This window comes from Humulus lupulus, chromosome 9 (assembly GCF_963169125.1).
Source record: "Humulus lupulus chromosome 9, drHumLupu1.1, whole genome shotgun sequence".
Lineage (NCBI taxonomy): Eukaryota > Viridiplantae > Streptophyta > Magnoliopsida > Rosales > Cannabaceae > Humulus > Humulus lupulus.
Window position 1 is genome coordinate 175,996,915 of NC_084801.1, and position 72,089 is coordinate 176,069,003.

The window sequence follows — 72,089 nt, forward strand, 5'->3', positions numbered from 1 at the left end:
ATATATATTCTCTAACACATACATGAAGGAAAAAAAATTTATATATAACGCAAAGAAGCCATGAACCGAAAACTTACACAATGTGATCGGTGGAAACAGAGAAATGGATGATTGAATGAGTGGTTGCAAGTGCGATCTCACTGAGTCAAAAAGTCCATCGTTGTTTTGTCTTCTTGGCTTGGAGAACATGCAAGAACTGGACAAGAAAGGCTCTGGTTTTTTCTTTCTGAAAGTTTGAATGTGAAGGAAAAATGGAGAAGATAACCAGAAACTTATTTATAGGTCCACGGGCATGTTAAATGTTGAACCAATCTGGGCCATTGGCCAGATTCTGTATCAGATCTAACGGCCAGGGACTAGTGAAATGATAGTACCCAAAAGGAAGGCAGGCGGATAGACATGGGTAGAGTTTCAGGGCACTCAAGTACCTTGAGTGAGCAATACCCAACTGACACGTGTCCATACTCGAGTGTATGACGGAACGGTTCCCGAAGAAAGTAGTTCAAAAGTTTCATTCTCATAGGATTCAAACCAATACTTTTGAGGGGGCAAAATGTTACACCCAGATTTCGAGACCTGAGATTGTGATCTCGAAAGCTGGACTCGTCAAGTGTGGGCTCGAGATATCTAAAACGCAAGTTCGTGGCCCAGATGTCAAACCCTCGAATCAAGATGGCAACCTCGAAGACATGTAACCTCAAAGTTCTTTCTGAGCTTGAAAGAATTTAGCATCGGGGCATATCTATTGTCGGGTGTCTTCGGATCAAGTAGCCCGAGCTTAACAGGAGTACAAGCTCGAAATGTAACAACCTCGCTGGTATCTACCCGCTCCGAGCTGGTCTTGGAGTAAGGCGGCTAGTTCGTAACTTATCTATAGACCTGGACCGACATGATGCTGATTGCCAACCTCAAAAGATTTAATGGGTCGTCTGATGTAACGCGTTCCATGCATTTAAATATATTTATTGTTGTAACATCCCAACATTAAAGGGATATTAACAAGTCTGTTATTCGCCCCTGGTCTTCAGGGGACGTTTCCTTGTATATAGGAGTTACAATATTTAATATCATTATTTTAATTAATAAGCAGAAGTATCTTCCCGAAATATGTGGGAATGAACTCTGAAAACTCTCTATAAATAGAGAGTTCATGAACATTTGTAAAGGAAGGATCTTTTGATATACAGAGAGAAATTCTGGAGAATTCATCCCTGAAGGATTTCCAGAAAACTCCAAGTCTTAATTAAATAGACTCGTGGACTAGGCAGAATTAATTGCTGAACCACGTAAAATTCTTGTTGTTCTACCATATTATTCATCTGCGCCATAGCTCTTATTGTTTAACTGCTCTACATTTTAAGTTGACGAAAATCGGCATCAACATATATTTGTTATATACTAATATGATATATATACATAAACTAACAATTTTAGATATACAATTTATATATATACACATATATTCATATATATATAGAGAGAGAGAGAGTGAGAGTGAGATTTAATACCTTGAAACTTAAATTATTGATTATTACTCACTTGACTAATTGAGAGCCAAGTCATGAAGCTACATAAATGCTTAAGCAAATTAATATTATGTTTATATGTATTGATATTTTTAATTGTTAAGATATTTTGGTTTTGAATTTGAATTTGAATTTTTTTACGTTTTAACAGCTCTTTAAATAAATTTTTAATCAAGTTAATATTATGTGTATATATATTGATGTGTATATTTATTGATATTTTTAATTGTTAATATATTTTGGTTTGGAATTTGAAATTTTACCTTTTTATTTTTTATTTTTTTTAAAAACTTAGATATTTAAGTATTAATTAATAACTCTTTATGTTTTTTTTATCTATAGATATATGCTATTTTTAAACTACATTTTTAAAACACATATATCTAAAATAAAACAATATTTACGTAAAATATATTACTTCATTAATTTATAAAATATATATTTTTAATGTATTAATTTATATATAGGCGTAGTTAGTAGTTACGTTTTTTTTATTACTATATTTTTTAAATGTGTAAAATAGATAGAGTAAATAATATATCTTGTAAATATCTTATTTAAATTTTAAAAAATATGTAACTACATGATTTTTAAAACGTGTATGGTACATTTTTTTTTTTAAATTACTACATTATTATAATTTATAAAATGAATAAAAAATTAGATTAAAGGAGAAAATAAATAGAGTGCTTTGGAGAAATTTTAGTTTTTTAAACGATTAAAATATATAAAGTAAATAATAATATCTTGTAAATATCTTATTTAAATTTAAAAAAAGATGTAACTACTTACATTTTTTTTGAATTACTATATTATTATAATCTATAAAATAAATAAAAAAATTAAATCAAATGAGAAAATAGATAAAGTGTTTTGGAGCAATTTAGTTTTTTAAATGTGTAAAATAGATAGAGTTAATAATAATATATTGTAAATATCTTATTTAAAATTAAAAAATATGTAACTACTTACAATTTTTTAAATTACTATATTATTATAATCTATAAAATGAATATAAATTAGATTAAAGGAGAAAATAGATAGAGTGTTTTAGAGTGTCACATTATCTCCTTGAGTGATAACTGATAAGCTTAAGGCATATTCAGTAACTGATAAGCTTCCCTGAAGTAGCCTCATAAACTCATCGGCCTTCGCCGCTCTTATAGCATCATTATAGTACTTCTCATTAAACAAAGTCTGAAATTCCTCCCAGCTCAGGAGATTAACATCTTCGGTCTGACCAACCACTTCCCACCATATCCGGGCATCTTCCCGAAACATATAGGCAGCACAAGCCATCCTCTCACTACCCACTACCTTCATAAAGTCAAGGATAGTGTTAAGCATGCTCATCCATTGTTCAGCTTTGATAGGATCAGCGCTGCCTTCAAAAACTGGAGGTTGCTGTTTCCTGAACCGCTCATAAAGAGGTTCCAATCTGTTTTCAACCCCAGACTGCTGCCCAATAACTGGCACTGACACAGAAGGTGCCTCTGGTACATTAACCACTGCAGGCACTTGCTGCTGCCTCAGGAGACGAAGCTCCTCCCCTTGCTTCAACACTATAGCCTGCAAATCACTAAACAACTGCTGCCAGTTTGCAGGTACTGGCTGTGGAATCTGGGAATGGTCATTCTCTTGACCCTGGCTGTTGTCGTTATTCTAACCCTGACCACTCTGGCCAGCTGTAGTGTCTGTCTGTTCTGGGTTTATCCTGTCACTGATACCTTACTGAAACAATAATAACCAATACGGCCAGTCAGGTAGTAATAACTAAACCTCTTGCCGCCTCACGGTCCAAGAACAAGCAGACAATTATCATATTCCACAGTCATTCAATATGCACAAACAGATACATGTTTATGGCACTCAGCACTCAGCATGTATCATATAATAGTTCATGATATCTCACACATACAGGTAAAGCATTTGCACCACATTTAGGCAGTTATGCACATAACTACGTAAAGAGTTACCAAACCAAGAGTCGAGCTTGACTTCAGTGATGTGTGTACATGCCCAGCCAGTCTACAGGAACCTTAACCTTGGCATTGCTCTGATACCAAGTTGTAACGCCCTGGCTACCCCAGAACAGTTACGGTGAACGGTGGACCGGAAATTTGACTCGTTACCCGAGTCCTTTGGTCAAAAACGTGCTCTAAGTGTAATTAACAGGTTAAGGTGTAAAACCAATAAAAAGGAAATGGAGATTTTATTACAAACTGCTCTGCAGAGCTAAACAAAACATTTACAAGTGGTTCTCAGTACAAAATGGTCATTACAGTTTTAAATTTACAATCCCGCCGACCTAAGCGGCAAAAATAGGGTAAACCCCCTAGTTCCTCTGAGAACACCATGACCGTGGCGGTCAAGCGGCCGCATATGTACACACCACCACATCAGCTCTCCACTCAAGGCTAGGTGAGCTTTTCTTTCCCTTTACCTGCACCACATAGCACCCATGAGCCAAAGCCCAGCAAGAAAACATAACACTTTTCATAAACATTATCAAATGATTATCATTATAATCACACTGAACGTAAAGCTTTCAAACAAATGAATAACACATGCTTTCCAGTGGGAGAGTGGCTGCTAGGTAAGCCACCAGCCTCCAAGCTCTGTTTGTTCATCGACCCTCAGGGTCGGTCAGGCATTAATGCTCCTTGAGTCATTCAATGCTAATAGTCGATTAGATCTAATCTCTATTGGCTTGCGTGAACCACGCTAAGTCCATCCTTGACTTATAAGTCAGCGCTAAGTGACCAGTGTCCAATATCACCGCCGAACCTGACTAATAAGTCAGTGCTATGCACAAGCGAACAACATACGCTAAGCATCCATATTCAATCCGTATCCATATTACACAATCAACATGCCTTACAAATATCCATGCATGTCGCACTTGGGGTGCAGTTTTCTTACCTCCGGTTCGAGCAAGAGCAAATAAAAGAGTGACCCTGAGAACGATCGACTTTTTGGTCCTTTAGCGGTTACCTGGTCATAACCAAATTATGGGATTCCATCAATAAAATGAATAATAAAAGGTTCCCAAACCAAAACCTAACCTCCGGGACCTTAAACACTACTCAACCGGGTAGTAGGTTCAATCCCGAGACCTTAGGTTTGAATCCCCATGCTAAAAACACCTTTTTGGCAAAATTGACCTTAAGGGCCGCGACCCTCCCCTGCTGCGCCGCGGCGCGCCCTTCAGCCAGAAGGGGCCTCCCCTGCCAGACGCCAAGGGCCGCGGCGCTCCTCTGCTGCGCCGCGGCGCTCAGCCCAGAATGGCTAAGTCGGCCACACGAACCAGTTTTCTCCCCTAAGCTCTTTCCTCTCAAACCAGCCCTTCAAACCCTCTCTAAACTTCTTCCAAACACACAATTAAACCCCCAAATAACACACATAGCTCACCCTCATCAAACCCCAATCAAAAACAACATGAAAACTCCCTTTAATCCTCACTTCCCACATCAAATTCTAAAGCTGAATTCCTAAAACGAAAACAGAGCAAGCATGGAAACTAAGGGCTAAAAACTTACCTCAAGTTCAGGTTATGGTGCTCTTCCACAATGGAACACTCTCCCAAAGTACCAAGGCTTTGCTCCCAAGCTCAAACCTTCAACAAATTCACAAAACTCACAAGGAAGAAGAAGCAAGAAGATGGTACGGGAAGAGAAAGAAAGGCTTCTGTTTTTACTCTGTTTTATCCACAGCCTTCCAAGCTTAACATATATCCAAGCCAAAAGACTAAAATACCCCTAGGTCTTTAAAAGTCTCTAAAGCCAACCCAAGGGCAATTTTGGTACTTTCCACCTATACCGTTAATCATAATTAACGCTTCCCAGTTCCCGCTAATCTCAACATCCTCAAACACCAATAATTCACATCCCGTTACCCTTTAATCCCTGGTAACACTCTAATCATTAAAACACCCCGAGACTCACCCCGAGCCCCGAGCTTAAGCCCGTTATGACCAAACCGATATCTAACATTCCTTGATCGTCTCATGCCAAATAGCTCGAACAAACCCACATTATAATGTGGTCTCAAATTATATCACCAACATGCGAATAAATAATCAATTTACCCTTAACGGGCCAAATTACCATCACACCCCTGTATAAAGAGATATGGACTCACATGCATGCATTTCACATCATATAATAATATAATCAACATATACATGCATTTAATCAATTAATAACATAGTTAAGCAAATATGGCCCTCCCGGCCTACTGTTCACGCCGTTAAACACAACGGAGAATTCGGGGCATTACATTTTTTTTTCCAAACTAACTATATATCATCACACCATATAATTTTTTACATACCGCTTCAAAGATTTTATTTTATTAGTATATTATGTAGTATATATTTGTAGTTTTTTTATTATTTTATTTTTTGTTAGTTTATTAGGTATTTAATTCAAAAAATATCTTATTTAAATATCTAAAAAATAACGTTTAATGTAGTTTTTGTTTTATTTTATTTTTTGTTAGTTTATTAGGTATTTAATTAAAAAATATCTTATTTAAATATTAAAAAAAATAAAGTTGAAATAATTTAATAATAAAAATAAATAAAAAAATTAGATTAAAGGAGAAAATAGAAAAAATAGTTTGGAGTAATTTTAAAATGCCACATCATCTCCTTGAAGCTCTCATATATATATATAGATTGACATGTATTTGAAAAATGAAAAGTTTACAATATTATATTTTCATAATAAATACATTTTTTTTATCAGGTAAACCTTCCAAAAATTTGAAAAATCAAAATTTATTTTTAGAAATATTAATTAACAATTATAAATATGGATAAAAGTGCGCCCAGAAGATGATAGAAATTGTGTGAGGGGCAAATTTGTAAAATCTGGTTGGAAGACATATTTTTATAATAATTATTAAAGTTTGTATAGAGAATAAATATAGGATATGCATAATACCTCAAAAATTTTCCCTATATTAAATTTATCCATATTATAGGACACTATATGATAATCTACCACAATGTGATATAATTTAATATGAGATCTAACATATTCTAAAAATATGTTAAATTTAATATTAAATTACATTAATTGTCGTATGTTGATTAAGTGGTGTTAGATACTCACACTAATATTCTTTTAAATATTATTGTTGAGCATTACAACATTAACATTAAATTATGTATGTTTTCATAATATATATATATTTTTATATATATATATAAGGGAATTCTCCTATAGAGGCTTCACTTTAAGCCCTACCGGTAGGACTCTCAGTGTTTACAACCTGTGAATAGTTTTCGGCGCGATTTTTTTTTATGACCGTGTATATTGTAGCTATTTAGAGCATCCTGCAAATTTTCAGAAAATTCCGAATAGTTTACAGTACCGAAAACTAGGTTCAAACATGTTGTTGCACGCGTGACTAATTTTTTTTATGCGCGTGGAAAACAACATGTTTGAACCTAGTTTTCGGTACTGTAAACTATTCAGAATTTTCCGAAAACAACATGTTTTTTATGCGCGTGCAACAACATGTTTGAACCTAGTTTTCGGTACTGTAAACTATTCGGAATTTTCTGAAAATTTGCAGGATGCTCTAAATAGCTACAATATACACGGTCATAAAAAAAAATTGCGCCGAAAACTATTCACGGGTTGTAAACACTGAGAGCCCTACCGATAGGGCTTAAAGTGAAGCCCCTATAGCAGAATTCCCCTATATATTTATACAATATTAACATTAATTTATCATGTGGACTTCATATTTGTATTAATGTCGTAACTGTAGTATTTTTCTTATAATAAATTTTTTAATGTTATCCTTGAACATTAGTTTTAGGAGAAATGTTTTAGTTAATGAAAATTTATTTATTTTTTGGGTAATGAAAATTTAATTGACCATTAGTTTCGAGTATTTTCAAAATTAACAAATAAAAATACAATCAATTTTTATGAATTAGCACTACTACAAAATATCATTTATGGGGATACTATTTAGGACACGTACCTAAATGTAAGTCCTTAAAAATGCTTATGGAGTTTTTAGGATACTCATTGAGAGTCCTGGAAAAACACAATTTAGGACTCGCAATGAGTGTCCTAAAAAAATCTGGGCTAAAAAATAAGTGTTTTACTTAACAATTTTAAGGACTTGCTTTGGGGGTCCTTAATACTCTTTAAGGACTCGCTTTGTGAGTCCTAACAAAACCTGGGTTGAAAAATTAAGAATGATAACTTTTAAGGACTCGATTTGCGAGTCCTAAAATAGTATTAAGGACTCCCAAAATAAGTCCTTAAAATTGTTAAGTAAAAAAGCATAAAAACACTATTTTTAAAAAAAAAATATAGGGTCAAAATACACATTTGGGGATTTATTTCAGTCACATTTGTGGATTTATTTCAGTCACACAAGTTATCAAACAAAAATAGTTACCAAACATATTTTTATTTTTGTGTTTAAAAATTTAAAAACAAAAATTTTACCAAACACACCCATAATATTTACAATTTAAATTAAAAAAAAAGTATAATGGAGTTAGCCAATTTCGAACCACCATCCTCCAAGTCAAGTACGTTTTAACACTGCACTAACACATTTTATTGAACAACTAATGAGTATAAAAATATTTATATAGGTGTCCCAATTTTATTTTTTGTCTTACCACAAATAGCTTATCATAATAGATACAATCCTAGGTTTCATTTTCTTTTCTCAGCAGCACAAAACCACAAGAAGAAAAGGAGAAGGCTGTACAGCGGCAGGGGGTCGGGCTGTACGGCGGCAGGGGGCTTGGGGCTGGGCTCGACAGCAACGATTGGTGGCTCGAGGGCTGGGCTCGACGGTGCAGGGGCTGGGCATTTTCTCAGTCCATTCCCTCTCTCAGTCACTTAGGTATGGAGATTGCTTTTTTATTTTATATTTTAATTTCTTTTCTGTTTCTTTCTTTCTTTCTTTTATTTTGGTGAAAAAGGATCTCTCAATCTCACTGCCCTCCATCTCTCAATCCTGTTATTCTCAAGCTTACCAGGTACAAAAACATTACTCAAACGTTAAAGAAAATTAAGGGTAATGTTAGTGATGTGTGTGTATTATGTATCTTTGCTTACATTTTTTAATATCGAAGAATTGCATAGCCATTTCAAGAGCGTTTGCATATTTGGTAACAATAGGACCCGGGTGATCCGGTACGCCGCCACTTGACTTGGAGTGTTTGAAATTATCCAAAAGAGTGAGCGCAACTGCCGCGAACACCATATCTGCTAGCACCAGCACGAGTAGCCACCATAGCCAGCCCTTGGACTTCGTTTGGTCCTCCTTCTGAGTTTCCATACCTATTACGTTTGTCCCGAGTTTTGCTATATCGCATATGAATTTCATGCACAGAATGGAGACTCTTCATTTTTTATAATTGTTATTCTGTTTTTTTTCCATTGAAGATCTCACTGCCCTCCATCTCTAAATCAACATTTGTTTTCCTCAATTTAAGCTTATATTATGATGATTCATTTTGTCCAATTGAGTCTTGCTCTGGTGTCCTAGTTTTGAGATAGTTTATAAATGGACAGATTTAAATATAAAAGCTAAATGCACCCAAAATGTTTGTTGCATTGTTTCATACAGCCAAGAAAGTATGTATTAGATAAGGGAACATAGTGTGGAAATTTTGTCCTTACTTTAGAGCTTTTGAGATAGTTATTTAAAGTACAGATTTAAAGATAAAACTAAAACCTTTTGAGATAGTTTACCATGTAATTTAAGATTTATTGGTTTAAGTTTTCGAGTCTTTGTCTCCTATGAGCTATAATATAATTTGATCTTAAATCATTGGATTGGTACTTGACTTGCAAGAGATATGTTGTATTTGATTTTTCTTATTTTAAATCTTTCACAATTTTTAATATAAATTGTATAACTTTAGTGGAGTTTGGATATCTTAGATATTCATCCGTAGTGAGTTAGGTTATGAGAATTATGTGTGCTGCGGTGATAACGGAATGTTGAAAACTTGCATGTCTTAGTGATGTAGGTTCTGAGAATTTTGTGTGCTGCGATGATATATGGATGAAAACCTGTGTTGTTTGATTTGTTTGAATTGTTTGTGTTGATTGTGATAGTTTGCTAGGCTAGTAAATTAGGGGATATGTTGTTTGATTTTGTTAATTGAACCCCTCATCCTTATTCACTACTGGTTTTTGGTGTATGTTGTGACTGGATTTTGGTATGTTTATGGTCTATTTTGCTGCTTCTTTAATGACTACTACTTGTATTTTTCTACTAGTTTTTGGTATATTTCTTGACTGGATTTTGGTGCATTTTGCAACCGGTTTGAATGGATTAATATGATTGATTTATGGTCTATTTTGCTGATGCTTTTGGTGTAGTTTGCTATTGTGCAATGGAGACTAACTGAGGTCTGTCAAAGATTGGAGCATGATTTTGTGATCCAGAGTTTTAATGGTATATTTTGCTATTGTTTTAATGGTATGTATTTTGTATTGTGCTACTGGTTTTTTTGGTGTATTTTTGTTGAGTCCAAGAACTTTACTTAGCTAAGATAGATAATAGTATGATAGTATTTATAGCATTATCTTTGTAACTGTGGATTTTTGGTTCAGACCGGGAATTATTTGGACACTCATAATAGTACTTATAGATTTTCTAAGTTTAACCTATAGTTTAAGAATATTAAGTATAACCTAAGGTTTGATTATGTGACTGATATTAAGGATCATATTTATTATATTATAAGGTTTAGACATCAACCAATAGGATTTTAAGCACATGTTATGAATGGTAATTAAGGATTAAGTATTTTGGAGGATTAAATTAAATAAGGGTAAAGTTTGAATGTTATAGGGCCAGTCAGCAGCTTTGAATACGTTGAGGGCTTAGTCAAGGCTGTTTACTCCATTCAAACTTAGCTAAAAATGTGTAAATTCGTGTTTAAATATTCAGCGAGTGCCGATATATCGCAGCTATAGGGGGCGATATGTCGCAGCACGTAGATACGGAAAACACGAAACGATGCACGGTCGCCTCGGGCATACTGGCCCAGGCGATATATCGCCTACAGGGGGCGATATATCGCCTCCTTCAGCATATGTTCAATTGTTTTTTAATTCTTTTCCTTTCAGCCATTCAAACTTCTTCATAAGTCCAGCATCTTTTGAACGAGTCTTCAGCCTCTGCTGAACGATTATTCAAATGATTTTCACCTAAAAAGCCATTATTTTTATTCAAGTAAAATCAAGATCTTTTCATCTCCAAACTCTATAAATAGGACCTAGTACCCAGCCATTATTCACCATTTGCTCTAAGTTCAGAAGCTGCTAGTGTTAAGTGAGTGTGAGAGTGTAAACACCTGGTTTGGGGAAAAACTATAAGCTTAAACATCATAAGCTTATCAAACACTTTGGGAAGTGAGTTCTATAGTATTTCGGTGGAGGTTAGATTGATCTTGCAAATCTTTGAGGTAACCAAAACTCTAGTTCCTTTCTGTATTATGTTTCCTTTCTCTTAGTCTTCTACTCAATTTCCTAACCTCATTCTTATTTTGGTTAGGGAATCCAAGTTCTTAAGCACTTAAGTTGTGGTAAGCATATTTTCTTTTAATGGTTTAGTCTTCCTATTCTCTTTCATTTCATCTCTTTCCTTCTTTCAACTCACTCTTGTTCATTATGGTTTTAGGAGTGTTCCAAAAGTCCCAACTCAGTCCATTATATCCCGGTAACTTTGGTAAGGAAAATAGACAAGAATCTATATGTTTATGTTTATGTTATCTTATGTGTTATGTTATGATATGTTAGTGTTATGAATTTGTTATGCATGTGTTTGTTGTAGGCTTGGGCTTATGCCCTATTTGACTAACAAGACCCCAAAAAGATTGTGGGCATATGCCTATTTAGCTGGTAGGACCCCACTAATCTCATGGGCATAAGCTTGTTTAGTCTATGGGACCCCAAGTAATAATGGCCATTATAATAAGTGAATTATGTGTTATGATATGTCTTTACGTTATTATGAAATTATGTTTATGTTTATGACTATGTGTTAGATTTTTCCTTGCTGGGCATTAGGCTCATTCCTTTCTGTTTTATGTGCAGGAAAATAAGCTTTAGAGGCGGAAAGATTCGTGACGCTTAGAGGATGTGTATCGATGGTGAATGGAGTCAAGGAGCCGAGCGTTATTCGATTCGAGGATGTAGTCTTGTTTATGTTTTTATGGTTTTAAATGTATTTTCCGCATTTTCTATGTAACTCTTTTTAGTTTTTAAGTTATTTTTGTTTTAAAGACAATGGGTGCCCATATCCTACTTATTTTATGAAAGTAAACTTTGTTTCTACAAGTTTCTGATAAATTATGGTATTTTCGCAAAAATGTAAGTTTTATGTATAGTTTCGTTAATGGTCCAAAAAGTCTAGAGTAGTGGGTCATTACAGTTGGTATCAGAGCAACGGTTCCTTCGCATGAAGTTCTCCTCGATACACACGCTCGAAGCTCAGAATCTGACCGCCAAGTAAGTGTTTAAGTTACTAGTTATGTTACTTATGTGTATAGCTAACACTTTTAGTGTTTATGTTTTCAGTTAAGAATGAACGGAGCTTTAAGCAATGAGGATATCTGAGCCATTAAGGCTTTAAAAAGAATAAGGGAGCCAAGAAACACCGTAGGAGCACTAGAAAAGATCACTCGAAGATTGATCTTGTTCCACAAAGAGATAGGTCACCTTCAAGAGTCTAAGCAAATCATGATGAGAGCTGTAGAACAATATGTCCTAGTAATTAGGCTTTTAAAAGATTTTCCTTCAGCAATTTTAACTTTAGAAGAAATATGGGAGAATATAAATAATGATGATGACTTACAAGCAGCCCTAAGATATTATTCTCTCATACTTAAGTTCACCTATGATTTAGAGTTTCAATTCACTAATGAGCAACAACATAGAATCTTCTTGAATCTTCCCCGAGGAAATTTTGAGGCTCAAGACAATGATGATTATAAGGAGATAGATGATGATATGCTAGATGAAGGATCGGATGTAGAAGATCCCGATTTTTAGAATAATAGTTTTCATTATTTGTTTTATTTCTTTCTTTATTTATGATTGTAATAAATGAAAATTATTTTTTCCAAATTAATTTCATGTTATTTTATCATCATGTATGAGTTTGATTCTATTTTCGCAATCATAATAAGTAATAAATAAAATAAATAATGACTAAGTTCAGTGAGGGTGGATACAAATCAATGAACCAAGTTTCTTTATTGAGAGTTAGGGGGCCTTAGTAGTGGGAACGATTTTACTGATCCCAGCCCTCCCTCAATATGGTTAACTTTGGAACAAAGATAAGTTTCGAGCCTGAGAATTAAGTCATATAGGATGATTAGAAACACACCTAGAAAATAAAGATGACTTGTTTTTCTAAGTATAGAAACCCACTCTAATAATAAATAAAGACCTATATAATTTTTCATAAGAAGTCATAATAAATAGGTCCGAGATATGTTTGTTTTAGAATAAGTTTTTGCCTTAGAGCCTATTAGGGTAAGTTCTAACAAGTTCTCGACTGTTAGAACTTTTGGTGAAGATGTCGCTCCGAAGATCTGCACGCACCAACGGAAACGCCTCCAACGTTGTTCCAACGACCAATGATGCCCTCCGGTTCGCAGAAGAGGAGTGTGTGCTACTACTAGCCGCAACGCGCCGACACCGCCAGCTGACAACACCGCGGAAATTGCTAGACGGCGACAACAAGTCGAGGAACTCTTGCAGCAACAACGTCAACAGGCGCAGACTCAGCCTCAGTCTTCGCCGCAACCGCAGCTACAACAAATGGCCCTAGCACCCCAACAAGTTGGTCCATATGGGGGATGGCCAATGATGAAATATGCGCCACCTCCAGTACCGAATATGGAGTCAGTGTATGAGAAGTTCCGCAAGCAGCACGCTCCAAACTTCGAAGGGACTATAGACCCCTTTGAGGCAGAAGAGTGGCTAAGGAATGTAAAACCAATTCTTATGCACATGAACCTCAGTAATACGGACCGCATATCCTGCGTCTCATCATTACTCAGGAAGGATGCCAGAATATGGTGGGACTTAGTTCAGCAGACTAACGATGTCACCACCATGATATGGACAAGATTTGTGGAGCCGTTCCACAAGAAGTATTACACCTCGGCAGTCATCGCTAATGGTAGAACAATATGCTCGTCAGTTCAACAGATTAGTCAAGTTTGCACCAGAGTTGGTCCCAACCGACTTTACGAGGTTGATCAAGTTCGTCAGAGGACTTAGACCAAAGATGGAATTAGGGGTTAAGTTAGCAAAACTGGGAACCACTACCTATGCCAATGTTCTAGAAACGGCAATAGAAGTAGAAAGGATTGATGTTAGTAAGGAGAAGAAGGATTAAACGATGGTTCCAGACCAAAGTCTTTGCATTGACCCAAGGAGGAACCCATGCTAGTAACAAGGATTTACAGGTCAGATCCTATCCTCGATAGTATATGTTCTAGTATCGCTTGATTGGTAGCAGTATACTCGTATATCTCGTTAGGAATGATAGAAAAACTAGACAAACCTAGTGAAAGATTTAGAACTAGGTTTGTAACCGAGTTGCCTTCAGGCAAAGTAGTTCTATCATCACGAATAGTACGAGGCGTACCGATCAACATTGAGGACATAGAACTAGAAGGAGACCTGATGGAGCTAGTGATCAAGGACTTCGACGTAATACTAGGCATGGATCGGCTAGCACGGCATGGCGCAATGATCGACTGCAAACGCAAGAAGGTGATGTTTGAAACTCCTGACGGCCAGAGACGATGCTTCATGGGACAAGCTTCAGGACTACGCACCCCGTTAGTGTCATCCCTCAAAACTCAACAAGGGTTAGAGAAAGGAGGTCAAGCGTTCTTAGCCAGCATCACGAACGTGGAAAGGGAGACGCCACTTAAAGTTAGAGATGTTCGAGTTATACAAGAATTTCCAGAAGTTTTTCCCGATGACTTGCCAGGATTGCCGCCAAATCAAGAAATAGACTTCACGATAGAATTAGTACCAGGCACCGAGCCTATCTCTAAGGCACCATACCGGATGGCACCCACGGAACTCAAGGAGTTAAAGACGCAGCTACAAGAACTCCTAGACTTAGGCCAAGCCATTCACCATGGGGAGCTTCGGTACTATTCGTGAAGAAGAAGGACGGAAGTATGCGGATGTGCATAGACTATCATGAGCTGAACAAAGTAACGATTAAGAATAAGTACCCGCTACCTCGAATTGATGATTTGTTTGATCAACTCTGAGGCGCGACTGTATTTTCTAAGATCGATGTACGGACCGGGTATCATCAGCTCAAGGTAAAGGGAGAAGATATTCCTAAGACAGCCTTTAGGACTCGTTATGGACACTACGAGTTCTTGGTTATGTCTTTTGGTCTTACTAACGCGCCAGCCGCGTTTAAGGACTTAATGAATAGGGTCTTCAAAGACTACTTGGATAAATTCGTCGTTGTGTTCATCGACGACATTTTAATTTACTCCAAGGATGAAGTAGAGCACGAGGAACATTTGAGGATGATTTTGACGCGATTGAAGGAGCATCAACTCTACGCCAAGTTCAAGAAATGCGAATTTTGGCTTTCGCAAGTGGCGATTCCTCGGGCACATCATATCGAAAGACGGAGTTGCAGTAGATCCATCAAAGGTAGAGGCCGTGAAGGATTGGCCTAGCCCAAAGAACGCGTCGGAAGTAAGAAGCTTCTTAGGGCTAGCAGGTTATTATAGAAAGTCGTAGAAGGTTTTTTTAAGATAGCCACTCCACTCACCAACCTGACCCGGAAGCAACAAAAGTTTAACTGGAATGATAAGTGTGAGGAAAGCTTCCAGTTACTTAAGGATAAGCTTTGCTCAACACCAGTACTTAGTGTACCAACACCCGACGATAAGTTCGTTGTCTAATGCAATGCATCAAAGCTAGGATTGGGATGCGTGTTGATGCAAAATGACAAGGTGATAGCCTACGACTCACGTCAGTTGAAGGAGTATGAACAACGCTATCCAACTCACGATATGGAGTTGGCAGCGGTGGTCGTTGCATAGAAAATCTGGCGCCATTATCTTTACGGAGAACGGTGCGAGATTTATACGGACCATAAGAGTTTAAAATACTTCCTTACGCAGAAGGAGCTTAACATGAGGCAGCGCCGGTGGTTGGAGTTAGTAAAGGATTACGACTGCGAAATCTTATACCACCCAGGGAAGGCAAATGTAGTTGCCGATGCGCTTAGTAGGAAAAGCTATGGGAACTTAGCAGTCTTATCCGGAATAGAAAAGCCGCTACAGCAGGAGCTTAACAGTGCCGGAATAGAAGTGGTTGTAGGCAAGCTGGCTAACCTGTCTATTCAATCAAATCTGCTAGAGGACATACGGATTGGTCAGAGGCATGAGGACACAGCTAGCACCACATATGGAAGCAGTCAGAGAAGGCAAGAATACAGATTTCTCAATATCTAGCCAAGGCTTGTTGAGATATAAGGATCGGGTATGCGTGCCAGACGATCAAAGTATTAAGAAGACGATTCTAGAAGAAACGCACAATACCCCGTACTCAGCTCATCCAGGGTCTACCAAGATGACTCATGACATTAAGGTAGTCTATTGGTGGCCAGGGATGAAGAAGGAGATAGCGAAGTATGTATCTAAGTGTCTGGTATGCCAGCAAGTGAAAGCAGAGCATCAGCGGCCTGCAGGTTTATTGCAACCGCTTAGCGTACCAGAATGGAAGTGGGACGACATAGCCATGGACTTCGTGACGGGTCTGCCAAAGACGAATAAGCAGCATGATTCCGCTTGGATAGTAATAGATAGACTAACCAAGTAGGCTCATTTCTGCCTGTTAGAACTTCATGCACGGCAGACCAATACGCAGACATCTACATCCAAGAGATTGTACGATTGCATGGAATCCCCAAGACGATAGTGTCAGATAGAGGATCAGTATTTACGTCAAGATTTTGGAGAAACTTACAGAAAGATATGGGTACTAAGTTAAGCCTTAGTACAACTTTCCATCCTTAGACAGATGGGCAGTTTGAGCGTACGATTCAGATCTTAGAGGATATGCTACGCGCGTGTATACTTGATTTCGGAGGATCGTGGAACAAGTACTTACCGCTGATCGAGTTCTCGTACAACAACAGCTACTAGTCGACGATCGGGATGGCACCTTATGAGTTGCTATATGGAAGAAGGTGCCGATCACCGTTGCACTGGGACGAGGTAGGAGAAAGGCATCTTGTAGGGCCTGAAGCTGTTAGAAAAGCTCAAGAAGCAATAACGCTTATTAGACAGCGTATGCTGGCTGCTCAAAGCCGTCAGAAAAGATATGCGGATACCAAGCGACGCGATGTGGAATTCCAAGTTGGAGATCAAGATATCTCCTATGAAAAGTGTCAAGCGGTTCGGAAAGAAGGGCAAGCTTAGTCCCCGATTCATAGGTCCTTTTAGATATTGGACAAAGTGGGAACAGTTGCGTATAGACTAGCCCTACCGCCAGCAGTAGCCGATAGTCACAACGTCTTCCACATCTCGATGTTACGCAAATATGTGTCAGACCCATCTCACGTCCTCAAATACGATACGATAGCACTCCAGAAAGACTTAAGTTACGAGGAACGACCGGTTAGCATCCTAGATAGAGGGATGAAGTAGTTACGGTCCAAGAGCTTTCCTATAGTCAAAGTCCTATGGAGCAATAGTTCTGAATGCGAGGCAACGTGGGAGTTGGAGGAGGACATGCAAGGCCGGTATCCGGAGTTATGTGATAAGTAAATTTCGAGGACGAAATTCTTTTTAGTAGGGGAGAATTGTTGAGTCCAAGAACTTTACTTAGCTAAGATAGATAATAGTATGATAGTATTTATAGCATTATCTTTGTAACTGTGGATTTTTGGTTCAGACCGGGAATTATTTGGACACTCATAATAGTACTTATAGATTTTCTAAGTTTAACCTATAGTTTAAGAATATTAAGTATAACCTAAGGTTTGATTATGTGACTGATATTAAGGATCATATTTATTATATTATAAGGTTTAGACATCAACCAATAGGATTTTAAGCACATGTTATGAATGGTAATTAAGGATTAAGTATTTTGGAGGATTAAATTAAATAAGGGTAAAGTTTGAATGTTATAGGGCCAGTCAGCAGCTTTGAATACGTTGAGGGCTTAGTCAAGGCTGTTTACTCCATTCAAACTTAGCTAAAAATGTGTAAATTCGTGTTTAAATATTTAGCGAGTGCCGATATATCGCAGCTATAGGGGGCGATATGTCGCAGCACGTAGATACGGAAAACACGAAACGATGCACGGTCGCCTCGGGCATACTGGCCCAGGCGATATATCGCCTACAGGGGGCGATATATCGCCTCCTTCAGCATATGTTCAATTGTTTTTGAATTCTTTTCCTTTCAGCCATTCAAACTTCTTCATAAGTCCAGCATCTTTTGAACGAGTCTTCAGCCTCTGCTGAACGATTATTCAAATGATTTTCACCTAAAAAGCCATTATTTTTATTCAAGTAAAATCAAGATCTTTTCATCTCCAAACTCTATAAATAGGACCTAGTACCCAGCCATTATTCACCATTTGCTCTAAGTTCAGAAGCTGCTAGTGTTAAGTGAGTGTGAGAGTGTAAACACCTGGTTTGGGGAAAAACTATAAGCTTAAACATCATAAGCTTATCAAACACTTTGGGAAGTGAGTTCTATAGTATTTCGGTGGAGGTTAGATTGATCTTGCAAATCTTTGAGGTAACCAAAACTCTAGTTCCTTTCTGTATTATGTTTCCTTTCTCTTAGTCTTCTACTCAATTTCCTAACCTCATTCTTATTTTGGTTAGGGAATCCAAGTTCTTAAGCACTTAAGTTGTGGTAAGCATATTTTCTTTTAATGGTTTAGTCTTCCTATTCTCTTTCATTTCATCTCTTTCCTTCTTTCAACTCACTCTTGTTCATTATGGTTTTAGGAGTGTTCCAAAAGTCCCAACTCAGTCCATTATATCCCGGTAACTTTGGTAAGGAAAATAGACAAGAATCTATATGTTTATGTTTATGTTATCTTATGTGTTATGTTATGATATGTTAGTGTTATGAATTTGTTATGCATGTGTTTGTTGTAGGCTTGGGCTTATGCCCTATTTGACTAACAAGACCCCAAAAAGATTGTGGGCATATGCCTATTTAGCTGGTAGGACCCCACTAATCTCATGGGCATAAGCTTGTTTAGTCTATGGGACCCCAAGTAATAATGGCCATTATAATAAGTGAATTATGTGTTATGATATGTCTTTACGTTATTATGAAATTATGTTTATGTTTATGACTATGTGTTAGATTTTTCCTTGCTGGGCATTAGGCTCATTCCTTTCTGTTTTATGTGCAGGAAAATAAGCTTTAGAGGCGGAAAGATTCGTGACGCTTAGAGGATGTGTATCGATGGTGAATGGAGTCAAGGGGCCGAGCGTTATTCGATTCGAGGATGTAGTCTTGTTTATGTTTTTATGGTTTTAAATGTATTTTCCGCATTTTCTATGTAACTCTTTTTAGTTTTTAAGTTATTTTTGTTTTAAAGACAATGGGTGCCCATATCCTACTTATTTTATGAAAGTAAACTTTGTTTCTACAAGTTTCTGATAAATTATGGTATTTTCGCAAAAATGTAAGTTTTATGTATAGTTTCGTTAATGGTCCAAAAAGTCTAGAGTAGTGGGTCATTACAATTTTGTGACAGATTTTTGGTGTATTTTGTTAACTAAGTTGAATGGATTAATATGGTAGATTTATGGTCTATTTTGTTGCTGATTTTGGTGTATTCTGCTACTGTTTTGAAATACCTCTATGTACTGGATGAATAATATTTTATGAAATAGTACTATCAAACAAGAAATTGTTTGCTGCTTGACTATATGAATACCTATAGTGATAGTTTAATTCTCGTATCTATTATATATATATATATATTTATAATTGTTGTGTGTGTCTACTTATTTATAGGTTTGAATTATTATATAGATCTCCAAATTAATTGTGAAATTCCGTTTTTTATGATTACCAACTTAATTATTCAAATTAAATAATTAATTGTTGAACTGTTACGGAAATGTTTAAACGGACACAGAGACTGTTTGAACAGAAACCAGTTATGTTTAAACATTTTATCCCCAGAAGATAAAAACGAACATAAGGTAAAGAACACACGAAATTATACGTGGTATTAGCAATCTTTGCAGATTGCTACTAGTCCACGGGGTCACGCCCAGAGAATGAAATTTATTATAAGAATATCTAAACGATTACAAAACCAAATTGACTTATACAAATAAAGACTCCCTCTTGAATTTGTCGCAACTGTTGTAATCTAAACTCCTAATCAAATTTCTGAAGTGCTAAGATCTTGAACTCCCTTCAAATCATAACAATTGCACTTTTCCTCCCGAAAAGTGACTCACGAACAAGACTTCTCCCGAAGCTTGATGAACAATGTCCAAGTGTGTTCAACCTGCACAATTAACACAAAGAAAACAATACAAAAGTACACTGTAATAAACCACTAAGAACTTGCTGGACTCAAGTTCTTCACATAATAAAAAGTCTCTCTAAAACTTGAAAAATATTTGGAAAATAATACACTAAGAGAGATAATAAAAAACCAACGACCTAAGGATGATTATATACTTTTTAGAATCCCTTTAGGTCGTGGAAAACAGATCAGAAACCAATAAGCCAATAAATGGAAAATCTTCCAAAACAGGAAAGTCAGAATCTGTTCAAACAGACTGGAAATCCATTCAAACAGATTCATTGAACCTGGACAGTTTTTAAACCAATTTCCCTAAATAAATAAGGAAACTATATATATTTTATCTCTGCAAGCTGTACACGATTTCTGCATAAAATAAATCAGATCAAAAAATAAAAAAAATACCAATAATTTCCAATTTAAGAAAATATATTCTTTTATAGGAAATTATATATTTATTTTATTAACATATGTATAATAATCTGATTATAAAAAGACATATTTCAACAAAACAGGAAACTACCCATTTTCGAAATTACTCATTTAATTAATTTTGTCAATATTGTCAAATATGCCAATAAAGGATTTTACAAATTGGATATACATTATCCGTAGATCTAGAGATGTGCACTGATCAATTATGTGTGGACCTCTCTTGTTTTTTTATTTCTAGTGGTCAACATTTTAAGAACTTTTTCTTTCTAGTGGAGAAACTTTTTATTAATTAAAGAACTTTATTTTTATAATGTGCAGATCTATATTAAGATGCATTTCTTTGGCGGAATACTAGACAATATTGACAGTTGAAGTTTTTAGAATAAAAAATATATTTCACTAACATTGTATACATTTCCTGTTTAATATTTGGTGATGATAGAATTTGATTGTAGTATAAACTATAATGTAATATGATTTTGTAAGCCGAGTAGACTAAATATTGAAATTATATTTTTGAGTAATTAATAAAAAATTATTTTGTTGTATTTTCTTTTGAAATTTTAGAAATCTAACATATATAATACATTTTTTACATTCAAAGTGATATATTTTTTCTAAATCAAAATGAAAATTGTAGCTGCATTTTAAAAAAAAAAAAAATTACTTTTAAGGGCATGCAAAGCGAGTCCTAAAAAAAATACTTAAAGGCACTCAACCCGAGCGAGTCCTAAAAACCCGATTTTGTTAAATGACAAATTGGACCATGTGTTTTACAAAATGGATCAAAATAGTATACTAGACCTGATTTTAATCAAAATATTTTCAATTATAAGATCAATTATTGGATCGTTAGTGATGCGATGGGTCCAGAGAAGTGGAGAAAGTGGTCGATGAGCGAATTATATTTGATTTTTTTTAATCAAAATTGGGTATAGGGTACTATTTTGATCTATTTTGTAAAATATAGGGTCCAAATTATCATTTAACAAAGCACAAGAACCAATCGCGTATTCAGAAAAAATACAAGGGCTAAACTGATATTTTTCCCTTTTTTATTTATTTAAATAAACTATTTAGAGACGTTTATTTGTTTTTTTATTTTTTTTTTCACTTACTAAAATTAAATATTAGAGAAAAAATTAAAGTAGATATATTTTTAATTGAATATTTTTTCCCTCTTTCCTTGAAACTTTAAACAAAATTAAAAATATAGGAAAATTCGCACCCCATGTTTTTTGGAGTACTGGTGCACTATATTCCTGTTTTTAATACTGGAATGATTTTCACGTAATTTTTTTATGATTCTGTAAATTATAGTTATTTAAAGTATTCTGTAAATTTTCAGAAAATTATAAATAATTTACAATATAAAAAATATGGTTCAAACATATTATCTTCTACACACATAAGAAAAAACAGTCATGCGTGCAACAAACTATTTGAATATTATTTTTAACACTATAAACTATTCAAAATTTTCCCAAAATTTATAATATACTCTAAATAATTATAATATACATGGTTATAAAAGAAATTCACCAAAAATTATCTCGCTATCAAAAAATAGGAACAGGTGGTATGCCCATTACTAGGGGTGCACCCTAGTCATACCCAAAAATATATGTATTTAAATAGATAAACGTGGTTTTACATTTATGAGTCAAACGACAAGAAATTTTAATTAAGACGATATATGTCGTTTGTCATTTCTGGTAAACGGTAGCAGCTTGAGTAAAAACGACATGTAGTTTTAGTTCCACACGGCAACTATTAAAAAAAATAACAATAAAAAAGACTCATTAAAATTAAAAAATAGAATTAAATGGACAAAAGGTGGCGTAAGCAATCCGCGAACACAACGCGCCAACGCGTACATTAGCCGCCGAAGCGGGCTTAAATCTTAAGTAAAAGACCGCTCTCTTTCCTTAACGAGAACAACGAACCGAAACCGCTCCGTTTCAATTTTGCGATTCAACTACCGAAACAGTAGTCGTCTCTGATCTGGTAATAATAAACATTCACAAATGGAGAATCCCGGCGCTCCGGCGGACGAGCTACGGGATCGCCGGTCGGCCGCCCTTGGAGACCTCCGAGTTCTCCCCGATGAACTCGTCTGCGCTATCTTGGAATATCTCACTCCTCCCGACCTTGCTCGCCTCTCTTGTGTCAGCAGGTATTTTTTTTCCCCATCATTACTTCATTCATTCTTCTGAAAATTTACTTGTTTGGAAAATGAATTGTGCAATGAAGGAGAACCGAATAGGAACTGTAGCGTTATGGAAATTGTTAGTGTAATTCGTGTATGTCATATTTTTATTTATTTTTCGTAGTGTGATGTACATATTGTGCAACGAAGAACCGCTCTGGATGAATCAATGCCTTCGCAATCTCAATGGTCCAATTCAGTATAAAGGCTCCTGGAAAAAAACCACATTGCATCTGTTGTATGTCTCTGAAATTTAACATATTTGTGCTTTTTGTTATTTGGATTATTCCTCTTTTTGCTTGTTTCCTTTTTATAATTTTTTTCTTTTTGAACTTATATATTTTTGGTTGCAGAGAACATGTAGTTGGAGAAACTGATGAACTTGGCGGAAAACAATTACGTTTTGATGGTAAATAATCACTTGTGTATAGATTATTGACTTGCAGAAGTTTTTCGTGGTCTCTTTTTGAGTTTTCTGTGTTGTGTATTTGATTATTTTGTTTTATATTATTCTCCTTAGTTCGTTTTGAAGATTAGTAAAGAATATATTTTTCGGAGTACTTACAAAAATAAGCTTTTCCATTGCCTATTTACTTTTCATCAGGATTCAACTCTTGGTTCCTATATAAAAGACTATACAGGTGCTATACCACATTGGCGGGTTTTGATTTTGACAAGGGTAATGTGGATAGAAAGGAAAACCCTTCTTTAGAAGAGTTCTATTCCGAGTATGATGGGAAGAAACCGGTATGTTGTTAACAATTTACTTTTCGAGTTCGCACAACTATACTGATTTTAGATGGTAGAATGGTTTCATCCCGTTTTTTTTACAAGTGTTATTAGAATACATTGCACCTTTAAATTAAAGACATTTTCCTTTTCACTGACATTATAATTCTTGATTGAAATAAATCACAAATTTTCTAAAAGATAAACTGTGGGAAGAAAAACAGAATTTAAGGTGAAGATCAAAGCTAAACAAATATCAGTTCTAAATTTATATGATCAGAAACTTTAAGTTCAAACAGAACAAATAGTTTATCGATGTTAAGTCCAAAAACATATGTTAAACAAATATGAGTAATAAGGAAGAAGAACACCAAAACTTATCCTGGTTCGGCTAACCAAAATAATTAGCCTACATCCAGCTTTCCACAAGGGTTTTATTGATCTTTGACAATTGTTTCACCATGATTACAAAAGCTCAAAATTGGTCAGAATACACTAATCTGATCTGTACAAGAAAACCAGTAGATCACCAAGCTAATCACTCTCAAAACACTCTGATTTTTCACTCAAGAATGAACCTCTCACAGTACAAAGATTTCCTCAAACACTCATACAGAGATTCACTCAACTCTCCTAGGAATCCTCTGAGCCGAAACCTTCTGCATCAGAACTTCTTGGCAAACCTCTTCAATCTGAAACCAGAGCTCTCTTCTCAGTTTTCTCACTTATATTTCTTCTGAAACTTGAGCCTCACATATATATATATACACACACACGTTGGTCTTCAAGAACTTGGACAGCTTAGCTAAGTTCTTTAAAAAACAAGAAACTAACTTAACTGATGTTTAACTGAAAATATAACAGATAATTAGTTATACCACGATTACAATATTTACCACATAAACAAAGCTAGTTGTAGAAACACGGGAAGATGAATTCTGTCTTTTTTCCCCTCAATTTTTTTAAAATTTTTATTTTTACTTAAACACTAATAAAACAGAACCTTATTTATTGAGAAGGCCATATACTCAGTATTCTTGTCATTAGGAGTTTTTGCTTTTATTAAGCAGTGTTCACATTTTTAGCTGTTGAATCATGTAACAGATTTTGCTTAATGGCCTAGCCGACACTTGGCCAGCAAAGCATACATGGACAACAGACCAGTTACTGATGAGCTATGGTGATACATCATTCAAGATTTCGCAGAGAAGTTCGAGTAAAACTTCCATGAAATTCAAAGATTATGTCTCATACATGAAACTGCAGCATGATGAGGATCCCCTATATATTTTTGACGATAAGGTACTTTGACGGTCATGCATTCGTATATGGCATGCTTTCTCTCTCTCTCTCTCTTTCTACACACATACATTTGTGAGTGTGCTCTATTTTATTTTATTTTAATCTCTAGATTTAATGTTTCGGCAGTTTGGGGAAGTTGCACCTGGCTTGCTGAAGGATTACAATGTGCCACATCTTTTTGAAGAAGACTTTTTTGATATCTTAGACAGAGATCAGCGACCTCCATATAGATGGCTTATTATTGGACCAGAGAGGTCTGGTGCCTCTTGGCATGTTGATCCAGCTCTTACTAGTGCTTGGAATACCCTTTTATGTGGTCGTAAAAGGTGAAGGTCTACTGTCGTCTTAAAAGCAGTATCAGTTTTGGCTATGTCCTGTTGGATGTGAAGCTGTTGAAAAATATAATCTTCTTGAAACTATGCTTTTATTGTACTCTTGGGTTAGAATGTATGCAAACTGACAACTTGTTTTTTTTGACTGAATAAGAAATTGCTAGTTTGATAATTAACAACCAAGGCTCCTCCAAAGAAAAATCTACTAAAAAGTAGATAAATTTTCCTAAATGATTAACCACAATTGGCTACACAATCTTTTGTCCTGATTATGCATCTAAAGAGCTTGGCAATCTTGTTTATACAGATGGGCATTGTACCCTCCGGGAAAAGTACCTTTAGGTGTAACAGTTCATGTAAATGAAGAAGATGGCGATGTCGTTATCGATACTCCAACTTCATTGCAGGTACATTATTCAGATGTTCTAGCTCTTTCTGTTATTGGGTATCTTTCTTTGCCTTTCTTGAATTTACTCTTACGAATTTTTATATATGTGAATAGTGGTGGTTAGATTTTTATCCACTCCTTGCTGATGAAGATAAGCCAATTGAGTGTACCCAACTTCCTGGGGAGACAATTTATGTTCCAAGTGGATGGTGGCATTGTGTCTTAAATCTGGAAACAACTATTGCTGTTACACAGAATTTTGTAAATTCTCGAAACTTTGAATTTGTTTGTTTGGATATGGCACCTGGATACCGTCATAAGGGAGTCTGCCGTGCTGGATTGCTTGCGCTTGATGATGATGGTTTTGATAATGTCAAAAACAACATATCTCTTGATAATGATGATTTGACTTGCTCTAACCTTTTGAGGGAAGAGAAAAGGCGCAGAATCATTGAACCTGGAGAGGATCCAACATATAGAAAAATGGATCATGTTGTCTCCAAAAATTACAAATTGTGGAAAAATGGTTTTACTTATGATATAGATTTCTTAATTACATTTCTTGATAAAGAGAGAGACCACTATAATTCTCCTTGGAGCTCAGGTAACTGCATGGGACAACGGGAAATGAGAGAATGGTTGTACAGGCTTTGGGTTGGAAAACCAGGAATGAGAGAGCTAATATGGAAGGTACTCAAATTCTCTCTTTGGTCAAAATGGACGAACTATCTATAATTCTTGATGTTTCCTTGTCTGTCTGTTCGTCATGTGGATATATTGGCACCTATTTTTGTAAAAGGACCCGCGTTTACTAAGCTAAACGTACAAGAACTTTTCTAAAAGGCACTAGTTAATTTTATTTTTTGAAAGATTTTTTTTCCTCACGTTGTTAATATCTTTGCTTTCAATGTTATAGGGAGCATGTATCGCATTAGATGCTGGCAGATGGGCGGAATGCATGACTGAAATATGTGCCTTCCACAATTTGCCTCCCCCTACAGAGTTTGAAAGGCTTCCTGTTGGCACTGGTAGCAATCCTGTGAGTTAGTTTTCTATGATTCATGATTTTCACTTATATTATGATATGCATAGATATAGGTAATATTAGTTCTGTGAACTGTGTGGGAAACTTATGGTGGGGAATCTAGATAACTCTCTCTCGCTGGATGAGTGCTTTTGCGCATGGGTTTTTGTTTGGATAAACTTATTACTTAGCCAATGTTTGATGTGATTTGGATCTTTTGGCTATAATTAGCTGTTAGTAGCATTGATAGGTGATTTAGAGGAGGTTTAGGAGTTGCAATTGTGAACCTAAGTATGATCAGATGATGGATTGTAGAGCAGTAGTTTGAGAATTGAAGATCAGTACATGACATTTTATTAGTCTTCATATGTAGGTTAAGAGTTATATGAGTTGTCAACTGGTGACTCAAAACAATTACTTTCTTGGAGATATTTCCAAGGAAATTTTAATAGCATTTTGTGCTGAAACTGAGACTTGTAGACCAGTCATTTTGGTTGTAAGGTGCAATGCTTAGATTTTTTTTGAAACTTTTTGGAGAATAGCTTCTTATTTGTTTATTGATACACAGCTGGGTATTTATACAGAGAAAAAGATCAGATTTGATCTTTACAAATAGGAAAAAAAATCAGCTAAATAAAGAAAGTTGACCTATGATATTTACAGCAATAAAGACAATTAAAATAAACCTAAAATCTGTTATACATAATCACAATCCCTGATTTTTAGGAATCATATTGACTAGCTTGATTTCCTACATTTTACTTTTTATCTGAGATTGAATCTTCTGTAAGTTTATAGATGGATGTTGGATCAAAAAGTGATGTACATGTTTATGAAAGCAAATGAAGTTTCGGGTAAATAATTTGACATGTCTTATTCATTGGCAACAGGTTTATCTCCTGCCAAACTGTGTGGTGAAAATTTTTGTTGAAGAAGGACTGGAAGCCTCACTTTATGGTTTAGGCACTGAGGTCAATCTTCAACTTCTTTATAAATAAACATATGGTTAATATATTTATGTGTGTGTGTGCGTGTGTCATTTTTATGTATATTTATGACTTATGTGTATTTTACAGCTTCAATTTCACAGTCTTCTAAGTAAAGTCAACTCTCCTCTGCAAAATTATATTCCTGAAGTTTTGAGCAGTGGGATACTCTATCTTGAAAATGGATCTTATAAGATTGTACCTTGGGATGGAAGCGGAGTTCCTGAAGTGATTTCAAAGTGTGATTTTCTTTTAGAGAAACATGAAGTAGGTAGTTTCCCTTTTGGCATTTGGAGTAAGCAACAGCATGACTATAGAAAAGCTGGGATGTCAACTACATCAGTCAATTTTATTGGGGGCACTAGGATATGGCCATTCATGATAACAAAAAGATGTGAAGGAAAAATATTTGCACAATTGTAAGTAATCTTGTTGCATCTCTAAGTCGCATTTGATGATATTGATTTGTAGGTATGTTAGGTAGGATAATTCTTCCATAAGCCTTGAGCCCTTTTTTTCTCATCTTTCTTTTTGCAGAAGAAATAAACTAGACTGGGAAGAGGAGTTAAATTTAGCTTCCTTTCTTGGTGAGCAGCTACGTCACCTTCATCTGTTGCCGCTTCCATCTCGTAATTCAAATTTCTCAGATATTGAAAGTGCAGTAGACTTTAACCATACTAATGGTTTTGTGGAGTCTGCTTTTCATAAATCAAATATGCCAGCTGAATGGGACATATTCGTTAAAACTCTAAATAGGAAGAAAAAGGACATCTCTAGCCGCTTGACTAAATGGTACTACTATATTCACACACTCAAGAGGTTTCACTTGTGAAGAACTAACTATTACAGTATATGTTTCATAAATGATTTGTGTGTGTGTGTGCGTATTCTTGTAGATTTACCCTGAAACAAATTATTATATGGCTAGTGATATTCCCCAATTTTGAAATTAAGGCAAATAGAGAGGGTATCCAAATGGGTGTCAGATTCCTCTGAACCCTGAAAATTATGAATTCACTTTGTCCTAGTACAGCTTTAGAATTTTTAACCAATAAATTTCAATTGGGCCTAATTATTATGGATGTTATCTTCTATAATAAAGCACGTATGCTTTGCTGGATGACCTAGGAAAAGGTTCACTGGGCTCTCCAATAGTTACATGTAATGTGTTCAAAATCATAGCAGTCCAACTACTTGAAAGTAAGAAAATGGTGTGTGCGCGTGTGTGTGTGCGTGTGTGCGTGTGTGTGCGCACATGTGTGCATGTGCGTGTGTGGGCGCGTGTGCGCAATCAATTGGTTTTTTAAAAGTAACCTGCTCTTTCCTTTTTACAGAAAACAGTGTCTATTGTTCATAAAGTGCATGCTTTTAAAACAAACCTGTATCTTTTTTCATTGAGATAATCGTGCTCAGGCTTCTATTAATTCTTGAGTACTTAAGATCTATTGCGCATTTCTGCTCAAATCTACATGGTCATCTGAGACTGATGATGCTGAAGTTTGTACTTGAATTCTATATATCTCTGAAACTTTCGCTAGTTACCCACTGATGTAGATAAATCTTTTTTCGGGTTGATGTGGTTCTTTTACTAAAGTTTTTGATTTACATTTTGCAGGGGAGATCCAATTCCTAGCTTTCTAATTGAGAAAGTTGATGAATACATCCCAGATAATTTTACTGAGTTGCTATACGCTTTTGAGGTCTCTTACTCATCCATTCGCATGTTTAATCATGTCAAGATTACTTTGTCAGAATGATCGACTATTTATAAGTTTTATAAATCTTGACCCCCCCCTCCCTTTTACTCTTTTGTTTTTTTTTTGTCAGGATGAAAATGATCGAGGCAAAGTTTGTAAATCCCTCTCCTGGATACACTCAGATATTATGGACGACAATATTCACATGGAACAATGTGGTGATAAGAATTCTAGATTGAGTGAAGCTTTGAAAGAAGCTAATTCACAATGTAATAGCTCATTGAATGGCTGCAATGACACTTCATGTGAAAAATCATGGCGTCCTAGCCACCTTCTTGATTTCAGTAATCTCTCTATCGGTTAGTTCTTCCATTCAAATATCACTGGTCCACTTATTGATATATGTGTTGGTTTGCCGTATATTTTGATCGTGACCTTAATAAAACATTATGCATGATATGGATGCCGAAGATCCAAATATCTGTGACAGGAGTTTTGTGATCACAGCTAGTTTTTCTTAACAACTTATGTTTTCTCGTGTACTTTTAACACTTTTGTACTCTTATCATGTTTATCCATACTTTATTGTCATGTTTTTCTTTGTTGTGCAGGCGACCCCATTTATGACTTGATACCCATATACTTGGATGTTTGTAGAGGCGACCCCCGCCTCCTTAAGCAGCTATTAGAAAGTTATAAACTTCCGTTGGTTAAAAGTTTATACCAGCCCAAGTCAGTGGAGGGTGGTGACAAGTATGGACGATTATCGTACCATGCTATGTAAGTGATACTCATCTATTCTCCATATACGTTTGCTCGTTCATCTCATAACTCGATTTCTTAGGATTAGGTGCAATATAATCTATGTGAGATCTTTTGGCAAAAGCGCTGCAAATTTCTCATCTACGACCAATCTGATTATCGGATATGCATCAATTGAAGCAAGTTGGAATGAGTTTGAAGTTAAAAAAAAATGTGGTAGCTGAAAACTATAAGGCGTAGATAATTAAGTAATTATAATTAATGTGTTGGCAGTTGGCTAATTCTGCATAACTTTGAAACAACTTACCAGACTTGTGGCCTTCCCTTTTGGATGTTTTGAATACTGTTTTTTATTGAGAAGAAAAAGATATATTGGATTGATTAGTGAACGTGAAATAAACAAAAAGGTTATGCGATGACCATAATAAAGTTGCATAGCAACTACATCAGCTTTTTTATTGATCTCAACAATGACTTTTAAGTTTGCAATTTCTCAGTGTTCTAATTAGAAGTTTCTATGGCTATGCATACGTATCACCTTTTTCATTAAACTAACGTTTTTTATGTGTCATTATCCACTGTAGGTGCTATTGTATTGTTCATGAAGATAATATATTGGGAGCTATATTTAGTATATGGAACGAACTAAAAGCGGCAAAATCCTGGGAAGAAGTTGAGCAAACTGTCTGGGGCGACTTAAACAATTACAAAGGTTTTCTTTGATCATTTTTCCCCAGCATTTATACCGATCAAACTTTTGCTGAACACGAAATGCCAATATTATTGTCATCACAACTTTGGCGGAAAACTGGTTCTTTCTTTTTCCATTACCATTTTGTTGTAGTTTATGTATCAATTTTTGTGTTGTATTTTTTGCTTGTAATACTGCTAAAATAAATAATAGTTATTTATTGGATTAGGCATATACCAATGCCATTACGATTTTTTTTTTCTTTTCAGTTATTTGTTTGAGATTCAATAATAATTAATTTCTTCTTAAACGAGGAAAGTAACTAAAATTTATTAACAAAAATTGAAAAATTTCAGCTAGTTGCCACTAGAGTTTAGTTTATAATAATGGATTAAGTTAATTTTCTCTACTAGTGTCGTTAATGGAGAGAGCATAGCCATAACCATACCCATCCATACTTAATTTTTATATCCTGGGAAGATTAAAGCATTGAGGTCATATTAGTTATGTGTGTTTGAATATGCTCAGTAAATAAATGCCTCACCTTTGTGCAACTCAATTTATGTACAATTTTTTATAAATATAAGTGACACTTGTCATGAAATATTTTATATTTGTATACTTGCTTTCAAATTTCAATTATGCCATAGCTTCATAATCAGAAATCAAAGATCGTACTACTTTAGTTAATAAATGGATTTTTGTAAATTTATATAGATTTGTATATTTTGACAAAAGATACGATATCTTACTCGTATATCAAAATCAACTCAAATGAACTTGGTAGCTCAAGTCACTAAAATCCACCTATAACTAGGATCATAGGCAAATAAAAGGGACTTATGAATTTTAAATTTAATTATTGATAAAAATTTATTGATAAAATTCGATTTCAAATTATAGGGTATCAGAGAAATATTATTGAAAATAAAGGTTATCTAGTCTGTATTTTTTACAAAATACAGGACACTAAATAAGTATTTACTGTAAAATTAAAATATCATGCTAGTAAACTTATATACCATAAACTTTTTTTAAACAAAGAATAAAAATCAAATTAATAAAATCCCACATTCAGATTTAAGATAAAACACATGCTATTAAGAAAACCCTAATCCTAAACTACTTCCCCATAATTTCTTCTTCTTCTTCTTCCATGAACAAACCCTAACCCTAAACTCCCACACTATTCTTCTTCTTCCTTTATTGATGCTTCCTCCTTCTCAGATCTAGGCTTTCTCTTTTCGTGGATCTAGGCTTCCTCATTCTCTGATCTACACTTCGAGTAGAGGTGGGTTGGGTCACTGTAAATCTATGTTGGATCTTAAATTTTCGTCTAGTTGCATGTTTTCTATTTTCATATACATAATATAAAATAGAAAACACCAAAACATGCTCACAGTAAATACATAAAAAAAAAAAAAAAAACTTGCGAAGTACGTAACGGAACAATGTATCATTCTTGTAGATTCTCTATCATTTTGTCCTTACTAAATGCTAGGAATAGTCAAGAATCTAAATTACTTAGAATGATACGAAAGTCTTCCAAGCCAATCTAAATCAAGTCTAACAAAGTGTGAGCAAGTTCTCAGCACTTGAGACATAATATCAGAGGGAGAGAGAGTGTGATGGGCGACCAAGAAGGAGAAGAGTGTCTAGGTTTTCTTTTTCTTTCGCTTACCAAAAGAATAAAATGAAACACCACCTGAAAATTCTGGACATTACATTCTTTATATAGGCAACTAAGTGGACTTTATTTTAATTAAATTAATTAAAACAATAAACTAAAAATAAAGAGTTTGGGCGCCCCACATAACTAGTTGGGTCTAATCACTTTATCTTGAATTTAAATCCCAATTGGGCTAAATTCAAGGCCTTTTATTTATTTGTCTTATAATTAATTAACTAAATAAATAATTCAAATTCAAATTAACTAATTATAATTTGGAACGTTATTTAATATTATTTATTTATATTGACACAAATTTTTCAATATTAATAAATTTGCATAAAAGACTCTTTTATCCTCAAATTCTTAATATATGTTGTTATATTATTTTATAATATAATGTAATATTATATCATATTATAATATAATGTTTTAGCTTAAATAAATGTGACAAAGAGTGTCACATATTGTAACATATAATAGAGAATTACAATATTTAGATATATGAGATATATCCAAATATGCCACATATTTGGTGTAATGACCCACTAATCTAGACTCTTGGACCATTATCGAACTATACATACAAATTCTTACTAAAACATACATTTGCGAAAATACCATAATTTATTATAAACTTGTAAAAACAAAGGTTACTTTCATAAAAATAAGTAGGATATAGGTACCCATTGTCTTTAAAACAAAAATAACTTAAAGTGAAAAGAGTTGCATAGAAAATGCGGAAAATACATGTAAAACCATAAAAGATAAAATGAGACTACATCCTTGAATCGAATAACACTCGGCCCCTTGACACCATTCACCATCGATACACATCCTCTAAGCGTCACGAATCTTACCGCCTCTAAAGCTATTTTCCTGCACATAAAACAAAAAGGAATGAGTCTAATGCCCAGCAAGGAAAATCTAACACATAGTCATAAACATAAATTTCATAATAAACGTAAAGACATATCATAACACTTAATACATACACTTATTATAATGGCCATTATTACTTGGGGTCCCATAGACTAAACAAGCTTATGCCCATGAGATTAGTGGGGTCCTACTAGCTAAGTAGGCATATGCCCATAATCTTTTTGGGGTCTTGTTAGTCAAATAGGGAATAAGCCCAAGCCTACAAACATACACATACATAACATATTCATAACATATCATATTTCATAACATAACACATAAGTAATGCACATATAGATTCTACCCTATTTTCCTTACCAAAGTTACCGGAATATGTGGACTGAGTTGGGACTTTTTGGAACACTCCTAAAACCATATGAGAAAGAGTGAGTCTTTATGAAGAAGAAGAAATGAAAAGGATGGAAAGACTAAACCATTGAAAAACATACTTACCGAAACTTATGTGCTTAAGAACTTGGATTCCCTAACCAAAATAAGAATGAGGTTAGGGGACTGAGTAGAAGGTTATGAAAGAGGAAATACCATAAAGCAAATGAACTAAAGTTTTGGTTTACCTCAAAGACTTGAAAGACCAATCTATACCACAACCGAAATACTATAGAACCTCACTTCCCAAAGTGTTTGATAAGCTTATGATGTTTAAGCTTATGATTTCCCAAACCAGGTGTTTACACTCTCACACTCACTTAGCACTAGCAGCTTCTGAACTTAGAGCAAAAGGTGAATAATGGCTAGGTACTAGGTCCTATTTATAGAGTTTGGGAATGAAAGTATCTTAATTTTACTTGAATAAAAATAATGGCTTTTTAGGTGAAAATCATTTGAATAATCCTTCAGCAGAGGCTGAAGACTCGTTCAAAAGATGCTGGACTTTTGAAGAAGTTTGAATGGCTGAAAGGAAAAGAATTAAAAAATGTTTGAATTTATGCTGGAGGAGGCGATATATCGCCCCCTATAGGCGATATATCGCCTGGACCATTGTTCCCGAGGCGACCGTGCATCGATTCATGTTTTCCGTATCTACGTGCTGTGATATATCGTCCCCTATAGCTGCGATATATCGGCACACGCTGAATATTTAAACACGAAATTACACATTTTTAGCTAAGTTTGAATGGAGTAAATAGCCTTGACTAAGCCCTCAACGTATTCAAAGCTGCTGACTGACCCTATAACATTCAAACTTTACTCCTTATTAAATTTAATCCTAAAAAATACTTAATCCTTAATCACCATTCATAACATGTGCTTAAAGTCCTATTGGTTGATATCTAAACCTTATAGTATAATAAATATAATCCTTAATTATCAGTCATATAATCAAACCTTAGGTTATACTTAATATTCTTAAACTATAGGTTAAACTTAGAAAATCTATAAGTACTACTATGAGTGTCCAAATAATTCCCGGTCTGAACCAAAAAGCCACAGTAACAAAGATAATACTAAACATACTATAATACTACTAAACAATTAGCTAAGTAAAGTTCTTGGACTCTACAATTCTCCTCTACTAAAAAGAATTTCGTCCTCGAAATTTACTTACCAAATAACTCGGGATACCGGCCTTGCATGTCCTCCTCCAACTCCCACGTTGCCTCGCGTTCAGAACTATTGCTCCATAAGACTTTGACTATAGGAAAGCTCTTGGACCGTAACTGCTTCATCCCTCTATCTAGGATGCTAATCGGTCGTTCCTCGTAACTCAAGTCCTTCTGGAGCGCTATCGTATCGTACTTGAGGACGTGAGATGGGTCTGACACATACTTGCGTAACATCGAGATGTGGAAGACGTTGTGACTATCGGCTAGTGCTGGCGGTAGGGCTAGTCTATAAGCTACTGGTCCCACTTTGTCCAATATCTCAAAAGGACCTATAAATCAGGGACTAAGTTTGCCTTTCTTCCCGAACCGCTTGACACCTTTCATAGGAGATATCTTCAGGAAGACTTGATCTCCAACTTGGAACTCCACATCTCGTCACTTGGTATCCGCATAGCTTTTCTGTCGGCTTTGAGCAGCAAGCATATGCTGTCTAATAAGCGCTACTGCTTCTTGAGCTTGTCTAACAGCTTCAGGCCCTAGAAGCTGCCTTTCTCCTACCTCGTCCCAGTGCAACGGTGATCGGCACCTTCTTCCATATAGTAACTCATAAGGTGCCATTCCGATCGTTGACTGGTAGCTGTTGTTGTACGAGAACTCGATCAGCGGCAAGTACTTGTTCCATGATCCTCCGAAATCAAGTATACACGCTCGTAGCATATCCTCTAAGATCTGAATCGTACGCTCGGACTACCCATCTGTCTGAGGATGGAAAGCTGTACTAAGACTTAACTTAGTACCCATGGCTTTCTGTAAGCTTCTCCAAAATCTTGACGTAAACACTGATCCTCTATCTGACACTATCGTCTTAGGGATTCCATGCAATCGTACAATCTCTTGGATGTAGATGTCTGCATATTGGTCTGCTGTATATGAAGTCTTAACAGGCAGGAAATGAGCCGACTTGGTTAGTTTATCTATTACTACCCAAGCGGAATCATGCTGCTTATTTGTCTTTGGCAGACCCGTCACGAAGTCCATGGCTATATCGTCCCACTTCCATTCTGGCACGCTAAGTGGTTGCAATAAGCCTGCAGGGCGCTGATGCTCCGCTTTCACTTGCTGGCATACAAGGCACTTAGATACATACTCCAATATGTCCTTCTTCATCCCTGGCCACCAATAGACTGCCTTGATGTCATGAGTCATCTTGGTAGACCCTGGATGAACTGAGTATGGGGTGCTGTGCGCTTCTTCTAGGATCGTCTTCTTAATACTTTGATCGTTTGGCACGCATACTCGATCCTTATATCTCAATAAACCTTGACTGGATATTGAGAAATCTGTAGTCTTGCCTTCTCTGACTGCATCCATGTGTGCTGCTAGTGTGTCGTCATGTCCCTGACCAATTCGTATGTCCTCTAGCAGATTTGATTGGATAGACAAGTTAGCCAGCTTGCCTACAACCACTTCTATTCCGGCACTGATAAGCTCCTGCTGTAGCGGCTTTTCTATTCCAGATAAGGCTGCCAAATTCCCATAGGTTTTCCTACTAAGCGCATCGGCAACTACGTTCGCCTTCCCTGGGTGGTATAGGATTTCACAGTCGTAATCCTTGACTAACTCTAACCACCTGCGCTGCCTCATGTTGAGCTCCTTCTGCGTAAAGAAGTATTTTAAACTCTTGTGGTCCGTATAAATCTCGCACTGTTCTCCGTAAAGATAATGGCGCCAGATTTTTAACGCAAAGACCACTGCTGCCAACTCCATATCGTGAGTTGGATAGCGTTGCTCATACTCCTTCAAATGACGTGAGGCATAGGCTATCACCTTGTCGTTTTGCATCAGCACGCATCCCAATCCTAGCTTTGATGCATCGCAGTAGACAACGAACTTATCGTTGGGTGTTGGGACACTAAGTACTGGTGTTGAGCAAAGCTTATCCTTAAGTAACTGGAAGCTTTCCTCACACTTATCATTCCAGTTAAACTTTTGTTGCTTCCGGGTCAGGTTGGTAAGTGGAGTGGCTGTCTTAGAAAAGCCCTCTACAAACTTGCTATAATAACCTGCTAGCCCTAAGAAGCTTCTTACTTCTGACGCGTTCTTTGGCCTAGGCCAATCCTTCACGGCCTCTACCTTCGATGGATCTACTGCAACTCCGTCTTTTGATATGATGTGCCCGAGGAACGCCACTTGCGAAAGCCAAAATTCTCATTTCTTGAACTTGGCGTAGAGTTTATGCTCCTTCAATCGCGTCAAAATCAACCTTAAGTGTTCCTCGTGCTCTACTTCGTCCTTGGAGTAAATTAAAATGTCGTCGATGAACACAACGACGAATTTATCCAAGTAGTCTTTGAAGACCCTATTCATTAAGTCCATAAACGCGGCTGGTGCGTTAGTAAGACCAAAAGACATAACCAAGAACTCGTAATGTCCATAACGAGTCCTAAAGGCTGTCATAGGAATATCTTCTCCCTTTACCTTGAGCTGATGATACCCGGACCGTAAATCGATCTTAGAAAATACAGTCGCGCCTCGGAGTTGATCGAACAAATCGTCAATCCGAGGTAGCGGGTACTTGTTCTTAATCGTTACTTTGTTCAGCTCACGGTAGTCTATGCACATTCGCATACTTCCGTCCTTCTTTTTCATGAATAGTACCGGAGCTCCCCATGGTGAATGGCTTGGCCTAATGAAACCCAAGTCTAGGAGTTCTTGTAGCTGCGTCTTTAACTCCTTGAGTTCCGTAGGTGCCATCCGGTATGGTGCCTTAGAGATAGGCTCGGTGCCTGGTACTAATTCTATCGTGAAGTCTATTTCTCGATTTGGCGGCAATCCTGGCAAGTCATCGGGGAAAAATTCTGGAAATTCTTGTATAACCCGAACATCTCCAACTTTAAGTGATGTCTCCTTCTCCACATTCGTGATGCTGGCTAAGAACGCTTGGCATCCTTTCTCCATCATTCTCTGAGCTTTGAGAGATGACACTAACGGGGTGCGTAGTCCTGAAGCTTGTCCCATGAAGCACAGTTTCTGGCCGTCAGGAGTCTCGAACACCACCTTCTTGCGTTTGCAGTCGATCGTTGCGCCATGCCGTGCTAGCCAATCCATGCCTAGTATGACGTCGAAGTCTTTGATCACAAGCTCTATCAGGTCTCCTTCTAGTTCCTTGTCCTCAATCTTGATTGGTACGCCTCGTACAATTCGTGATGATAGAACTACTTTTCCCGAAGGCAGCTCGGTTACAAACCTAGTTCTAAATCTTTCACTAGGTTTGTCTAGTTTATCTATCATTCCTAACGAAATATACGAATGAGTGGCTCCCGAATCAAATAATACATGACATAAATTATTGAGGATGGAAACCTGACCTGTGACCACCTTGTTGCTAGCATCCGCCTCTCCTTGGGTTAAAGCAAAAACCCGAGCAGGAACCATCTTTTCATTCTTCTTTGCTTCTGGCTTTTGCTGAGGACACTCTTTCTTGCGATGCCCCTCTTGGCCACAATTGAAACACTCCTTGGTGTTGGCGCGGCATTCTCCGGGGTGCTTCTTCTGACATTTGGCACATGGCGGGTATTCCACGTAGCCCGACCTATTTCCCCCATTATTTGGTCGTGCCCTTTTATTACTGTCGGCTTGCTTGTTGTCAGGATGCCTTCTCTTCTGTCCGTTACCGTTGTTGTTGGACTGATTGTTGCCGCTATTGCTAGACTGATTGTTGTTCCGATTGGCCTGAGGTTGGCTCTGCTGTCTGGGTTCCGGCTTACTGGCTTCTTCTTTGCTTACGTTGGCCTGTAACCTTTCTACTTCAATTGCCGTCTCAAGAACGTCGGCATATGAAGTGTTTCCCGGGTTTGCTAGTTTCACCCCCATCTCGATCTTTGGGCGGAGTCCTCTCACGAATTTGTTCACCCTCAGATAATCGGTTGGAACTAACTCTGCTGCGAACTTGGCTAAGAGGTCGAACTGACGAGCATATTCTGCCACTGTTAAATTCCCTTGCTTCAGATTGGTGAACTCCTCAACTCTCGTAGCAAGTACCGCTGAATTGTAGTACTTCTTGTGGAAGAGCTCCACAAATCGGGTCCACGTCATGGTGGCAGCATCGTGGGATTGCTGGACCAAGTCCCACCATATCCTGGCATCTTTCTTGAGTAAAGATGAGACGCAGGATATACGGTCCGCATTACTGAGGTTCATGTGGGCCAGAATCGGCTCCACATTCCTTAACCATTCTTCCGCTTCAAAGGGGTCCGTAGCCCCTTCGAAGTTCGGAGCGTGCTGCTTGCGGAACCTCTCGTACACTGGCTCCATGTGTTGTACTGGATATGGAGCGTAGTTCGTCATTGGCCATCCCCCATACGGACCAACTTGTTGGGGTGCTGGGGCCATTTGCTGTGGCTGCGGCTGTGGCGGAGGCTGAGGCTGAGATTGAGCCTGTTGGCGTTGTTGCTGCAGAAGTTCCTCGACTTGCTGTCGCAGTCTGGCAATCTCCGCAGTGTTGTCAGCTGGCTGTGCCGGGGCGTTGCGGCGAGCAGTAGCACGCACTCCCCTTCGGCGAACTGTAGGGACCGCATTGGTCGCTGGAACATCGTTGGAGGTGTTTCCGTTGGTGCGTGCAGATCTTCGGAGCGACATCGTAGCAGAGTTCTAACAGTTGAAAGAAACATGTTAGAACTTAACCTAATAGGCTCTAAGGCAAAAACTTATTCTAAAACAAACATATCTCAGACCTATTTATTATGACTTCTTATGAAAAATTATATAGGTTTTTATTTATTATTAGAGTGGGTTTCTATACTTAGAAAACAAGTCATCTTTATTTTCTAAGTGTGTTTCTAATCATCCTATATGACTTAATTCTCAGGCTCGAAACTTATCTTTGTTCCAAAGTCAACCATATTGAGGGAGGGCTGGGATCAGTAAAATTGTTCCCACTACTATGGCCCCCTAACTCTCAATAAGGAAACCAGGTTCATTGATTTGTATCCACCCTCGCCGAACTCAGTCATTATTCATTTTATTTAGTATTTATTATGATTGCAAAAATAAAATCAAACTCACACATGATATTCAAATAGCATTTTATTCATTTGGAAAAACAATTTCACTTATTACAATCAAAAGTAAATAAAACAAATAAAACTACTAATCTAAAAATCGGGATCTTCTACATCCGATCCGTCATCTAGCATATCATCATCTATTTGTTCATAATCATCATTGTCATGAGCATCGAAACGTCCTATAGGAAGGTTGGTGAGAATCCTATGTTTTTGCTCGTTTGTGAACTGAAACTCAAATTTTGTGGTAAACCTAACTAAGAGGAAATAGTATCTCATTGCTAATGGTAATTCATCCTCCTCATGCATCTCTTCCCATATTTCTTCTAAAGCTGCTATTACAGGATGGAAATCTTTAAACAACCTAATTACTAATACATATTGTTCCGTTGATCTTAGCATTATTTGTTTAGCCTCTTGAAGGCCACCTATCTCTTGGTGAAACAAAAGCAACCTTCGAGTGATCCTTTCTAGGGCTCCTACGGTGTTTCTTGGCTCCCTTATTCTTTTTAAGGCCTTAATGGCTCGGATATCATGGTAGGTTAAAGCTCCGTTCATTCTTAACTGAAACATAAACACTAAAGTTGTTAGCTATACACATAGGCAAAGTAACTTGTAACTTAAATACTTACTCGGCGGTCAGATTCGGAGCTTTGAGCGTGTGTATCGAGGAGAACTTCATGCGAAGGAACCGTTTCTCTGATACCAACTGTAATGACCCACTAATCTAGACTCTTGGACCATTATCGAACTATACATACAAATTCTTACTAAAACATACATTTGCGAAAATACCATAATTTATTATAAACTTGTAAAAACAAAGGTTACTTTCATAAAAATAAGTAGGATATGGGTACCCATTGTCTTTAAAACAAAAATAACTTAAAGTGAAAAGAGTTGCATAGAAAATGCGGAAAATACATGTAGAACCATAAAAGATAAAATGAGACTACATCCTTGAATCGAATAACACTCGGCCCCTTGACTCCATTCACCATCGATACACATCCTCTAAGCGTCACGAATCTTACCGCCTCTAAAGCTATTTTCCTGCACATAAAACAAAAAGGAATGAGCCTAATGCCCAGCAAGGAAAATCTAACACAGTCATAAACATAAATTTCATAATAAACGTAAAGACATATCATAACACTTAATACATACACTTATTATAATGGCCATTATTACTTGGGGTCCCATAGACTAAACAAGCTTATGCCCATGAGATTAGTGGGGTCCTACTAGCTAAGTAGGCATATGCCCATAATCTTTTTGGGGTCTTGTTAGTCAAATAGGGCATAAGCCCAAGCCTACAAACATACACATACATAACATATTCATAACATATCATATTTCATAACATAACACATAAGCAATGCACATATAGATTCTACCCTATTTTCCTTACCAAAGTTACCAGAATATGTGGACTGAGTTGGGACTTTTTGGAACACTCCTAAAATCATATGAGAAAGAGTGAGCCTTTATGAAGAAGAAGAAATGAAAAGGATGGAAAGACTAAACCATTGAAAAACATACTTACCGAAACTTATGTGCTTAAGAACTTGGATTCCCTAACCAAAATAAGAATGAGGTTAGGGGACTGAGTAGAAGGTTATGAAAGAGGAAATACCATAAAGCAAATGAACTAAAGTTTTGGTTTACCTCAAAGACTTGAAAGACCAATCTATACCACAACCGAAATACTATAGAACCTCACTTCCCAAAGTGTTTGATAAGCTTATGATGTTTAAGCTTATGATTTCCCAAACCAGGTGTTTACACTCTCACACTCACTTAGCACTAGCAGCTTCTGAACTTAGAGCAAAAGGTGAATAATGGCTGGGTACTAGGTCCTATTTATAGAGTTTGGGAATGAAAGTATCTTGATTGTACTTGAATAAAAATAATGGCTTTTTAAGTGAAAATCATTTGAATAATCGTTCAGCAGAGGCTGAAGACTCGTTCAAAAGATGCTGGACTTTTGAAGAAGTTTGAATGGCTGAAAGGAAAAGAATTCAAAAATGTTTGAATTTATGCTGGAGGAGGCGATATATCGCCCCCTATAGGCGATATATCGCCTGGACCATTGTTCCCGAGGCGACCGTGCATCGATTCGTGTTTTCCGTATCTACGTGCTGCGATATATCGCCCCCTATAACTGCGATATATCGGCACACGCTGAATATTTAAACACGAAATTACACATTTTTAGCTAAGTTTGAATGGAGTAAACAGCCTTGACTAAGCCCTCAACGTATTCAAAGCTGCTGACTGACCCTATAACATTCAAACTTTACTCCTTATTAAATTTAATCCTCAAAAATACTTAATCCTTAATCACCATTCATAACATGTGCTTAAAATCCTATTGGTTGATATCTAAACCTTATAGTATAATAAATATAATCCTTAATTATCAGTCATATAATCAAACCTTAGGTTATACTTAATATTCTTAAACTATAGGTTAAACTTAGAAAATCTATAAGTACTACTATGAGTGTCCAAATAATTCCCGGTCTGAACCAAAAATCCACAGTAACAAAGATAATACTAAACATACTATAATACTACTAAACAATTAGCTAAGTAAAGTTCTTGGACTTTACATTTGGTGTTACAAATTTGTAACTTCCAAATATTACCCTTTATTGTGTAAATTTGGTGTTATACAATATTGTGATGAATTTCATAGAGCCATATGTGAAATGGTTGTTAGAGATATGATTTTAACCCCAATAATGTGTTTTGGGGGTTACAAAATCAATTGGGAGGGTTTAAAACCGATTGGAAAAACAACACAAATTGGTGTGCTGAAATTGGGCTATGGCCGCAGCCACTGAATGATGGTGGCCGCGGCCTGGGGGACAGAGAGCAGTGGCTGTAGCCACTGGTGTCCCTGGTCGCGACCACATGTGCATTTCAGGCCAATTTTTCAGTTTATTCCAAATATGTTGAACGGTTCCAAAAACCCAAATAACTCTCAAATCTCATTTTTAATTCCATAATAATCCAATTAATCATTGGTAACAGCCATGGGGTTGGTGGAATTTGAAATTCAAAGAGTGTCTCTAAACTCTATAAATAGGAGCCTATAGCTCACTTGAAAGACACAACATTTCTATCCATTAGAGCACTTGGCTAGAAACACCTTGAGGCTTAATAATTCCAGAAAGCATTTCCAATATCTGAGAGAGATCCCTTAGTGCTTGAGTTAGGGGGAAATAAACTTTTGGACAAAGGTTTTAAACATTGTTCAAGTTGGTGATACTCAACACTCTTCACTCAGGTTGTGTAAGTGAGAGTTTACTTTTGTTTTTGTTCTTACTTTTTACACTATTGCTTTTCTTCTTATTCTCTTGTTCTATTTACTTGTAACCTTTGTTTAGAGTTGCAATCTTCTTTTCTTTTGTTTCAAACACCTTTACTTTACTTGTAATATTTTGCTTAGAGTTGTATTATTCACTATTCTCTTCTTCTTCTTCTTCTTCTTTTCCTTGTTTATTTGTATTTTTCAGTTATAGAGTTGTAACTCTTTTTAATCAATCATTATTTATTTGTAATATATTGCATAGAGTTGTATTTTTTTACCATTTCCATTGAGGCAAAAACTATTTTTCCTAACATATGTAAATATCAATAAAATGACCCAGCCAATTTGATATTCATAATTTATAATTAAATCAATTGTTTGAGACTATTAAACTTGATTTAATGAGAGACGACATGGGGACCATGGGTCCATGAATACAAGTTTCAATAAATTTTTGTGAGTTTATTTATTAAATAAATTATCTCATAATTTATTAATTCCTCATGACTCCACTGTAGACTTGGAATTGAACTCTTGAATTCATAGAATGATATTACTTGTATAAAGTCATTATCCATTGTTATAATCACTACCATTAATCAATCATCTATTGATGACTTACTAGTGAGCTGAGTATAAATTACTGTTTTATCCCTCATCAGTATTTTATCATTAACTCCGACTAAGTCCCTTATAAATAATAAATATGTGAACTTAATTACAGATATGAGTGCTCAATCATTTAACCACTTGGACTAAGCTATTAAGGAAGTCATCTTTTCACTTCTTATATAGAAGTTATAAATGCCATATCTATGATACATACTCTCGTTTATTTACACTAATGAACCTCCAAGATGTAAGTATAGGTTATGCCGTAAGGTAAACTTTTAAAGAACAAATCAAAAGATTCACATAATATAATTAATAGAAATATTATCACTCATAATTTAGAGATACTTGACCTATGATCAATGTCGTGACTCTGATTAGATTCGATAATAATGATACTTATTTATCTATCAATAATCACTGTCTGTCCTAGTCCAATGTAACAAAATACATTTGATCTTATATACTTAGCTAATGTCATGGACAAGACATCCCACCTAGTGTGTACATAGATCATATCGTAGGTTAACAAATCAATGAAAATCTTGGGCACTGATTTAATCTCAGGACTAATTCTTTTTAAACATATAATTACATTTATAATTCATAATGACCTAGTCACTATAAGTGTAACTATTCATATGTTTAAGATTTTATATATGTTTGTATTAAACAAACAATAATGTAATAAAACAAGCAAGCAATGCAATTGATAGACAAAATGATTTCTACTTCTTTATTGATAATAAAATATGTTACATCAATTGATAATAAAATGTATCACATCAGAAATGTGGTTTTTCAAGGGCATAAAACCAAACATTCTATGCTTCAGATGGAGGTGGAGGTGTTCTTCGTCTAATAAAGGTGGACTAGGTCGCTGTGGGACTGGGCTTCGAACAGGCTGCATCGCCGCGGGTCTGGACTGGGCACGAGGCTAGTTAGAGGTGCAAAGCTTCTCCGACATGGGTAGTTTAGTTCAGAGAGAGAAGAGAGATGGAGCAGAGACAAAGGAGAAAATGAGTGTTCTTCATTGTATGAAATGTTAAGCATATTTAACATTTCATATCTTCTGAGTTTTGAATTCGTTCAGTATAAATTTATTATGTATTTAGGTGAAAATCTAGGCTGATTTAAGCTACTAGGTTGGTCTAGTGGTGAGGGGGTTTGGAGAATAGGATAAGACCCTGGTTCGAACTAGGGATCTCTCGCTTTGAGCCTCTTAGTCTCAATTTACGAACCAAGTGTGCCATTGATAAAAAAAAATTGGGCTAGTATGTTTGTGTTGAGTTGTGATGTTATTTTGAATAATTTTTTTTTTGATAAATTTGAATTGATTTTGTTTGTGCTGAGTTTATTAAAGAAGAATAATGGTAAGTGTAATGCCCCAAATTTTTTAATAAGGTTTAGGACCTTGATTAGGAGGCCGGGAGGGCCATAATTGATTTATTATGATATTTAATGATTATATGCATGTTTATGTGAATTATATTATTATATGATGGTAAATGCATGCATATGGGTTCATTTTTAATTATAAGGGCATTTTGGTAATTTGGCCCATTGAGGGCGTGATTGTGTATTTTCATGCATGTGGGTGAATTATAAATAATACCACATTATATGTGGATTGGTTCGAGCCATTCGGCATGAGACAATCATGGAATGCAAGTTTTCGGTCTAGTCATAACGAGATTAAGTTCGGGGCTCGGAGTGAGTCTCGAGGTAATTTGGTGATTAGAACGTTGTCGGGAATTAAAGGGTAACGAGATATGAATTATTGGTATTTGAGAATATTGAGAATAGCGGGAATTGGAGGGTGTTAATTATAATTAACGAGATAGGCAAGAAAGGACGGTTTTGCCCTTGGTGGCTGTTAAGGGTTTTAATTAGACTTAAGGGCAATATGATCTTTTCACCCTAAGGTTGTATTTAGCCATTAGATGGCTGTGGAAGGTTGAACCAAAACAGAGCACCACTTCCTCCTTCAAACCGTTCATCATTTTCTCTTCCTCCTCCTTCCTTTCAATTTTTGAGAGCCAATTTGAGGATCCAAGCTAGGAGAGCAAGGCTTGAGGGCTTAGGACCTTCGTTCAACCATTTAAGGGGGTCTAAATCAAGCTTGAGGTAAGATTACATCCATGAATTTATGCTATACTCTGTTTTTCAAGTAAGTTTTCAGTTGGGAATTTGAGGTGTTAGTTGTGAGAATTCATAGAAGTTTTTGAGTTTGATTGCTTGGGTTTTGATGAGGGTGTGATGTAGATGAAGTTCAGAGATTGAATTTGATGTTTGGGTGAAGTTTGGGATTGGTTTGGATGCTTGGTTTTCAAGGGGGATCGCAGGGGAGAAGACCAGAAAAGTTTCTGGTCTGCTGATGCTGATGGCACCCGAGCGCTAGGCAGGGCAGGAACTGGGCTTCTCTGACTTTGGGGCAGCGCCCCAGCACCACTAGGCAGTGCCCTAGCGCTAGTGAATTTTCCAGCAAGCCTATTTTAGGGCTCAGGGTGACTTTTAAGGCTCGGGGGTTGGTTCCTTTACCCCGTTTGGGTAGATTAAGAGTCCTGACAGTGCGGGTTGGATCCCGGGAGTGAGGTTTTAGATTATAAACATTTTTATGATTTATTTTATTGATGGGATTCCATATTTGATTATGACTAGGTGGCTGCTAAAGGATCAAAGGATTGATCATTCTCAAGGGTCATTCTTTTACCAATTCTTGCTCGAACCCGAGGTAAGAAAACTGCACCCTGTGTATATGACATGCATGGTTATTCTTGATGCATGTTGGGTGATTAAATGTGATGCACGAGAAACATGTGATTAGGGCATGCTATGAATATTGAATATGAGATTGTTCAGAGCTTGAGCCTCTGTGTTTATGCATGATCCTAATTGTGCTAGTAATTATTGAGTAAGCATGCTGAATGCCCTGTATCTGGATATTTGACATATGATATATATGTTTGGTATCATTGCTTACTTGTGTATGGCACTGACTAGTCAGGGTTGGCATTGGTCGAGTATCACAGACCTAAGGGCCGAGAGCGACATAACGTCACGAACGCAGGGCCGATTAAAAGATTAGATCTAATCGATATCAGCGTTAAATGACTCTAAGGCATTAACGTTGGACCGACTCTAAGGTCGATGAATCTTATAAGCGCTTGACTAGTCTAAGCTAGTTACTCAGAGCCAGGGCCTAAGGCCTAGGTGACTGCTTGTCTCATGGCTACGGAACATTGTTCCATGGTTATGACTCTATGGTCATGAGGAGGGTTATGTTGGTGACTAGTCATCATGCACCTATCCTGTTTAAGCTAGTGAAATGATCACTTATCTATTAAGCCTCGGTGACCCTATCGTCATATGGCTATTGGGAATAAACCCACCTTAGTGACTATTACAACTGTCACTCTTCTATTTGGGGCTAAAAGCCTTGGATGATTATTATGATCATCGGTTGATGTGCTATACTCAACATTACGTGAACTCATTTGCCTGCTTGAATAAGGCTATATTTGCTAGGCGTGTGCCTTATGATTTGATGTTATTATATGACTGTTCATGAGCATATTGAGTTTTCTTGCTGGGCTTCGGCTCACGGGTGGTATGTGGTGCAGGTAAAGGCAAAAGAAAGCTGGACCATCCTTGAGTTGGAGAGCTTAGGTGACGATGTGTACATATGCAGCTGCTCGACCACCACGGCCGAGGTTTGAAGAGGAACTAGGGTTAAACCCTGTTTTGTCGCTTAGAACGGCTAATTGTAAATATTTTCTTGTAATAGACCATTAAATTATATTTTTGGGATCCCAATGTATATAGTAAAAGTTCTAATGAAACGTTATATCTTAACCAAAATTTTTAATCCCTAAACCGCTAATCATACTTAGTTACACGATTTTGGCCAAATGACTCGATTAACGAGTTTAGCACAGTTTACAAGGCACACCGTAACGGTCCCTGGAGTTTAGGGCGTTACAACTTGGTATTAGAGCTTGCCAAGGTTTATGGTTCCTGAAGACAAGCTGGGAAAGTACACTCGTCACTGAAGATAGCTTCACTCAGGGGATGGTAACTATTTCTGTAGTTATGTGCTTAGCTGCTTAAATAGAATGTAAATGCTTTACCTGCACATTGTATTAGGGAGCATGAGATTCTGATAGAGTCTGGCTCTTGACTATATGATTATATGCTCTATGAATATATATATATATATGAATGTGATCATATGATTACCTGCTCTATGAATATATAATTGTAATACTTGCATGCTGGAGTTGGAGGCATGGTGTGAATATTGAAGAGCAGGGATTATGATTGATGTATGAATGTCATGGGCATGTTTTTAGCACTACAAGTGGTTTGAGATTGTGGTGTGGTAAGATTGATCCCGTGGGGAAAACTCTTGATATGCTCATCATGATTAATGGGTCAAGTTAGTGACTGCAGATTCAAACAGCAGGTTTATAGCCAAGGCAGATAATGAGGCTTGGTGGTGGCTATACAGAGGCTGGGAATTACAGCCAGAGTTTCAGTTCTTCATCTGCTCCTATGAATTTTCACCAGATGTTCACAGATTTGCAATCAAGATTGCAGAAGCATGGGGAAGAGATTAGGTGTTTGAAGCAACAGCGGAATCTGTTGGAGAGCACTTCTTCCTTGGTTATGCCAGGAGTGGCATCAACTTTAGCTCAGCCTAGGGTTGAGAACAGATGGGAATTTCTCTGTGAAAGATTCCAGGAGTTTTACCCTCCAATATTCGAGGGAGGCCTAGATCCATTCAGAGCTGAGCAATGGATGGGCATGATCAGTTTCATTCTTGATAGTATGGGACTGGTAGGTCACGATAGGGTGGCTTGTGCGACGTTTGTTTTGCGGGATGATGCCCGGACGTGGTGGGAGGTAGTATCCCAGACACGAGACACAACTGTGACGGATTGGAAAGAATTCAGGCAGCTGTTCAATGAAAAATATTACTGTGATGCAGCCAAGACCGCTAAGATGAATGAGTTTATGAATCTCATTCAGGGTAATGCAACAGTAACCGAGTATGTTAATAGATTTGATGGGTTGGCCAAGTTTGCTTTAGACATGGTACCCACAGATGTAGCTCGGAAGGAAAGGTTTGTCCAGGGATTGAATCCTGGAATAGCTCGGGGCATTAGAGTTGCCCCAGTGTATGAAATCTCTACCTATGCTCAGATGGTAGAGAAGGCTCCTGCTGTTGAGAGCATAAGAAATGAGAAGAAGAGTGCTAGAGAGCATGGAGCTCAGATAGTGGTACCTCCACTTATTGGAGCAAGTAAAAAGGAAAGCCGGAAGACATATCCAGTATGCGCTCGGTGTAAAAGACATCATCTAGGAGAATGTCGAACAATGGCATGTTTCTCATGTAATATGTTTGGACATCATAAGAAGGATTGCCCAATGCGAAGGAAGGATGAGAAAAAGGGGATGGACAACTTGACCCCAGCTCGAATGTTCATTCCGATGCATTCGGAATTTGAGACTGAGACTAGTTCCTCAGGGGTGAAAGGTCAATTTTCTGGTTCTGAGTTTTGAGTTATGCTGACTGGTTTTGGTGCCATGCTGTTTCTTTATTTGTTGCATATAGATAAGCATAGAGTTGTTATGCAGATCACATGATTATGTTGTGGTGGGAAGGCAATATTGTATTGGTGACTTAAGAGATGAGTTGGGTTATGATAAAAAGGACTCATCAGTGGTTTTGGGTAAAGCTGGTTATGACTGGCTCAGTATGATTCTGGATTTGAATTGGTTAAGTAATTATGGGGCAATTTTAAATGGCAAGGAAAGTATAGTAACTCTTGGGCTTGAGAGTGGAAAGCCTTGGGGCAGTTGGCACTGTGCATAGATTTGGTATGCTTATGATATTTATATCGAGAGCTAGAGTTTTATTGCAGGGAGATGCATAGAACTCTTAGCTAGTGTGGTGGATATCACTTAAATTGTGCCAGTGGGATCAGGACAGACTAGATTAGTCTGTGAGTTTTAGATGTGTTTCCAGGGGAGTTGCTAGGGTTTCTTTTATATGGAGAGGTAGTACGGTGATTGAATTGGTGCCAGGAATGGAATCAGATCTAGGGCACTGTTTTGAATGGCTCAACAGAGTTGTAAAAATTAAAGGTTCAGTCATTGAGTAAGATGGAATTCTCTAAGGCGGATCTTGGATTTGATTAGGACCAGTTAGAGATCGGGGAGAAAGTTATATAAAAGACTGTGTTTGTATTAGATAAGAGCACTGGGAGTGTTGAGTATGTCTTGAGAGTTTGTTTACTGCCAAGTGATTGTAAATCAGATGAACAAAGTGTTCAAATGATTATTTGAATAGGGATTTGTGATCGTCTTGGACGATGGTATTGTGGTATTTTCTCTGCGGAGATTTTTCAAGGTTAAGGAATGCCTTAGGGGCAGGAGTGTCCTTGGGTGATAAAGAATATTTCAGGTGCCTTGGGAAATAGTTCTGAGTCTTCTTGCAGGTCAGAACCAGTTAGTAGGTCGTTATGACATCTCAGTGACAGAGAAAAGTAATTGCCTATGCAGTATGTTAGTTAAAGGATCTGACCAGAACTAGAGTAGAGTTTCTGGTGGGCCAGGTGGCCAATTTTATGTTTGAGATTATCATTTCGGAAAGAATAAAAAGGAAAGATGATTAAGTGAACCACAGATAGGAAAGATTGAGTGGAAAGTCTTAGCTGGATTAGCTAAGAGTTGTGCAATATCAGATATGAATTTATTGTGGTATAGGGTCGGATTTGGAATCCAATGGACACCGAGATTAATTGGGAGATTCTGGATGAATCTCATGCTATTATTCCATTCTCTTCATTCAGGCATTATGGAAATGTAACAGGATATGAAAGCTTTATAGTGGTGGCCTTAGATGGAGAGGGATGTAATGGAATGCGTGGTAAAGCTCTTAGCCTGGTAGCAGGTCAGATCAGAGTGTCAGAAATCGATGAGGCCATTGTAGCCTTTGAATATTTTATAATGGAAATAAGAAAGCATCGCGATGGGTTTCGCGGTGGGATTGTCCAAGTTAGTGGGTCGGCGTGAGTTGGCATTGGGTCATTATGGACCAGTGTTCAAGTGAGTTTATTTTTTTTATCAGCAAGGATGAATAATGCAGCTAATTAGTAATCAGATCTCTATGTGAAAGAGATAGAGCGCCTTCATGAAACTCAAGGTCTATCTTATCAGATGAAGACTCTATTGCGACTTCCAAGTTTTGGAAGGGTTAAGAAGGCGATGAGTATATAGATGGAATTCAGTACAGTTTATTACTCTCAGACTGATGGTAAATCAGAGAGAGAGGGTTATCCAATTATTATTGGAAGAACATCTTATAAGATGAATAAGTTAATATATATCTGGATCCTGAGCTGGTTCAGGGGACTATTGAGATTATTAGAGGTTGAAACTTGGATGCTCACTTCTCAGAGTAAATGGAAAAGTTTTACTGAATTGAAAAGCAGGAACATAGAGTTCCAGGTAGAAGATTGTATCTTCCTTAAAAGTATCACCATGGAAAGGGATGAGGAGTTGAGGGCAAGTTGAGCCCTAGATTATTTTATCAGTTTGAATCCTGGATAGGACTGGTTAGGTTGACTTTGGATCGACCTTATCTTTGGCACTGTTAGTTGTATACAATGTGTTATGTATTTCCATGCTGAGGACATGGGTTAAAAGAAACTCATGAGTTGAGTTATGAGAATCAAGGGCTTTGAGGCTAAGTTATCCTGTAAGGAATGGCCAGTCTAGATGTGAGACAGAAAGAATAAGGTTCTGAGGAGCAAAGTGTACCTTGAGTTAAGGTATGTTACAGAAACAGTGAGGTCGAGGAAGCGACCTGAATAACTGGAATCAGTGGTGCGGAATTCTTATTCTAGGCAAGTCAGATAAATTTTGAGGACGAAATTTCTGTAAGGAGGGGATAGTTGTAATGCCCCAAATATTCTAATAAGGTTTAGGAGCTTGATTAGGAGGCCGGGAGGGCCATAATTGATTTATTATGATATTTAATGATTATATGCATGTTTATGTGAATTATATTATTATATGATGGTAAATGCATGCATATGGGTTCATTTTTAATTATAAGGGCATTTTGGTAATTTGGCCCATTGAGGGCGTGATTGTGTATTTTCATGCATGTGGGTGAATTATAAATAATACCACATTATATGTGGATTGGTTCGAGCCATTCGGCATGAGACAATCATGGAATGCAAGTTTTCGGTCTAGTCATAACGAGATTAAGTTCGGGGCTCGGAGTGAGTCTCGAGGTAATTTGGTGATTAGAACGTTGTCGGGAATTAAAGGGCAATGAGATATGAATTATTGGTATTTGAGAATATCGAGAATAGCGGGAATTGGAGGGTGTTAATTATAATTAACGAGATAGGCAAGAAAGGACGGTTTTGCCCTTGGTGGCTGTTAAGGGTTTTAATTAGACTTAGGGGCAATATGGTCTTTTCACCCTAAGGTTGTATTTAGCCATTAGATGGCTGTGGAAGGTTGAACCAAAACAGAGCACCACTTCCTCCTTCAAACCGTTCATCATTTTCTCTTCCTCCTCCTTCTTCCTTTCAATTTTTGAGAGCCAATTTGAGGATCCAAGCTAGGAGAGCAAGGCTTGAGGGCTTAGGACCTTCGTTCAACCATTGAAGGGGGTCTAAATCAAGCTTGAGGTAAGATTACATCCATGAATTTATGCTATACTCTGTTTTTCAAGTAAGTTTTTAGTTGAGAATTTGAGGTGTTAGTTGTGAGAATTCATAGAAGTTTTTGAGTTTGATTGCTTGGGTTTTGATGAGGGTGTGATGTAGATGAAGTTCAGGGCTTGAATTTGATGTTTGGGTGAAGTTTGGGATTGGTTTGGATGCTTGGTTTTCAAGGGGGATCGCAGGGGAGAAGACCAAAAAAGTTTCTGGTTTGCTGATGGCGCCCCAGCGCCATTCCTAGCGCCCCAGTGCTAGGCAGGGCAGGAACTGGGCTTCTCTGACTTTGGGGCAGCACCCCAACGCCACTAGGCAGCGCCCCAGCGCTAGTGAATTTTCCACCAAGCCTATTTTAGGGCTCGGGGTGACTTTTAAGGCTCGAGGGTTGATTCCTTTACCCCGTTTGGGTAGATTAAGAGTCCCGAGAGTGTGGGATGGATTCCGAGAGTGAGGTTTTAGATTATAAACCTTTTTTATGATTTATTTTATTGATGGGATTCCATATTTGGTTATAACTAGGTGACCGCTAAAGGATTGATCGTTCTCAAGGGTCGTTCTTTTACTAATTCTTGCTCGAACCCGGGGTAAGAAAACTGCACCCTGTGTATATGACATGCATGGTTATTCTTGATGCATGTTGGGTGATTAAATGTGATGCACGAGAAACATGTGATTAGGGCATGCTATGAATATTGAATATGAGGTTGTTCAGAGCTTGAGCCTCTGTGTTTATGCATGATCCTAATTGTGCTAGTAATTATTGAGTAAGCATGCTGAATGCCCTGTATCTGGATATTTGACATATGATATATGTTTGGTAGCATTGCTTACTTGTGTATGGCACTGACTAGTCAGGGTTGGCATTGGTCGAGTATCACAGACCTAAGGGCCGAGAACGGCATAGCGTCACGAATGCAGTGCCGATTAAAATATTAGATCTAATCGATATCAGCGTTGAATGACTCTAAGGCATTAACGTTGGACCGACCCTAAGGTCGATGAATCTTATAAGTGCTTGACTAGTCTAAGCTAGTTACTCAGAGCCAGGGCCTAAGGCCTAGGTGACTGCTTGTCACATGGCTAGGGAACAGTGTTCCATGGTTATGACTCTATGGTCATGAGGAAGGTTATGTTGGTGACTAGTCATCATGCACCTATCCTGATTAAGCTAGTGAAATGATCACTTATCTATTAAGCCCCGGTGACCCTATCGTCATATGGCTATTTGGAATAAACCCACCTTAGTGACTATTACAACTGTCACTCTTCTATTTGGGGCTAAAAGCCTTGGATGATTATTATGATCATCGGTTGATGTGTTATACTCAACATTACGTGAACTCATTTGCCTGCTTGAATAAGGCTATATTTGCTAGGCGTGTGCCTTATGATTTGATGTTATTATATGACTGTTCATGAGCATATTGAGTTTTCTTGCTGGGCTTCGGCTCACGGGTGGTATGTGGTGCAGGTAAAGGCAAAAGAAAGCTGGACCATCCTTGAGTTGGAGAGCTTAGGTGACGATGTGTACATATGCAGCTGCTCGACCACCACGGCCGAGGTTTGAAGAGGAACTAGGGTTAAACCCTGTTTTGTCGCTTAGAACGGCTAATTGTAAATATTTTCTTGTAATAGACCATTAAATTATATTTTTGGGATCCCAATGTATATAGTAAACGTTTTAATGAAACGTTATATCTAAACCAAAAATTTTAATCCCTAAACCGCTAATCATACTTAGTTACACGATTTTGGCCAAATGACTCGATTAGCGAGTTTAGCACTATTTACAAGGCACACCGTAACGGTCCCTGGAGTTTAGGGCGTTACAGTAAGCTAGGAATTTTTATGATTTATGATTATGGATCAGCAAACTATTGTAAGAGTTTAGGGGAAAATGTGAAGAATTTGTGTTGTTGATGAAATCTAGGTTTGATAAGTGATGAAGAACATGAAGAAAGAAAGAAGAAGAAGAAAAAATAGTTTTAGTTTAATCAAATTTTATTTTGTGTTTTGTTTTATTAAGCGTAGATTTAAGTTTAAATTTGATTTTATTTTTATACTTTAATATTGTTTAATTATTTAAATAAATTTATTTTTTTTTGTTCTTTTAATTTATTAATTTATAAAAAAATTTGGGCATTTCTGTCATATTTGAAAAGAATTAACTGAAATCTGGTTCATGGTATTATTTTGTTCTATTTTGCAAAAAAGAATGTTCAAATTATCATTTAACAAAACAGAGGATTCGATCAATAAATTTTGCAAAACACAAAAACTAAAATAGTATTTACCCTAGAAATATTTTGCTATAATTTTGTTTTTGTGTGTTCATTTAATATTTGATTTTTAGGTAGTAGTTGTTTTTGTTTGTAAATAACAAAAATATATCTCTTCTATATAATAAGTGTGTAGATAACGAAAATTCTTGGTTTTAACGGTTTTTTATTTTTTTCCCGTTAGCTTTAACAGAATATTCTTATATTTAACATAATATTCTTATATTTAACGTTAGATTGTAAATCTGCCTTAAATTTAAATAAATATAATTAAACAAATTAAAATAAGATATTTTACAATGATAATTATTTAAAAAAGAATAAAACCATATATTTTATAACTTAAATAAAATTTAATTGAACTTAAACTTAATATTATATTAAACATATAATATATAATCTTTTGTTATCAATGTAAAATTCAAAAACTAGAATAAACTAAAACTTAAACAAAAATAAATAAATAAACAAATAAATTAAAATATGATATTTTTAATATATTTTATGATCATTAAAATAATTAAATCATATTTATTTAAAAATAATAAAGGCACACATATCATTTTTTTTATCTTATAAATCTGTGTGATAGTTTTTTTTTTATCAAGTGATTGGAGCTCTTTTTCTTCATCAAATTCATCAAAAGACATTGCGAGATACATTAGAAACTAAAAATAATTGATGCATGTATATGATGAGTCGGTTTTTAGCATAGTTTTTAACTTGTGTTTGGGGTAAGTTTGAGTCAATTTGGTGGAATGTTGTGCGATATTACTCTTGTTTTGGTATGTTTGCAGGAAATAGAATGAGGAAGCATGGAGTTGAGGAAATGAACGAAAAAATCATAGCAATTGGGAAATTTTTGCTAAAAGTTGACAAGAAGACAGTTGAGGATTCATATGCGGAGAGACTTGTTCATTTTGGAGCCTTGGAAGTAAGTTTTGAGGTCAATGTGAAGGGTTGCGGCGCTTAAAATGAAGAGTTGCAGCACAAGGGAAAAACAGAGAGAGCCAGTTTCTGGAAATTTCAAGGGTCGCGGTGCATGTTTGGAGCACCGTGGCGCGTGCTGGAATCAGAGACCATGATTGCGCAAATTCAGAGAGGGGGCCGGCAGCGCTTAAATACCAGGGCCACAACGCGTGTATTTTTTGCGTGGCCATCAGAAGGGCGAAATCGCCATTTATTTTGAAAAACAGTTTTAGGGTTCCTAATTAAAAACGTTTTTAAGAGTTAATCAAAGGTTGTCATTATTTTTATGTTCAGAGATTACTAGAGACCTGGGAGAGAGCATTGAAGATCTGAGAGTTTTATTTCTTGATCTCTTATTTATTCTCTTTATTCTTGAGTTTATGTTTATATTTAATTTGATTGATTCCATTATGTTTGTCTTGAACTAATCTTGTTGTTAGGGTGTTAGTGGATTCTCCTTGAAGCTTTTGATTTCTTAATGCATTTTTTCTTAATTTCTTTCTACTATTGTGAATTATTTATCTTATGCTTAATGCTTGTGAATGACTGATCACCATTTACATGTTTACATGATTTTAACCTATGCTCTGAGAAGAGAAGGCTAATTATGCTATAGGTAGATAATCACAATTTTATATTAGACGAGAGTACTTCTATAAATTGTGTAGTTCAGGGATTACGTGTTTAAAGCCTGCAATATGTTGATTTACCACAGAGATGTAGGAAATAATATGTTGTAGAGAATTATAGATCCTAGCAAGACTATAATATATAGTTGTAATATGGTATCACAATAGAATTAAGAAATATTGAAAATTGGTTAGAAATCATAAGTGGATGGTTGATGAAACTAAAACCCTAACCTTTACATCTATTGAATTAAATCATATTTTATCTCTAAATTTCTCTAGTGATTAATTGTTTCCTTAATTTTAGTAATAATTATTTAACTCATAATTTTGAAATTATTATTTAAATCAATTAGAGTTAGAAGTTAATTATTGGTAATTAATATCAGTCTCGTGGGATTCACACTTTACTTATCATATATTACTTGATTCGACCACGTATACTTGCGTGTATAGATTTTCACGATCAAGTTTTTGGCACCATTGCCGGGGACTGTTTTTATTAATATCAATAAAGTTAATTTTTGTTCTAATTTGATTTGTTTTCTTATTTTTTATTTTTGGTTAACATTTATTTGGATCAAGGTTTATTGTGTTTCAGGAATTGTTGGTGTATGCGAAGCAACAGACAAAAGGAGATTATACCAATAGATCGGGAAATTGAAAGAACGTGTAGATAGAACTGGAAAACAAAGAGGAGATTGGATTTTACCATGGCTGACAATTTGGGAAACGGTGCTAATAATGGTCAAGGGGCTACAGAAGTTCCTAGGGAGCAAGGCCCAAGAACTTTGAGAGATTATGTACTTCTTACTGTTACAGGAGTGCATTCATGCATTAGACCTCCAACCATTGCTACAAACAATTTTGAGATTAAGCCAGCAATTCTCCAAATGGTCCAAACAACTGTTCAGTTTGGAGGTATGCCAACGGATGACCCCAATTTACATATAGCTGATTTTCTAGAGTTATATGCTACGTTCAAGATGAATGAGGTGAGTGATGATGCTATAAGATTGAGGTTACTACCCATAGATGTATATATTTACCTTTGTTGATGCTCTTAATGTTTAATGGTTTGTTTAGATTTTTAGAAGTTGTTTTTTGTTTATGGGTTGTTTTAAGGATTTGAGGTCAAAAATTTACTCCATTTTGGTTAGGAAATTTTAATAAATTTTAGTAGTATCTTCCCAATGAACCGTTAATGTTAATGTTCATTTGTTGTTTTTTGTTTGTTGGGATTTTGCTACTATTTTTCATCTTGAATGGCGCCCATATTTTGTAAGTCAAATAGTTTTTGTATTTAATTTTACTTTAATGATTGACTTCTTGTTTTGAAGATATTTTTGGATATGTTTAGGTGATTGCAAAATATAAATTTTTATTGGTTATGTTTAGGCTTAGACTGTTTTTGTTTGACAAGAAGGAGCTTTAACAATTAATGCTTCTAGGGAATGATTGTTAGAGTTCGTAGGTGTCCTCTATTTCAAAACTTTAGTAGTTTGATGATTTCATTTGCTTTAGGTAATCTAGTTTTACAAATTGTAAGCAGTGCTTGTGCTATATATAATAAAAAGTGCTTTAATGTCATCTTTCTGGTTGAAAATATTGGTGTATTGCAGGTCATTGTTCTACCTATTTGTTTGCTGAGACCTCTTTGTTTCCTTGTATTGTTTTCATCTACTGCTTTATTTTCTTCCCTGTTTTTTTTTTCTCTTTTGTTTGTGAGATATTTTCTTCCCTGCTTAATTGGATACATTTTTTAATATGATTTGAGTCCTTGAAATGAAAAGTCATCTCATTGCTGTTACATTTTTGTCTTAAAAATGCAGAAATGGACAATTGTGGAAAAACTAGCCAAGGAAGTTGTCATTTGAGACACTTAATTAACATTTGTGTGAGATCGAGTTTGTAAATTGTTGTGTATTTTGTATGATGTCAACTTTCGTTGTTAAGTTTTAATGTATATGCTTTAGCATAATTATGAGTTTTGTATATGTTAAAATGTTGTGATGTAATGTATATATGTATGTCACAAGAGACATATTTTTGGACCAGTTTCTTCCAGATTATCACTTCCCTGCATCTTGAGGTTGGCGTGGAGAGGAGAACCAAAGAAAAAAGAGTATGCATCTATGATTGCACATCTAGGCTTATGGCTGGATTCGATTTCGTATACCTTTCTATTCCTACAATATTGTTAATACAATTAAATTTAAAATTTAGTTTATTACATTTGGACAAATATAGAAGATTATGACTTAGTAAAATTGCTAAAGTCAAGCTAAATTACACCTTTCTCATTTGAGTGATGTCTCATGTATTACAATATTATCAAGATTATTTGTACAATTTCTACAATAAACTCCACCAATTTAAACAAATATATATTATATTAACAAAGAGACACAAACAAATCAACTCAACCATGATATTGGGCACTTTCATTTTTTAAAATCAAAATGTATGATGGCCTTGCTTATTTATGCTTTAATAACATAAACGAACAATGGATTTAACCCTACTATTACAATTCAATGTCAATCTGCATCAAAAGAACTCAAAATTTCACTTCCTCAAAAGTTATATTGTTACAAAACCCGAGATCCCCACTCAAAGTAAAATGCTAGTTCAGATATTTCTCGAATCAAAGCCAAGTCAAAGAACTCAAATAATACAATCAGTTAGAATACTAACTACTCATAATTGAGATTGAATTGACCTATGGTCAACTATATGATATGACTAGAATATATAATAACGGTATGTTTACTTATCTTATCAACTGTCAATATCGATCCAGTCCGATGTAACAAATACATCCGATCTTATCTACTTTGCTAATTTTCTGGAAAGAACATAACACTGTAATGTGTAAGTAGATCATATCGTAGATTAGCAAGTCAGTGTAAATCCCGTGCACTCGTTGTAGGCATGTAAATGGGGCGGGTTTGCCCCGCCCCGTTAACATTTTGCCCCGCCCCGCCCCATTTGCCCCATTTGTCTTTTTTTTTTTTAAGAAATATTAAATTTTAATTTTAGAATTCTCTTTAAACTTAAATTATTTTTTTATTGCAATCCTTATTTTTTACACTTCTTGTCAACTACACCTTCAAATATTTTATTTTATAATTTACAAAAATAATTACAAGAATAAGGATAATTAAATAAAACATATTTTTTAATATTTACAATTCTTTCATAGAGTAGTTATGGTACATTTTTTTTTATATAAATCTTACACTTAAAATCTATTTAAAATTAAGAATATTCTAAATCACATATAAAATGTCAATTTTACATATTATGCATGTATATAAGTAACATGAGAGAATTGTATTAAATCATATCATTATATCATCATTTAAATCAAGAATTCGCCAAGTATAATAAGGGTTTTTCAAGAGAACAAAGTAAAATAAAACTATCATATGCAACATAGCACTCCACTTTTGAGAGTTTCTCAAAAGAACAAAGTAAAATAAAACTATCATATGCAATATGTATGGCTCCTACAAAAAAAAAATATATGTATTAAAAATAGAAGTTAATAATTTATTTGATGAGTGGTTTTTTATTTGGAAAATAGAAAAGTTACAGTAATTGAAAAAGGAAATGAACAGTGTGTAGCTACATTTTTTTATTATCAAATAAATAAATAATATATGTCAACTGTCATGACATTTGGATCGGGTTGAACTTCCATCGTGATAATTAGCATTTTTCATAAATATAAAGAAAGAAATAAAATATTAAACTTACTCATTGGTATGTGATATCTGGGACTCAGTGACAAGAGAAGTCAAATTAGCTGCACAAGCATAATAAATATATCATTAGTTCTGAGAAAATTAAAAAAAAAACTATAGAAAATAAATGTTATTACTAATCAAAATAATAAATTAATACCAATTGGTAACCAGAAACCTATCTTAATATTATGATACAAAAACAGAGAGAGTATTAGTATTATAAATAAATGTATATATATATGGTTATGAAACAAAAATTCTTTTTATTTTTTTTCAATAATTCAATAGTGACTTATTTAATCAGAGAGTAAAAAAAGAACAATGTATATTCAATCTTAAAACATAACAATCCTTATCTCTCCCACTTCAGAAGAAAGCGTTGAACCATTTTTTCAAAACTATAGAAAAAATAAAGAAAAAAATTCAGAGAAAGATTGATAAAGAAACTCAAAACCCCAATAGAGAAAAAGTAAAAAATAAACTAGGGAGGAAAAGGGGATGAGGAAACGAAAACCACCAACGACATGACCATGGCTGCCAACAAAACAAGAAATATGTATTGGAAGTGTGCTCTCATCTTGCTTTTTCCTGTAAAATCAAAGGATCGTAGAAGATATTAAGCTTAGCTATAAGTATTTATAAGTGAAGAATGACAATATATTTGTCAATGGTTGCAAAACTAGCTTCAAAATTTATTACATTAATAAACCCATGTTATGTTAGATACCAATCTCATCAAGATTTTTTTCAAAATGGAATTTCATCGTCAAACATAGATGATGTTAGATTTAGGAAAATCGAATTTCCTTTTGAAACACTATTATATGTTGGATACACATTTCATATATAAACAAATATTATATTTTTGATTTGGGATGGGGCATTAAACGTATTAAGAGGCATGGTTATGAAGATGCAAAAGTCCATAAAGACTATTCAACTCTAAAAAGTAGTTCAAAAACTTCCTTTTCGATTTTTACTTTATTTGTGCAACTGCATCGTGATATGAAGATTTGCCTTATTTATGGTTTTTTATTTTCATTTTATTTTCTGTAGTTCCTTTTTAATGTTTTTGTTGATATGAGACTCCAATATGTGTTCATATGGCTACATTTTTCTAAAATTGTCAAGCTAAATTAAATATTTGATGATTATAAAAGGCGTAAGAAAGAATCACCTTGGTCTCCCATTCGGAGGTTGTCTTAATCATCAATTTATGCACCTTTAAGGTTATTTTCTTACTCACGAGAGAGAAATGCATCAGAAAGCTGGAATATAGATTTCTTTTTCTAGTAATCTAGGGTGAAGAGCTCTTCATCTTCTGTAAATATACGAGAGAGAAAGCAAGAGAGTGTGTGATATATAAATGATCATTTTGGTATGTATTTCTCACAATACAACCAGGGTTTTCAAATTTACCCATGTATTTTTCTTTCCTTCACATTTTTCTCTGTTATTATCCGAGAAAGATTTTTGTTTAATTACATATATTTTTCTCTGTTAATTTCAGGGCTGGAAACTTTGATTTTGATTGTTGTACCGGTCTTGTTCATTCCCAAGGTGGTATACCAAGTAAGTGTTGTGTTATTACTAGACATGTATGTATAAAGACTAAGTGTTTGAGAAGAATTGGAATGCATTGTTAACTTTACTGTAGAAATAATTTACAAGTGTTTATATACATGTTATGTTACCAAATGTAACCAACTGATCAAGAGGCAAAACAGAAAAGGAAATAGAATAACAAACTAATCTAACCAACTACTATAAGAGAAAGAATTGTCTCTAACACTTTGTTGTTATTGTTATTTTAAATCCCCTTATAAGTTTTCATACAAAGTTTTGGTTACAACAAATCAAGAACATAGTTACTCAAATCAAGATAATTACAGCAAGGCAAGTTTATTTTACCAGAAACTCAGCTCAACACAACAGACTCAACACATTTATTAACAATACAATACAGAACAATACAACAGTCTCAACAAACTTCTCACAGATATGCATCTCTACAGAAATATATAAATAAGAGGAAAGGGGTTCATAAAATCATATCATCCAAAAGATAAGGCTAGATCTTAGAGAGAGAAGCTCCTGTTCCAGTAGAGTGTTTCCAGATCTTGAGAGAGAAAGAGAGAACCTCGTGAGGTGTTCATGTAAAGAAAGAAAAGAGAAATAGTTAGTTTCAGTGAGAAAAAGTTGATAAACTGAGAAACAAAAGTAAGGAAGAGAAGAGTATTGAGGCTTACCAGTCAATCTGTGACTTGGATCCTCCATTGTTGTACAAAACCTTTGATTGATTAGTGAAAGAACAGAGCTGCATCCCTGAGGCGAGCTCAACGAGGAAGTAATCCAGATTTGGGGCGAACCTCGATAAATCACTGTGTTTGTTTTTCATTTTCCCTCTACTCTCATCTTGCATCTCTGATTTGTTTTTCTTTTCTCTGAATATATTGTTCTCTGGTTTTTTTTTCCTCTAACCCTAAAGCTCATAAAACGTTTTTGTGTTAAGGAGAGAAGAAAAAGATCTAATATAGTATCTGAATTCAAAAAAGGCAATATTAAATAATAGGGTATTATTGATTTGAGTGTAACGTGCCACTTTATTGAGCAGTGTATTTAGTCTTGGGAAATGTCATCTTGACCTTGGTATTTTAAATTGATCTTCCGAGTTGGTGTAGGGTCAAATCACTATCAGTAAAAAATCCTACAGTGGTATCAGAGCCAGGTTCTTGGCTGGAAGATTCAACTCAAGGTGTGATCAAGAAAGCCATCAAGACTAGAGGAAGGTGATCCTCCAAAGGCAGGGTTCGACACAGGAAGCTTAGTGGATAACCCATTGGATAATCCAGCTGAACACCTTTCAGATTTACCTATTTTGAACTTAGAATTTTCTAACATGAGTAATATTAAAATTGATATGGACAAGTTTGATGGTTCAGGTGACTATAGGATCTGGAGAAGAAAGATAAGGTCACTGCTTGCACAACAGAAACTATTGAGGGTTCTTGAAGATCCTATTGAATGGCCAGAAAACACATCAAAGATTCAACAAGAAGAATTTCTAGAAACTGCTACTGGGATTATAATTTTCAATTTGTCAGATGCTATTATCAGATTGGTGGACAAAGAAGAAACCCCAGCAAAAATATGGAAGAAACTTGAAGAGCAATTTCAACAGAAATCCCTAACTAATAAGATTTTTCTGAAGGAAAGGACATTTGGATACAAGATGAGTCATTCAAAGACATTGGATCAAAACCTAGATGAATTCCTAAGAATGCACATTGAGCTGGCTAACTCAGGAGATAATGAATCCCTAAGTGATGAAAATCAAGTTATTATCATACTTAACTCACTGCCAAATTCGTACAGGGAAGTGAAAACAACAATCAAATATGGGAGGACAGAAATTACCCTTGAAGAAGTCATCTCAGCCCTTAAATCTAAAGACCTAGAGATGAAGAATGAAAAGGTGGGTTCATCACATGGGGAATTAAAATTTAGTCAAGGAAAGCCTCAACACAAGAAGTCATATCATAGTCATAATCGAGGCAGAAGTCAACACAGAGGACACTCTAAAGGGCCAAGCAATAACAGAGGCAAATCTAGTTCAAGAGGGCCATCTGATCCTAAAGGGTGTTTCTATTGTGGAAAGCTGGGACATATGAAAAGGGACTGCTACATTTGGCAAAGAAAGAACAAGTTCAGATTAGAAGGACAAGATTCTGAATCAAACAAGTCAGATCACCATTCATCTAAACACAAGACAGAACACCAATCTGCAAATTTAAGTGGGAGATATGACAGTGGTGAAGTCTATGTAGCCGCTACAACATTCAGAGATGATTGGATCCTAGACTCAGGTTGTACTTTCCATATGACTAATTCTAAACAATTTTTAACTGATTACATGGACTCATCAGGTGGAAAAGTCATTCTAGGCAACAATCAAACATGTCAAATTGAAGGATCATGAACAGTAAGTTTCAGGATGTTTGATGGGGTCACTAGATCACTAACAGGTGTAAGGTACATTCCTAACCTTGCTAGAAACCTAATTTCAATAAGTGTTCTAGATGACATGGGTATTGTAAGAAAAATTGAGGCAGGTACCATGAGGCTAAGTAAAGGAGCCATGACCATCATAAAGGGACACAAACATGAAGGTTTGTGCTACTTACAAGGGGAACCAATAACTCAGTGCAATAACACAATAGCTCAAGCAAATGAAGATCAAAAAGCTATACTGTGGCATAGGCGACTTGGGCATATCAGTGAAAAAGGGCTACAAATTATGAGTAAGCAAAACTTGTTTGGTAAGGATAAAGTGAGTAGTGTTGACTTCTGTGAATCATGTATTCTTGGTAAGCATCATAGGCTAAAATTTAGCATTGGCACACACAAAACAAAAGAAATTTTAGAATATGTGCATTCAGATTTATGGGGTCCAGAAAAGATTTCTACACATAGGGGTTGTTCTTACTTTATGTCTATAATAGATGACTATTCTAGGAAAGTGTGGGATTTTCTACTCAAACATAAGAGTGAAGCTTTTCAAAAGTTTATTCAGTGGAAAACACTCACAGAAAACCTCACAAATCACAAAGTTAAAACCCTAAGAACAGATAATGGCCTAGAATACTGCAATGACCAATTTGATTCATATTGTAGAGAAGTGGGTATCCAAAGGCATAGAACTGTTAGGTTAACCCCTCAGCAAAATGGTGTTGCTGAGAGGATGGACAGAACCTTAATGAACAAAGTAAGATGTTTATTACAACAATCAGGGTTAGCCAAAAGTTTTTGGGGGGAAGCTGTTATAACTGCTGCATATTTAGTAAACAGGTGTCCATCAAGTGCAATAGAATGTAAAACCCCAGAGGAAATGTGGTTAGGAAAGCCACCAAATCTGTCTAACCTTAGAGTATTTGGTTGTGCGGCCTATGCACACCAAAGTGTGGGCAAGTTAGAGCCTAGAGCTTTAAAGTGTGTCTTCCTAGGATATCCCGAGGGCACTAAAGGGTATCGGCTATGGGTTAAAGAAAATTCTAGTTTTAAAACTATTATTAGTAGATATGTTATTTTCAAAGAAGACATTTTTCCATGTGTTACTAACTATGTTTCTAGTGCATATATGTTTTTAAATACTAACCATGCAAGTACCACTATAAATTACCAATCAAAGACAGATCATGCACAAGTTAGAACACAAGAACCCAACACTGATCAGGTGGAACCTGTTCAGGTGGAAAATATGCAGGAAACAACTACACAAAATGAACCAGTACAAGAAGAAACAGTACCCGAAGACACAGATCAAGTGGAACCAAACAATGAAGAGCAAACAGAAGCAGAATCTCTTGCAGATTATCAACTAACCCTAGATAAAGCTAAGAGGACATCTAAGCCAAACCAAAAATTCAGTTTCAATGCCTGGGAGGAAGTTCTAGCTTATGCTTTTATGAGTGCTACATGGATAGACAGAACAGAAGCAACTACCTATGAAGAAGCTATAAAAGACAAGGACTCTAGACATTGGATCAAGGCTATGAATGAGGAAATGGCTTCACTAATAAAGAACCAGACTTGGAAATTGGTATCTAAACCTAAAGGTAAAAGTATAGTGGCATGTAAATGGTTGTACAAGTTGAAAGAAGGCAGAGATGAAAGCAATCCTATAAAGTACAAGGCAAGACTGGTGGCTAAAGGATTTGCCCAAAAGGAAGGGATAGACTTTACAGAAATTTTTTCTCCAGTAGTTAAGTACAATACTATAAGGATTATGCTGGGATTAGCTACTCAATACAATCTGGAAGTGGATCAGATGGATGTCACTACATCTTTCTTACATGGTGAGCTAGAAGAGGACATATATATGGTACAACTCAAAGGTTTTGAAGTTAAAGGAAAGGAAAACCAGGTATGCAAACTAATTAAATCCCTATATGGTCTCAAGCAATCACCTAGGCAATGGAATAAAAGGTTTGATGAATTCATGAGTAAGAAAGGATTCAACAGGAGCTATTATGATACCTGCCTATACTACAAAGGGAATAGAATTGAAGAAGTTATTTACTTACTGCTCTATGTAGATGACATGCTCATTATCAGTAAAGAGAGATACAAAGTAGAACTCATGAAGGGATGGCTCAAGTCAGAATTCGAAATGAAGGATCTAGGAGAAGCAACTAAGATCCTAGGGATATGTATCAAGAGGAATAGAGAAAAAGGAGTCCTAACCCTAACTCAAAAATATTACATACAGAAAATCATAGAGAAGTTTGCAATGAAAGGAGCAAAGACAACCAAACAGCCTATGACTAACCAACACTGTCTAAGCAAGGAGCAATGCCCTAAAACACAAGCAGAAATAGAAGAAATGAGTAAGGTACCCTACTCAAATGCAGTTAGCTCTATTATGTATCTCATGGTATGTACAAGACCTGATCTAGCTTATTCTATAAGTGTTCTCAGTAAGTATATGGCAAATCCTGGGTTAGAGCATTGGAGGGCAATGAAATGGGTATTCAGGTACATATTGGGCACTACTGACATTGGCCTAAAGTTTACTAAGTATTCTAACAGTAATCTAATAGAGGGTTACAGTGATGCTGATTTTGCTGGGGACAGAGATCACAGAAAGTCTACATCAGCTTACTATTTCCTAGTGGGAAGCAACTGTGTCAGCTGGAGAGTTCAACTACAACCTATAGTGGCTTTATCTACAACTGAGTCAGAATATGTGGTTGTTACTGAAGCTATAAAGGAAGCTATTTGGATCAAGGGTCTAATGGAAGAGCTAAAGCTGCTAAAGGAAATCCTTACTGTCTACTCAGATAGCCAGAGTTGTATACATCTGTGTAAGAATCCTGTATTTCATGATAGAACTAAACATGTGGGAATTAAGTATCATTTTATTAGGGATCAGGTGACTCAAGGAGTGGTCAATATCGAAAAGGTACCTACAGAAGAGAATCCTGCTGATATGGTGTAACGCCCCAAACCCCAGGGACCGTTACGGTGTGCCTTGTAAACAGTGCTAAATTCGCTAACCGAGTCATTTGGCCAAAATTGTGAACTAAGTAGGTTTGGTGGTTTAGGGATTAAAAACTTTGGTTAAGATGTAACGTTTCACTAGAACGTTTAGTTTATACATTGGGATCCCGAAAATAAAGTTTCAGAGTTTATTATAGAAAATATTTACAACAGGCCGAACTAAGCGGCAAAACAGGGTTCAACCCTAGTTCCACTTTAAACCTCGGCCGTGGCGGACGAGCAGCTGCATATGTACACATCATCACCTAAGCTCTCCAACTCAAGGATGGTCCAGCTTCCTCTTGCCTTTACCTGCACCACGTAGCACCCGTGAGCCAAAGCCCAGCAAGAAAACACAATAGAGCATGATATAATATCAACAACGATCATAATAACCATTCGGGACTATCTGTCCAAGCCAATAGGTGACAATTGCCAAAAGTCACAATAATGAGCATCGCTCCCTCTAGCCATGTGACAATAAGGTCACCAGGGCTTAACCGATAAGTGATTCTTTCTTAAGTTTGATTAGGACAGGTGCAAGGTGATTAGTCACCAACATAACCTTCCTCACGACTCTAGAGTCGAAACTATGGACAACGTCCCTTAGCCATGTGACAAACGGTCACTGGGGTCATATACCTTGGCTGAAAACATCTAGTCTTAGACCAGGCAAGCGCTTATAGTTCTCATTGACCTTCCGGTCGGTCCAGCATTAATACCCCATATGAGTCATTCAATGCCGACCTCGATTAGATCTAATCTTTACTTGGCCCGGCGTTCACAACGCACTGCCACCTCTGACCCTTGGGTCGGTAAAACACGACCAGTGCTCAGCCCGTGGTGAACTTAACTAATAAGTCACAGCTTCACAGACGGATCTGACACCATTGTCGATTCTGACTAATAAGTCAGCGCCATACACAGGTAAGCCATGCCACCAAACACATATCACATGTCCAATATCTATAAAAAAAAGGTATTAAGCATGCTTACTTAACATATATTAGTACAATTAGGACTATGCATTAACACAGAGACCCAAGCTCTGAGCGATATCACACCCAGTATACAAAGCATGTCCTAATTACATGTTTCTTATGCATCATACGCAATATATCCACAAATCCAACATGCACCAATAACAGCCGTGCATGTCACGTTTAGTAGTCAACCAACATGCATCAAGAATAGCCATGCATGTCATGCATAATAATCAACCGACATGTATCAATAATAGCCATGCATGTCACAAATACACAGGGTGCAGTTTTCTTACCTCTGGTTCGAGTAGAAGTTAAAACAAGAACGACCTTTGAGAACGATCGATCCTTAATCCTTTGACGGTCACCTAGCCATAACCAAAACGATCTCCAATTAATGAAAATTACCAAAGATAGGGTCTTAACCCAAACCCCACTCTCGGGACCTCGAAACATGCCCTCACAGTGAGTAGATTCGATCCCGGGCCTTAAAGATTGAAACCCCAAGCCAAAAGCCCTTAAAAACACCCAAAACAGGGTTCTGAAGGAACAGGGAGCGCTACAGCGCTGCCCTTCTAGCGCCCCAGCGCTCAAGACAGAGTCACAAACCGCCCAACTGAGCCCTGTGTAGCGCTATAGCGCCCTCTGATGGGCGCTGTAGCGCTACCCCCAGACAGCACCATCCCTGAAACTTCCTTCTTCGACTTTCTCAATTCTAACTCGATTCTAATGCTTCCAAATCCCATTTTTGGGGCCAAATGATCCCAAAAACCATCCCCACATGTCCTAGGGACCACAACCCCAAGAACCCTAGCCAAAACTCCAACCAATTCCCAAGTTTCCAACTCAAAAACCAGCTGAAACTTAACATAGAAAACAGAGCAAAACCAAGAGTTCCAGTGGCTAGAAACTCACCTTAATCTCAACAACACACCCTCTTCAATGGTGGAGCACAACCCTAGCTTGGCGAAGCTTGGCTCCTTGGCTTAATTCCTCAAACTGAGCTTGAAAATCCAAAGAGAAAAGAGGAAGAAAATCTATTGGGAGAGAAGGAAAAGAAGCTCTGTTTTTGTTACTCTTCTATAGCCTTAATGGCTGATATATATCTCTTAGGGTAAAAAGACCTAAATACCCTTAGGTCTAAAATAAAACCTTAGCAGCCACCAAGGGAAAAACCGTCCTTTCGCACCTATTTCATTAATCACAAATAACACCCTCCAATTCCCACTATTCCCAATATTCTCAAACACCAATAAGCCATATCCCATTACCCTTTACTTCCCGGTAATGCTCTAACCATTAAATTCACCCCGAGACTCACCCCGAGCCCCGGACTTAAACCCGTTATGACTAGACCGAACACTTACATCTCATGATCGTCTCATGTCGATAGCTCGAACCAATCCACCTTATAATGTGGCTATATTAATTAATCACAATCATGCACCCAAAATATACAATTACGCCCACAGTGGCCAAATTACCAAAATACCATCACAATAATAAATTCTCCCATACGCATGCACTCACCGTCATATAATAATATAATCCACGTAAATATGCATATATTCATGAAATACTATAATAAATCAATTATGGCCCTCCTGGCCTCCTAATCAAGATCCTAAATCTTATTAGGAAATTTAGGGCATTACATATGGGTACTAAGATAATAAACCTAGCTAAGTTCAGACATTGTATGAGCTTGCTGGGAATTAGTAATGGAGGCTAACCATTACTAATAGAGTAAGGACCCTCAGGGAAGTGTTTCACTATGCCTAGAAAAACTTATAAGGGAATTTAGGTGGAATTTGTTATTTTAAATCCCCTTATAAGCTTTCATACAAAGTTTCGGTTACAACAAATCAAGAACATAGTTACTCAAATCAAGATAATTACAGCAAGGCAAGTTTATTTTACCAGAAACTTAGCTCAACACAACAGACTCAACAAATTTATTAACAGAAAAATACACCAATCTCAACAAACTTCTCACAGATATGCATCTCTACAGAAATATATAAATAAGAGGAAAGGGGTTCAGAAAATCATATCATCCAAAAGATAAGGCTAGATCTTAGAGAGAGAAGCTCCTGTTCCAGTAGAGTGTTTCCAGATCTTGAGAGAGAAAGAGAGAACCTCGTGAGGTGTTCATGTAAAGAAAGAAAAGAGAAATAGTTAGTTTCAGTGAGAAAAAGTTGATAAACTGAGAAACAAAAGTAAGGAAGAGAAGGGTATTGAGGCTTACCAATCAATCTGTGACTTGGATCCTCCATTGCTGTACAGAACCTTTGATTGATTAGTGAAAGAACAAAGCTGCATCCCTGAGGTGAGCTCAACGAGGAAGTAGTCCAGATTTGGGGCGAACCTCGATAAATCATTGTGTTTGTTTTTCATTTTCCCTCTACTCTCATCTTGCATCTCTAATTTGTTTTTCTTTTCTCTGAATATATTGCTCTCTGGTTTTTTTTCCCCTAACCCTAAAGCTCAGAAAATGTTTTTGTGTTAAGGAGAGAAGAAAAAGAAAAGGATCTAATATAGTATCTGAATAGAAAAAAGGCAATATTAAATAATAGGGTATTATTGATTTGTGTGTAACGTGCCACTTTATTGAGCAGTGTATTTAGTCTTGGGAAAGGTCATTTTGACCTTGGTATTTTAAATTGATCTTCTGAGTTGGTGTAGGGTCAAATCACTATCAGTAAACAATCCTACAGTTATTTATTTATCTTTGAACAACTTGTTGGGTAGTTACTCCGACAAAATATGCCCAACTTTTCTATCACAAACATACGGATGGCCAGTTTTGCTATAATTTCTCCCCGCATGATATAATTAACTTTTATGTTGACACTTAACCTAGTGCCCAAGATGGTTTTTATATGACTATCGCCATGGACTATATTAAAACTTTTGGTTTGCATCATATGTCTGAGTGTCCATATTTCAACACCTTTGATCATCGTAATAGGAGGGATGTTTGTGTGCATGTGGCAGAACGGTATTATCATTTTAAGGACTATATTTATTGGGATAAGAACATGTCTGGTGATAATTTGATTAATTTTACCAACAATCCACAATCTTTTGATGATCTTTTTCTTGTTGTTGACATAATTTTTGTTGGCAAAACATTTCCATTTATTAGCTCTATGATATGTTCTCTCTTTTACCCATTTAAAATATTTTGTATTTTAATTTTTAAGTTAATTTTTTTTTTCTTTCTACATAATTTTTGTTAGTCGAGGATTAGATAACTATTTTTAGTATCATAATAATCTAGTTATTGCACATGTTGTTTTCATCACTAGGTCTGAGAGTGTAGATAATATTCCATACTGGAATATCATTAATTCCCATGGACCTTTATGAGATGTTGAAGGTCGTGGAAGAGTTCATGATGATTGATGGAAGGTTCCCCTTCTAACCTTCAGGGCATTTTCTTTGGCCTTCCTCCCCTTCGCCATGGTTATCCTGGAATATACTCACAGTAGTTATCTTATTTTCGGACTATAAATTATCTATTTAAATTAGTGGTGTTTCTTAGCATTATTGTTCGGCACCGGAGGTGCTGAACACCCTAGTGAATTGACATTTATGTGTAACTGTCATTCAGGGCTGGCCCTGGGCTAAGGCGAACAAGGCTTGTGTCCTGGGCCTCCCAAAGCACAGGGACCCAAAATTGTGATGAAATTTAAGTTTTCATATATAGTTAGAAGTAATAAAAAGATAAATAATACAAAAAATCAGCCTTAGTGTAGTGGTATTCTACCTTTATAGCTGCGTGTAGGACTTAGGATCAAATCCCAAGAAGTGTTTCTTTATATTTTTAAAAAATATTAAAACTGAAGTTGTAGAGTGTCGAAACTCTAACCCTCAAT

General features: G+C 36.2%; 1 protein-coding gene across 2 annotated transcripts; it reads left to right on the forward strand.

Moving 5' to 3' along the window:
* The first annotated feature begins 22,431 nt into the window (after window positions 1–22,431).
* Window positions 22,432–30,918, forward strand: LOC133801248 (lysine-specific demethylase JMJ21-like). 2 transcript variants are annotated; one of them, XM_062239421.1, is made up of 16 exons: window positions 22,434–22,721; window positions 22,879–22,992; window positions 23,108–23,163; window positions 23,359–23,501; window positions 24,588–24,785; window positions 24,912–25,111; window positions 25,425–25,524; window positions 25,620–26,195; window positions 26,422–26,544; window positions 27,420–27,500; window positions 27,606–27,934; window positions 28,053–28,307; window positions 29,131–29,215; window positions 29,343–29,571; window positions 29,824–29,992; window positions 30,559–30,918. In XM_062239421.1, exons 1-16 carry the CDS (start codon window positions 22,573–22,575, stop codon window positions 30,695–30,697), a joined length of 2,946 nt encoding a protein of 981 aa, XP_062095405.1. In that variant the 5' UTR covers window positions 22,434–22,572; the 3' UTR covers window positions 30,698–30,918. The 2 variants fall into 2 exon arrangements, with proteins under 2 accessions (XP_062095406.1, XP_062095405.1); XM_062239422.1 differs by lacking the exon at window positions 22,879–22,992 and having other exon boundaries at window positions 22,432–22,721.
* Window positions 30,919–72,089: the final 41,171 nt, after the last annotated feature.

What these genes read in the sequence shown, in the direction of transcription:
- LOC133801248 (XM_062239421.1), top strand. Translation starts at nt 22,573, where the DNA reads ATGGAGAATCCCGGCGCTCCGGCGGACGAGCTACGGGATCGCCGGTCG. An exon ending in TATATATTTTTGACGATAAG is followed by an intron (nt 24,786 to 24,911) that starts GTACTTTGACGG and finishes ATGTTTCGGCAG; the next exon opens with TTTGGGGAAGTTGCACCTGG. An exon ending in TCTAGCCGCTTGACTAAATG is followed by an intron (nt 28,308 to 29,130) that starts GTACTACTATAT and finishes TACATTTTGCAG; the next exon opens with GGGAGATCCAATTCCTAGCT.